This window comes from Apium graveolens, chromosome 8, assembly GCF_009905375.1.
Source record: "Apium graveolens cultivar Ventura chromosome 8, ASM990537v1, whole genome shotgun sequence".
In the NCBI taxonomy this organism is placed as follows: Eukaryota; Viridiplantae; Streptophyta; class Magnoliopsida; order Apiales; family Apiaceae; genus Apium; species Apium graveolens.
Genome location: NC_133654.1, coordinates 28160895 through 28232983, shown reverse-complemented (window position 1 = coordinate 28232983; position 72089 = coordinate 28160895). Strand labels below are relative to the sequence as shown.

The window sequence follows — 72089 nt, the reverse complement described above, 5'->3', positions numbered from 1 at the left end:
TCAGAAAGCTCAGTTGGATGAAATCCAATCTTCAGTTGAACTTTTTCTTTCTCTCTTACTTCCTGATGATGCCAAAAAGGGGGAGAAGGTAGTTAAGTCCAAATGCTCACCTACTCAAGAACTGAAGAAAAAGGATGATAAAGATGATGAACCGGGAAACTCTGAAAAGAGCAGAGGTCAAAGAAAAGTTCAAGGAAAAACTTCTATTCATAACAAGTCAAGTTCTGATAATGTGAATATTCAAAGACTGAAGTCAAGTGGTGATAAGCAAAGTCTGATGTCAAGTTCTGATATTCTGATTCAGTCAGGATCTGAAGACTCTCAGAAGTTCTTGCAAACTCTGAAGTTAAAGGGGAAGCATACTATTGTTTATTGCAATGATCCTAAAATCCAGACACTTGATGAGGAGATAGCAAGAAGATTATTTCTGAAACATAATCCAGGAATGGATTTAGAAACTCTCAAGGAGGAAGAAGCTAGATTTGCTACTGAGAAGACAAATCCTAAGTCTAAAGCTTCTGATGCAAAGAAACCTCCAAGGCCAAAGAAAAAGGGCATTGTGATCAAGGAAAAGTCAAATTCTGAAACTTCAAATTTCAGAACTAGATCACAGACTGAGAGTAATCCTAAAGACAAAGGGAAAGGAAAAATTGATGAACCAATCAAATCACTGGACTTGAAAACTTCTCAATATCTGATGAAACCAGTGTGTAAAATGGTTCAAGTATCTGATGATAATCTTGGTGAAGATGAAACTGTTCAAATTCTGAAAAGAAGAAAGAGAAGTGAAGATTCTAAAACAACCTCTGACACTTCTCAAGTTTTTGTTCAGAATGAAGGACAGGAAGGTACAGAAGAAACAGCAAATTCTGATCAAGCTATCAAGACATCAACTGCTAACAATGCTCAAGTTGATTTGAATAAATTGACAATTACTGATAAGAAGAAGCTGTTATGGAAGAAAGCTACTCCAGTTGAACCAAAATCCAATCTCATGATTAATCAACTTGCTACATTTGGGTTGAAAGCCAAGCAACCTAAAGATAGAGCTGGATTAGGTTCTGACGAAGAGAAGATTCAAACAGGAGTAGAGGTTACTTTAGGAGATCCTTTCATATTGACAGACAAACCATATGAATAAATCAAACAAAGGCACCTTGACAAGGTGTTGTCTGCTCAAGTTGTTACGACCGGCATTTTATGTAATATTATTTGTGAATAATATTAAGTTAAATAAAAATATATTCAATGCTTGTACGTTTGTGTGAGTGAAAATTTCTGCATTTTAAATTTGCTTTGGGTAGTATATGATTTTTCAAAGCAAGAATTTATTTAATTTCTTTATTTTTGATTTATAAGGAATATTCTAAGCTTTGGAAAAATTTTCTTTTAAAAGACATTTTGTACACAAATTTTGAAAATGATTTTTATAAAGTCTCTAAAAAATCCAAGTTATTTTATGGTATAAATTTTATAATTTTTGAACTTGTACTTTATTATATAAAAATAAATCTTTGGAAATTAGTTGCTTAATAATTATCAAATTACATGAATAACCTTGCATGCAAACTCTCTTCTATTTAACCAAAGGGCAAAGAAGACATTCTCCACCCCACTAACTCACATTTTGCTAGCCAAATTACCTCCTTGACCTTGCATGCAAACTTGCCTAACTTTAGCTAGAGGGTTACTCTTGTCATTTCCTAAATCCACTCACATTTAGTCTAGTCAAAGACATAAAAACAAAACTAAAGTGATGATCACTCCATTTTCACTCCACCCTCCCCTTTTCTCCTCCCTCCCTCTCGGCTCAACCCTCACTCTCGGCCATCCCATAGCCGAGGCCCTCCATCCCCTTCATTTCTTCATTCTTTCACTCAAACAATCATCTTATATTCAAGTAATTTTACTCCCTATATGTTATTCTTATATATTTCAAAAGTATAGAGTGAAAAACCTATGTTTTGACCTTGCATGGTGATGTTTTTGTTAAACTCAAAGTGAACCTCCTTGATTCTTGTGAATCTAAGGCTTTCACCATGAGTTATAGTATCATAGGGTCAAGAATGGCTAGACATAAGAGTGTTACACCTATGCGAATGCTGTTTTTACCCTAATCCATTCGGCCATGACTTGATAGGAGCCGAATGGATGGTGTTTTGTTGCCTTGTTAACATTTTTGTGTATTTTGTGATGATAACATGAATTTTGTAGTAAAGTCTTGATAAAATCCTTTTGCATGCTAGTTGATCATTTAGTTGTAATCCATGTTAGGCTTGCATGTTGAATTATGATAAAAATTTATTTGGAAATCATGTTGTTTTGGTTTGAAAAACCCGAAGGCATGCATGCATGTGGAATTCTCTTAGTTTGTTGTGAAATTTTGATCATTTGGAAAGATTTTGTTAGTGAGCCTTAATTTCAGTAGGAATAATGTGATAATATTGATTTATGCTTCTTGTTGCATGGTAATAATTTGTGGTTATCTTTTATAAAAATATATATCTTGTTGTTTCAAAAGCATGAAGATTTGCGATTTGTTAAGAGTAGTCTCTTTTGTTTTGCCATAGTTGCACCTTAGGTAAGGATGATCTCACCAAGGGTATTTTAAGAAAAAGGGAGTTAGTTCAGTAGAATACCAAGTATAGGTCTTGGTTTAAGTATTTAGTTGTTGTTAGTTGGGTTTGTCAAGTCAAAACCTTGGAAAATGAGAAGTTATAGTTTCTGCAGAAAAATCAGTTTAGTACCCTGAGGTTTAGAGTGAGTTTTGACCATGTCATTGATGTGCACCTTGAGGCCCAAGCCACCAGAAGTTAGTATGGGGAGTATATAATAGGTTTTAGGAGTTGGTTGGAGGTTTGCATGTCATTTGGTTAGGTGCACAAGTAGAATAACAAAATCTGTCCAGCAGGGGACAGTTTTGTTGCAACTTAGAAATAGGGAGATTTGGCCATGTCATGGGTAGGCCCTCATTAGGCCCAATTGGGCCTTAGTTAGAGGGTATGTCAGAGAAGTTTTTCCAACCATAGTTCATAGGATATGAGCTAGAACCATGTGCCACAAGTTAATTCAAGTCAGGGCATTTTCTGCCCAGAAAAACAGGGGAACCTTGGACTTTTAGCTTAGGCCCAAGAAGGCCCAAGCCAGGCCTTTGAGCCACATCAAGCTTATGAGATGCCCTTAGGTCAGGAGAGTCTTGTGTAAAAATTTTTAAGAAAAACTTGTAGTTTAAGAGTGTCTAATGCACTCAAGAAACCCTAGTTACCATTCTGAAATTTGCACCAGTAAGCACTTTCACTTATCACATAGTTTTAGGACACTTAGAAGTGAGTATTAGGTCGACCACCATAGTTGTAAGATAGTATAAGGTCAGTAGAGCAAAAGGCACAAGTGAGGGTCAATAGGTTTTGGATAATTTAGGAAAGGCACATTGAGTTAGGAAGCCCAAATTCGAAGACTTCGCTTAGTTAGCGACCAAGTAATTTAAGTGGTGAGTCGAGATCATCCAAGCCTAGTGTGGCGTTATGGTGTATGTGATGTTATTTGGTATTAATATACGATATGTGATTATGTGGCTACGTGTGTACATTTAAAAATATAAATGTTGGATATGAATTAAGTGTGTATAGGCCTAAGTGCCATCCATGTTTAATTTCGGGTTGTAAATAGGTTAAGATGGAAAGAATATATTATAATGAGGATTATTATTATTTATGTAGGATCTCGAGACGAGGGAAAACTTGCCTTAAAAGTCGAGTGAAGCTCCAGTTGTTGCTCCTACCAGTCAGACCAGACCAGTCTATCTCAAGGCAAGTGATTCAACTTGACCTTCGCATTTACTGTAAACAGTTCATATATATATCGATGCAATTATCCTGAGTCATTTTGATATATTTAAATCAAGAGTATCTTTTGTTTATCTTTGAGTTACATAGAGATGCCATGAACCCTCGAGTACGTATTGCAAGTAGTTCAAAAGTCTTTCATGATAGTTTAATGCCATGATAAAATAGAGATGTGTTATAATACCTTATTGATCCTTTTGATTATCATGCTATTGATCCCTGAGAAATCTTGATGTTGCACCCTGATGCTTTGATTCAACTCTTGAAATAACCTCGATAGAAACTTTATCTTGATACCTAAAAGCCAATCATTTCTTAAATACATTCATGATTGTTTGATAACCCTATCCTTACCCTAAAGCTTGATACCCTGTTATATACTGAGCTGATGATCGCTTTCTTTATATTTTAACACCTTTATCCTATTGGAACCAGTGATGCCTATCTTTTGATGTTCTAATACCTATATCTTGTCTACAACCGTTGCTTTAAGCCTAGTTTGGCATTACTCTTTCATCTTATCCAATAGCCTGGCTTAATTTCCTTGTCTAAGTTCTTGTTTATGGAAACCTCTCAATTACCCTAATATAGTAAAGTCTAGTAGATCATGGCCCTGAGATTTAGTGTCATATTTCCAGTGTTTCAAGTTGATCTATAATCCCTTGATAAAAATAATTACAGTCGAAAGAGATTTTGTCATAAATCGGCATCAGTTTTTAAAATGATTAAAACGTGGATTTTTCAGTCCCAAAGGGGGACAAATGTTTTCTTGAATGGTGGATCTGGACTGAGACGCGAGTCCTTTCCACACTTATATTAGGCTTAAAAGTTGCCTAGGGATTCCCAATAATGTTTTAGAACCCAGCGAGGTTCGGGATTACTTCGCGGCTGATCACCGGCTGTAATCCGTAGCGTCATAAAATGATTTTGATTAAGAATGGTTTTAAAATTTGTTTTGATGCAAGCAAAATGATGCCAACTCACATAAGTTTTATCTCTCGATTATCATTGATTATGTCATTCCATTGTCATTCCTAAAGGTATATCTCGATTTATGCTTTGCGTTGTATTGTTAGCACTTGTTGAGCTTTTGGCTCACTTCTTGCTTTACCCTGATATTACAGCTAGCAGCCATGGTTAGATTCAAGCAGACTGCCCGTAAGACCTGTGATGCTGATGCTTATGTTCGAGCTCAGGTAGAATAAGTAATAATAGTTGTGTGAGGACTCGGTATTTGTAATCAGATGTAATAGTTGGTAGTGTTGGGCTGTTCCAAACCCTAAACTGTAAGATCTTGGATTTTGGTTGTGTAATACTCATTAAAATGATGTAATAGCTATAATTATTTTGCTATTTAAGTTGGGGGTGTGACAGGTTTTGGTATCAGAGCTACGGTTTAGAGTCCCTGAACAGCCCAAATAGGTTATAGGACTTGTGAGTAGGTTATAGATATTATGCGAGAGAGTAGGTAAAGTAAATTATTATTAATACTCCTCTTTTTGGTTGTCAGCAAAGGGCGCATTCCTCGTCATCCTCTGGGTCGGACGACACTATTGCTTTCTCCGTGTATGCTGAGTTGAGGCGCGAGTTCGACATGCTTCAGGGCAAGTACGACCGACTGATAGACCGACTGAAGAACGTGTATCCGGACAGCCGAAACTACGAAGGGAAGCCCAAGGAGCAGATGATTGCGAGACTTGAGACCTTGGTTCGGTACGTTAACACTAAGCTTGAGGAGATGCCAGCACACCGGGACCGTACCAGCCAGTATGTCATTCAGATGGTGGCGGATGAGCTCCAGAGCATTGTGAAGACACTTCGAGAGGAAAAGTCTACCAAGCCCCGTTCAGATGGAGTGGAGCCTTAGTTCTTTCCATTTACCTTTCATGTTGTTGTACTATTAGACTCTACGGAATCCCCAGTTGTTTCCGTCTTTCCTTTAAATAAGCCTGTTATTTCTAGAATCAGACTATGTCCCAATCCTATGTACTGTGACCTTTAAAATTTCAATAATTATGTGCTATTGTTCCATTTGCTCTCAACTGTTATTTTATGTTTTATCATCATATCTGCTTAATTTGGAAACGTGACCCCATATGTAAACAAGAATGCCATACGATACCCTCGAATCATTTTATCAATTATATTTGTTATAACACAACTCTTATTTCAGGATCATGCCTCCCAAAAAGAAGAACCCAACAACCACCTTCACCACAGACCCAAACATTCTTCAACTACTGGAAACCTTGCAACAGCAAACCAATGCTATAGCTCAACAACAACTAACTCTTCAACAACGAATTGAAAACCAAGATAACCGTGAGCCATATCAACCACCTGAACCACCAGTACCACCAAGACAAATTGTCACTTTCAAGGTTTTTCAGAGTGTGAATCCACCTGTATTTCATGATACCACTGATCCAGTGATAGCAAACACATGGATCAAGGAGATAGAAAGGGCTTTTGAGTTGGTACAGTTAGGGGACGATCAGAAGACGCTGTATGCCACTTACTTCTTGAAGGGAGAAGTCATTTATTGGTGGGAATCAGTAAAAGCTATGGAAGTCACTCAGCAGATTTCTTGGGAGAGATTTAAGAAGTTATTTCTGGACAAGTATTACCCTAAGTACATGCAGAATCAGATGGAGCTAAAATTTCTTGAGTTAAAGCAAGGGAACATGACTGTACTGGAATATGAGAAGAAGTTCACTGAGTTGTCAAGGTTTGTGACAAAGTATACCAGCACTGAGGAAGAAAAAGCAAAGAAATTTCAGCAAGGATTGGAGCCTTGGATCAGAGATAGGGTGGCTATGTTTGAGCTTGAAACTTATGCGGGAGTAGTACAGAAAGCTGCTCTGATTGAGAATAATGGGATGCAGTCAAGGAAAGAGAGGGATAACAAGAAGAGGAAGGTTCCATTTTATGGAGAAAAGTCTGAAGCTGGAAGTTCGCAAGATCGGAATGTAAAGAGGATTGGTTTCCAGAAGGGCGGAAATTTTCAAAGGAAAGGAAATTTGGGCAAAAGGCAAGAATCAAAAGGGAACAATCAGGCAAGCCAAGGGCAAGTTGGAGAAAACAGGTTCCAGAGGCCAGAATGCAAGCACTGTGGAAGAAGGCACCCCGGAGTATGCAATAAGCTGAGTATGACCTGTTATAGGTGCAATCAGAAGGGACATTTGGCAAATGAGTGCAAGATGCCGAGGCCAGGAGTTACGTGCTACAAATGTGGGAAGACTGGACACATGGCTAGGGAGTGTAAGGCAACAGGACCAGTCAGAGCTCTGATGAACGTGGCAAGTACCAGTGCAAGCGTGCCAGCTGAGGTATTGGCATTACCTCCACCACCCGCACCAACCCCGCAAGCAACAGCAAGGACATTTGACCTAAAGATGAAAGATGCTGTTCAGAATTCTGAGGTGATAGCAGGTACACTTTTACTCAATAATGTCAAAGCCAAAGTATTGATTGATTCGGGAGCCACAAGATCTTTCATATCAGAATCTTTTGTTGATAAGATCCAATGTGATAAAACGGCTATGAGTGAGGTAGTAAATGTGGTAATTGCGAACCAAGAGAAGATTCCTGTGAATCAATTTTGTCCAAAATGTGAGATTGATATTTCGGGATATAAGTTCTCGGCCGACTTGATACTCTTCAAGCTGGGAGAGTTTGATATAATTTTAGGAATGGATTGGTTAGGAGAGAATAGCGCGCAGATAAATTGTAAGACCAAGAGAGTGAATTTAAAGACGAAGAGTGGAGAGAAGGTAGTATTTAAGGGACAGAGGCAAGAGCGACTATTTCTTACAATTATTCAGGCTAAGAAGTTACTTAGAAAAGGTTGTGAGTCGTTCCTAGCATATGTAGTGGATTCAGAGAGAGGCAGCCCCAGCATGGAAGATATTCCTGTAGTTAATGAGTTCCCCGATGTGTTTCCCGACGAACTACCAGGCTTACCACCAGATCGACAAATTGAGTTCGAGATCAACCTTGCTCCAGGCACGGAACCAGTTTCAAAGGCTCCGTATAGGATGGCACCAGCAGAAATGAAAGAGTTGGCGAGCCAGCTACAAGAATTATTGGATAAGGGAGTGATACGACCAAGTACGTCGCCATGGGGAGCACCTGTTCTCTTTGTGAAGAAGAAAGATGGGAGTATGCGTCTATGCATAGATTACCGGGAGTTGAATAAAGTAACGATCAAGAACCGCTACCCGCTACCAAGGATAGATGACCTTTTTGATCAGTTAAAGGGAGCAAAATGTTTTTCGAAGATTGACTTGAGATCGGGATACCACCAATTAAAGATCAAGGAAGAAGATATTCCCAAGACCGCATTTAGGACCAGATATGGGCATTATGAATTCCTAGTAATGCCGTTTGGATTGACCAACGCCCCGGCCGCATTCATGGATCTGATGAATCGAGTATTTAAGAAGTATTTGGATAAATTTGTCGTGGTATTTATTGATGACATCCTTATTTATTCTAAATCGGAAGAAGAACATATGCAGCATCTCTGGATAGCATTGGAGATACTCCGACAAGAGAAGTTGTATGCCAAGTTTACCAAATGTGAGTTTTGGTTAAAGGAAGTTCAATTTTTGGGGCATGTTATTGGAAATGATGGAATTAAAGTGGATCCGGCGAAGATTGATGCAGTTATGAGTTGGGAGAGGCCAAGGACTCCTACGGAAGTGCGAAGTTTTCTAGGATTGGCCGGATACTATAGAAGATTCGTCAAGGATTTCTCGAAGATCGCCACACCATTGACCAAGTTAACCAGAAAGAATCAAAAGTTTGAATGGAGTGCAGAATGTGAAAATAGCTTTCAAGAGTTAAAACAGAAGTTGGTAACAGCTCCGGTGTTAGTACTTCCAGATGATCAAGGGAATTTTGTAATATTCAGCGACGCTTCACATAAGGGTTTGGGTTGTGTGTTGATGCAACACAGTAAGGTAATAGCATATGCGTCAAGACAGTTGAAGCCGCACGAGTTAAAGTATCCGACGCATGACTTGGAACTAGCCGCCATAGTGTTCGCACTCAAGATTTGGAGACACTATCTCTATGGAGAAAAGTGTGAAATCTACACGGATCACAAGAGCTTAAAGTACATTTTTACTCAGAAAGAGCTCAATATGAGGCAGAGGAGATGGCTGGAATTGATTAAGGACTATGACTGTTCGATAAATTACCATCCTGGAAAGGCGAACGTAGTGGCCGATGCGCTGAGTCGGAAGGAAAGATTGAATGCAATGATAACATCAAAAGAGTTATCTGAAGAAATCGGAAAATTTGAATTGGAACTTTGTGCTTATGGGAAAGTCAAAGAAGTTTGTCATGCAATGACCTTTCAGCCAACACTAATGGAAAAGATAAAGAAGTGTCAAGAGGAAGTAATGGAAAAAGAGAAAAATCAGTTATCTGGAGAAGAGATTAATACTAAAAAGGATGAGCAAGGAATACTAAGGTTTTCATCCAGAATATGGATTCCCCATGTATCTGAATTAAAGAATGAGATCCTCCATGAAGCCCACCATTCGAAATTTTCAATCCACCCGGGAAGCACCAAGATGTATCAAGACTTAAAGAAGAACTTTTGGTGGCCAAATATGAAAAGAGACGTGGCAGAATGGGTTGCGAAGTGCTATACCTGTCAGAAAGTAAAGGCAGAACATCAACGACCAAGCGGATTAATTCAGCCCCTGAAGATTCCAGAATGGAAATGGGAAAACATCGCTATGGACTTTATAGTAGGACTACCACGAACAAAGTCCGGACATGACGCAATATGGGTTATAATTGATCGTCTTACGAAGTCGGCGCATTTCCTTCCAATAAATGAGAAGTCGTCACTGGACAAGTTGGTTCATCTGTATGTGCACGAAATCGTATTAAGGCATGGGGTACCTGTATCAATAGTTTCAGACAGAGATCCCCGATTTAACTCAAGATTCTGGAAGCAATTCCAGGAATGTCTTGGCACGAAGTTGAATATGAGCACGGCGTATCACCCGCAGACTGATGGCCAGAGTGAAAGAACAATTCAAACAATTGAAGACATGTTGCGCAGTTGTGCAATCGATTTTGCTGGAAGTTGGGACGACCACCTGCCATTAATTGAATTTTCATATAACAACAGCTATCATTCCAGTATCGGCATGCCACCATATGAAGCTTTGTACGGCCGAAAATGTAGATCACCAACAAGTTAGGATGAAGTAGGAGAAGGAAGAATTCTCGGCTCAGAATTGGTACAACAGTTGCATGACTCAGTCAAGTTAATTCAGAAAAGGTTGCTTGCTGCTCAAGATAGACAGAGGAAGTATGCGGATCCAGCGCGTAAGGATGTTCAATTCCAAATTGGCGAAGCTGTGTTGTTAAAAGTGTCACCTAGGAAAGGGTTGATAAGATTTGGCAAGAAAGGAAAGTTAGCACCTAGATACGTAGGTCCTTTTGAGATTTTGAATCAAGTAGGAAAGGTGGCCTACGAGTTGGCCTTACCACCTCAGTATCAGCATGTGCATAATGTGTTCCATGTGTCGTTGCTTAAGAAGTACAATCCTGACGCTAGCCATGTGATAGAATATGAACCTGTAGAAATTCAGGCAGGCCTGTCATTTGTGGAGCAACCGGTTAAAGTACTCGACTGGCAAGTAAAGAGTCTTAGAAATAAATCAGTAAAGTTAGTGAAAGTACTTTGGAGGAACCCTAAGGTCGAAGAGTCGACTTGGGAGTTAGAGTCTGATATGCGTTCCCGGTATCCTCATCTGTTCTCTTAGATTCTGGGGACAGAATCCCTTAAGGGGGAGAGGATGTTACGACCGGCATTTTATGTAATATTATTTGTGAATAATATTAAGTTAAATAAAAATATATTCAATGCTTGTACGTTTGTGTGAGTGAAAATTTCTGCATTTTAAATTTGCTTTGGGTAGTATATGATTTTTCAAAGCAAGAATTTATTTAATTTCTTTATTTTTGATTTATAAGGAATATTCTAAGCTTTGGAAAAATTTTCTTTTAAAAGACATTTTGTACACAAATTTTGAAAATGATTTTTATAAAGTCTCTAAAAAATCCAAGTTATTTTATGGTATAAATTTTATAATTTTTGAACTTGTACTTTATTATATAAAAATAAATCTTTGGAAATTAGTTGCTTAATAATTATCAAATTACATGAATAACCTTGCATGCAAACTCTCTTCTATTTAACCAAAGGGCAAAGAAGACATTCTCCACCCCACTAACTCACATTTTGCTAGCCAAATTACCTCCTTGACCTTGCATGCAAACTTGCCTAACTTTAGCTAGAGGGTTACTCTTGTCATTTCCTAAATCCACTCACATTTAGTCTAGTCAAAGACATAAAAACAAAACTAAAGTGATGATCACTCCATTTTCACTCCACCCTCCCCTTTTCTCCTCCCTCCCTCTCGGCTCAACCCTCACTCTCGGCCATCCCATAGCCGAGGCCCTCCATCCCCTTCATTTCTTCATTCTTTCACTCAAACAATCATCTTATATTCAAGTAATTTTACTCCCTATATGTTATTCTTATATATTTCAAAAGTATAGAGTGAATAACCTATGTTTTGACCTTGCATGGTGATGTTTTTGTTAAACTCAAAGTGAACCTCCTTGATTCTTGTGAATCTAAGGCTTTCACCATGAGTTATAGTATCATAGGGTCAAGAATGGCTAGACATAAGAGTGTTACACCTATGCGAATGCTGTTTTTACCCTAATCCATTCGGCCATGACTTGATAGGAGCCGAATGGATGGTGTTTTGTTGCCTTGTTAACATTTTTGTGTATTTTGTGATGATAACATGAATTTTGTAGTAAAGTCTTGATAAAATCCTTTTGTATGCTAGTTGATCATTTAGTTGTAATCCATGTTAGGCTTGCATGTTGAATTATGATAAAAATTTATTTGGAAATCATGTTGTTTTGGTTTGAAAAACCCGAAGGCATGCATGCATGTGGAATTCTCTTAGTTTGTTGTGAAATTTTGATCATTTGGAAAGATTTTGTTAGTGAGCCTTAATTTCAGTAGGAATAATGTGATAATATTGATTTATGCTTCTTGTTGCATGGTAATAATTTGTGGTTATCTTTTATAAAAATATATATCTTGTTGTTTCAAAAGCATGAAGATTTGCGATTTGTTAAGAGTAGTCTCTTTTGTTTTGCCATAGTTGCACCTTAGGTAAGGATGATCTCACCAAGGGTATTTTAAGAAAAAGGGAGTTAGTTCAGTAGAATACCAAGTATAGGTCTTGGTTTAAGTATTTAGTTGTTGTTAGTTGGGTTTGTCAAGTCAAAACCTTGGAAAATGAGAAGTTATAGTTTCTGCAGAAAAATCAGTTTAGTACCCTGAGGTTTAGAGTGAGTTTTGACCATGTCATTGATGTGCACCTTGAGGCCCAAGCCACCAGAAGTTAGTATGGGGAGTATATAATAGGTTTTAGGAGTTGGTTGGAGGTTTGCATGTCATTTGGTTAGGTGCACAAGTAGAATAACAAAATCTGTCCAGCAGGGGACAGTTTTGTTGCAACTTAGAAATAGGGAGATTTGGCCATGTCATGAGTAGGCCCTCATTAGGCCCAATTGGGCCTTAGTTAGAGGGTATGTCAGAGAAGTTTTTCCAACCATAGTTCATAGGATATGAGCTAGAACCATGTGCCACAAGTTAATTCAAGTCAGGGCATTTTCTGCCCAGAAAAACAGGGGAACCTTGGACTTTTAGCTTAGGCCCAAGAAGGCCCAAGCCAGGCCTTTGAGCCACATCAAGCTTATGAGATGCCCTTAGGTCAGGAGAGTCTTGTGTAAAAATTTTTAAGAAAAACTTGTAGTTTAAGAGTGTCTAATGCACTCAAGAAACCCTAGTTACCATTCTGAAATTTGCACCAGTAAGCACTTTCACTTATCACATAGTTTTAGGACACTTAGAAGTGAGTATTAGGTCGACCATCATAGTTGTAAGATAGTATAAGGTCAGTAGAGCAAAAGGCACAAGTGAGGGTCAATAGGTTTTGGATAATTTAGGAAAGGCACATTGAGTTAGGAAGCCCAAATTCGAAGACTTCGCTTAGTTAGCGACCAAGTAATTTAAGTGGTGAGTCGAGATCATCCAAGCCTAGTGTGGCGTTATGGTGTATGTGATGTTATTTGGTATTAATATACGATATGTGATTATGTGACTACGTGTGTACATTTAAAAATATAAATGTTGGATATGAATTAAGTGTGTATAGGTCTAAGTGCCATCCATGTTTAATTTCGGGTTGTAAATAGGTTAAGATGGAAAGAATATATTATAATGAGGATTATTATTATTTATGTAGGATCTCGAGACGAGGGAAAACTTGCCTTAAAAGTCGAGTGAAGCTCCAGTTGTTGCTCCTACCAGTCAGACCAGACCAGTCTATCTCAAGGCAAGTGATTCAACTTGACCTTCGCATTTACTGTAAACAGTTCATATATATATCGATGCAATTATCCTGAGTCATTTTGATATATTTAAATCAAGAGTATCTTTTGTTTATCTTTGAGTTACATAGAGATTCCATGAACCCTCGAGTACGTATTGCAAGTAGTTCAAAAGTCTTTCATGATAGTTTAATGCCATGATAAAATAGAGATGTGTTATAATACCTTATTGATCCTTTTGATTATCATGCTATTGATCCCTGAGAAATCTTGATGTTGCACCCTGATGCTTTGATTCAACTCTTGAAATAACCTCGATAGAAACTTTATCTTGATACCTAAAAGCCAATCATTTCTTAAATACATTCATGATTGTTTGATAACCCTATCCTTACCCTAAAGCTTGATACCCTGTTATATACTGAGCTGATGATCGCTTTCTTTATATTTTAACACCTTTATCCTATTGGAACCAGTGATGCCTATCTTTTGATGTTCTAATACCTATATCTTGTCTACAACCGTTGCTTTAAGCCTAGTTTGGCATTACTCTTTCATCTTATCCAATAGCCTGGCTTAATTTCCTTGTCTAAGTTCTTGTTTATGGAAACCTCTCAATTACCCTAATATAGTAAAGTCTAGTAGATCATGGCCCTGAGATTTAGTGTCATATTTCCAGTGTTTCAAGTTGATCTATAATCCCTTGATAAAAATAATTACAGTCGAAAGAGATTTTGTCATAAATCGGCATCAGTTTTTAAAATGATTAAAACGTGGATTTTTCAGTCCCAAAGGGGGACAAATGTTTTCTTGAATGGTGGATCTGGACTGAGACGCGAGTCCTTTCCACACTTATATTAGGCTTAAAAGTTGCCTAGGGATTCCCAATAATGTTTTAGAACCCAGCGAGGTTCGGGATTACTTCGCGGCTGATCACCGGCTGTAATCCGTAGCGTCATAAAATGATTTTGATTAAGAATGGTTTTAAAATTTGTTTTGATGCAAGCAAAATGATGCCAACTCACATAAGTTTTATCTCTCGATTATCATTGATTATGTCATTCCATTGTCATTCCTAAAGGTATATCTCGATTTATGCTTTGCGTTGTATTGTTAGCACTTGTTGAGCTTTTGGCTCACTTCTTGCTTTACCCTGATATTACAGCTAGCAGCCATGGTTAGATTCAAGCAGACTGCCCGTAAGACCTGTGATGCTGATGCTTATGTTCGAGCTCAGGTAGAATAAGTAATAATAGTTGTGTGAGGACTCGGTATTTGTAATCAGATGTAATAGTTGGTAGTGTTGGGCTGTTCCAAACCCTAAACTGTAAGATCTTGGATTTTGGTTGTGTAATACTCATTAAAATGATGTAATAGCTATAATTATTTTGCTATTTAAGTTGGGGGTGTGACACAAGTTGTGATAGATGCTCATAACAAGGAGAATCTGAAAGAGAAATTAATCTTATTTCTCAATGATGGAAGGACTTATAGATTAGCTGATTCGGATGTATTAAAGAAGTCTATCAGAGAACTTCAACATATTCATTATCTTCTGGAAGTAAAATCTGATGTTACAAGAAGATGGTCAGAATATATTTTGAAGGATATAAGAGATCTATTCAGAATCTTTGGTACAAAGACTTCTCATTACAGTCCAATGATTACTGAAGGTGATGGAAGAGAAATTCCTATGCTGAAAAATTCTGCTAAGGTGGAAGTTATTCTGAAAGGAAGATGCTTATGTTATAATAAAAACTCTTCACATCCTAAGGTTATCAGACTTGGTGATGGACTTGAAAGAACATCCATTCAAGCTCTCAGAACAGCCATTTATCAAATTGGTGACAGTAAAGAAGAAGAACCGATGCAGCTCAAAGCACAGTTAGCTGAAGTTCTGAAGAAAGCTGAAGATAATCTGATAAATGATTTTGTTAAGAATCATTATGGATTCAGATTGATTCAGTGATGTTGGTAAAGCTGGATGTTTTGTAAGTTGTAATTCATAGTCTTATTAAACTCTTATTGCAATTGAACTTAAGTGTTTTTGACATCATCAAATCTATTAACTTGTATATTCTTGCAAAATTTACAAGTTGGGGGAGATTGTTGGATATATTTGAGATGTCATGTCTAATATGTTTCATGTTTAGTTTTCAGATCTTAACTAACAGGAAATATCAGTTCTTACTGAAATCAGGACTTACTGGAAGTCAGGACTTAAGGATATCAGGATTTAGATTATCAGAAGATAATATCAGAAGATGGATATCAGAACTTAAGTACTGGAGGACTAACAGTTAAGGAAGGAAGCTGATTTACAGGAAAGAAGATCGAAACTAATACGAAATAAGATATGCATGGAAAGAGTTCGAGGACTAAAAGAATTATATAAGATATCTGGTTGATATATTTTAGGAGACAGAATTATATTCCATATCAACTAGAAGTTATCTTATAACTGTGTGTCTATATAAACACAGACTTAGGTTTACTCTATAAGAGTTACGATCATCGAGAAGATCATATATTGTAACCTAGCAGCTCTTGTGATATTTGTTCATCACTCAGAGAGAACAATTCCATTGTAACAGAGTTTGTTATATCGAATACATCTATTTTCTGTTACTTGTGCTTTAAATCGACTTGATTGTATTCTACACTGTATTCAACCCCCTTCTACAGTGTTGTGTGACCTAACAGTACTCATATTCAGTCTCGTTCACAAACATTCTTGAAAACTCTTCCAAAATATCGAATTAAATCTCGAATCTCGATCGGATACGATAGACACAGAAACTCCATGACGAACTACAATCTCTTTCAGGTACATATGGACCAACTTGTCTAGTGAAAATCTTTCATTTATATGCAGAAAATGAGCGGACTCGGTAAGTCTGTCCACTATAACCCAAATGGCATCGTGATTGGCTTTTGTCCTTGGTAATCCGACTATGAAATCCATGGCAATGTGCTCCCACTTCCATTCTGGAATCTCTAATGGCTGCAATAATCCACTTGGTCTCTGGTGCTCTACCTTGACTCTCTGACTTGTATAACATCTGCTAACCCATTCAGCAATCTCTCTCTTTATATCGGGCCACCAATAATTTTCCTTTAAATCTCTGTACATCTTTGTACTCCCTGGATGGATTGAATACCTTGAATTATGAGCTTCCTGTAAAATTTCATTCTTCAATTTCGTTAGTAGAGGAATCCAAATTCTAGAAGAGTACCTAAGAATACCTTGATCGTCCTTTTGTGTGCACAACTCTTCACCTACCAAACGATTAATGTCATGATCTATTATCTCCTCTTAACACTTCCTTATCTTTTCTAACAACTCTGGCTTAAAAGTCATACTATATACTTTTGCTTCATCAGGTTTGCAAACTCTGATCTCCAATTCCAATTTCTGAAATTCCTTGTATATCTCCTCGGGTACTGATAACACATTCAATTTCTCTTTTCGACTTAATGCGTCTGCCATAACATTTGCTTTGACGGGATGGTAGTTAATCGTGCAATCGTAATCCTTAATCAACTCTAACCATCTTCTTTGTCTCATGTTAAGCTCTTTTTGTGTGAATATGTACTTCAAACTTTTGTGATCTATATAAATCTCACATTTTTCTCCATATAAATAATGTCTCCAAATCTTCAAAGCGAATACTATGGCTGCTAGCTCCAAATCATGAGTAGGATACTTTTGCTCGTGTTGTTTCAGTTGCCTTGATGCATATGCAATAACCTTATCGTGCTGCATCTGAACACATCATAATCCTTTATGAGAAGCATCGCTATAGATTATGAAATTCCCTTGGTCATCTGGAAGTGACAAAATAGGTGTCGTGATTAATCTTCGCTTTAATTCCTGAAAACTTTCTTCATATTTGTCGTTGCATATAAACTTTTCATGCTTCCATGTAAGCTTTGTCAATGGTGTTGTAATCCTTGAGAAATGTTGAACAAATCATCGATAATATCCTGCTAATCCCAAGAAACTTCTTACTTGTGTCAGTGTTTTCGGCCTTTCCTAATTTGTAATAGCTTCAATCTTTGCCGGGTCCACTTTGATCCCTTCATTACGGACTATGTGTCCTAAGAACTGAACTTCCTGCAGCCAAAACTCACACTTCGAGAATTTAGCATATAACTTTTTCTTCCTCAAAAACTCCAAAGATGTCCTCAAATGTTCTACATGATCCTCTTATGTCTTTGAATAAATCAAAATATCATCTATAAACACAATAACAAACTTGTCCAAGTATTCCTTGAAAATTCTGTTCATCAGGTCCATAAATGCTGCCGGGACATTGGTTAATCCAAAAGACATTACTAAAAAATCATAATGTCCTTACCTTGTTCAGAAAGCTGTCTTTGGTATATCCTCTGGCTTAATCTTTAGTTGGTGATATCCCGATCTCAAATCAATCTTGGAGAAGTACTTGGCTCCTTTCAACTGGTCAAACAAATCATCAATTCGAGGTAACAGATACTTGTTCTTGATTATAAGCTTGTTGAGCTCTCGATAGTCGATGCACAGTCTCATGCTCCCATCCTTCTTCTTGACAAATAATACCGGTACACCCCATGGGGATACACTGGGTCTGATTACTCCTTTCTCTAACAACTCTTGCAATTGCTTTTCTAATTCCTTCATTTCGATGGGCGCCATTCTGTACGGGGCCTTGGATACTGGTTTCGTTCCAGGTGCTAAGTCGATTGCAAACTCAATTTCTCTGTCTGGAGGAAGTCCTGGGCTGTCTGGAAGAAGTCCTGGTAACTCATCAGGAAACACATCTGGAAATTCATTGACTACCGAAATATCTTCAAGTTTTGCTGGCTCCTGACTTCTATCAATTACATATGCAATGAAATGCTCGCATCCTTGTCGTAGCAACCTTTTAGCTTGGATCATCGTTAAGAACTTCTTTGCTTGCTTCTGGCCCTTAAACGTTACTATCCTTTCATCTGGCATCTTTACAATTACCTTCTTATTATGACAGTCTATCTGGGCATCGTGCTTAGATAACCAATCCATTCTTAAGATAACGTCAAACTCTCCTAGCTTAAATGGTATCAAATCCACACAAAACTTATTACCAAAATTCTCAATTTCATAATTCCCACAAACTTGATTAACAGATACACGTTCTTGATTTGCTAATTCCACAGTCATTATTTCATTTAAATACTCAACTGGAATATTTTACCTTACTAACAAAATCTTGAGAAATAAACGATCGAGTTAATCTCGAATCTATTAACACTTTGGCACATAAAGAATTCACATTAAGCGTACCTGCCACGACATCAGAGTCCTGAATAGCATCCTTCACAGACATATCAAAAACTCTAGCCCTTAGAGTCTCATTCACTACTGGAGTAGATCCCATAATCCTTAATGCATTACTGACTGGGGCTGGTGTCTTGCAATCCCTGGCTATATGTCCTGGCTTCCCACATTTAAAGCATGTAAATCCAATGGCTGGAACCTTAACTGTTGGATTCTGGGTAGGCTGATCCTTGTTCACTTGCTCTCTTACTAGCTGGTTGCGGCACTCCCTCGAATAGTGCCCATTCTGATTACACTTGAAACAAACCACACTCAACTTATTACAAACTCCTTCGTGCTTCTTCCCACATACCTGACAATCTGGAAAAGTTAGCCTCAACTGATTTGGCTGATTCATATTGGCTGGACGGTTGCCTTGACCTCCGTCGCCTGTATTCTGCTTCTTGAAATTAGAATTCCTTCCTGGCTGAAACTTACCCTTCTTAAAATTTGGAAACTTCCCTGGTTGTGACTGTCCTTTGTTCCCTTCAAACTTTCTTTTCTTACTTTCCTTCTCTTTCTGTGACATCTCGCTCTCTATTTCTGCAATCATGGCCTTCTGTACAACTCCTGCATAGGTATCCAATTCAAATATGGCTACCTTCCCTCTGATCCATGGCTTCAGACCTTGCTGGAATCTCTTGGCTTTCTTCCTTTCAGTATCCACATATGATGGCACATACCTTGACAATTCTTCAAACTTACTTTCATAATCAGCTACCGACATACTTCATTGCTTTAGCTCCAAAAACTTCAACTCTATCTGGTCCTGAACAAACTGGGGAAAATATTTTTCTAAAAATAATTCTTTGAACCTTTCCCAAGTAATAGCATATGTTAGATATATTTGATAATGTCATGGCTAATATAATTTATGTTTAGATTTCAGATCTTACTTAACAGGACAAATCAGTACTTAACCGTTGATCAGTACTTATACTGGAAGTCAGGACTTAAGGATATCAGTACTTATATTATCAGGAGATAATCATCAGAAGTTAGATATCAGAACTTAAGTGCTGAAGGACGGTCAGATAAGGACAGTAGCTGATTAAAGGAAAGAAGATCAAGATAAACATAAGAAGAGATATGCATGAAGAAGGAGTTCCGTGAAGAATGGAATACTTGGAAGAAAAGATATCTGATTGATATATTTTAGGAAGCAGAATTATATTCCATATCAATTAGCGATTATCTTGTAACTGTGTAGTATATAAACACAGACATAGGGTTTACACTAAAAGTGTTATCATATTCGAGAAGATTATTAATTGTAACCCTAGCAGCTCTCGTGATATTTGTTCATCACTGAGACGTAACAGTTCTATACTGTAACAGAGTTTATTGTTTCAATAAAGTTTGTTTTCTGTTACTTAATATATTAAAGTTCGATTTGATTGTATTATACACTGTATTCACCCCCCCTCTACAGTGTGTATGACCTAACAAGTGGTATCAGAGCTAATCTGTTAATACACATACAGTTAAAGATCCAAACACAATCATGTCTGACACAGAAACTCCAACTAAGCCTACCAAAACTGAAGAACCTCCAAAAACACAAATTCAAAGTCGGTATGAGACTATCAGAGTTCCCATACTGAGACCATCTGAATATCCCATATGGAAGGTAAGGATGACCATGTTCCTGGAAGCAACAGATCCAGAATACCTTGATAGAATCAAGGAAGGGCCTCACAAACCAACCAAGCTCGCTATTGCAGTTGCAGGTGAAGCAGCAAAGACCGTACCAAAGGAGAAGAGTGATTATACTGCTGAAGATATAGCATCAATTGCTAAGGATGCTAAGGTACGACACTTACTGCATAGTGCCATTGATAATGTAATGTTAAACAGGGTAATCAACTGCAAGACTGCTAAGAAGATATGGGATGCTCTGGAAACAAGGTGTCAGGGAACTGACACAATTAAGAAGAACAGGAAGACAATACTCACTCAAGAGTATGAACATTTTGACTCAAAGACTAATGAGTCATTGAATGATTTATATGATAGATTTGTCAAACTTTTGAATGATTTGTCATTGGTTGATAAAGATTATGATCTTGAAGATTCAAACCTTAAATTCCTGTTAGCTCTTCCTGAATGCTGGGATTTGAAGGCAACGACAATAAGAGACAACTACAATCTTGATGAAACAATTCTTGATGAAATCTATGGAATGCTCAAGACTCATGAACTTGAGATGGAACAAAGAAGCAAGAGGAAAGGAGGAAAGTCAAGGACAGTTGCTCTTAAGGCTGAAGAAGAATCCCCCAAAGCAACTTCCTCAAGGAAAGACAAGGGTAAAGCTCTTTTCATATAGTCTGAAACTGAGTCATCAAGTTCTGAAAGTGATGATGACTCAGATTCTGAAAGCTTGCCTGAGACTGATGCTGATGAGGAGATGATGAAGCTGTGTGCTCTTATGGTGAAAGGAATCACAAAGATTGCATACAGGAAGTTCAGGAAGGGAAAGAAGTTTTCCAGGAAAGGCATAAGTTCTGATAAGAAGAATTTTAGAAGATCTGAAGGCAGAGGAGGAAAGTCTGACAGAGGAGATTATACCAATGTTAAATGCTATAACTGTGGTGAGAAAGGCCACATATCTCCTGATTGCAAGAAGGCAAAGGGTGACAAAGGCAAGGCTCTTGTCACAAAGCAGAAAAGCTGGACAGACACCTCAGACTCTGAAAGTGAGGAGAACTATGCATTGATGGCAAATGCTGATAAAGAAAGTGCTGAGAGCAGTTCTGAAGCTGCTGAAACAAAGTTACCTCAGACTACTTATGCTTTTCATACTGATGATATTAATGAGTTGAGAAGATATCTTAAAACCATATTTGTTAGTTATAGAGATCAAACTTTAACATGTGAAAGATTAACTTCTGAAAATCTTGCTTTTAAGAAAAGAAATGATTTCTTAGAAAAAGAGTTAGTCATGTTCCATCAAACTCAAAAGGATAGAGATGATGCTTTTTATGTTAGGGATGAAGTGCTAAAAATGAATGAATCTCTAAAAACTGAGTTAGAAAAGGAAAGAGAGATTATCAGGACTTGGACTAACTCTGGCAAAACAACTCAAAATTTGCTAAGTAGTGGAAACTGGAAAGAGGGCTTAGGTTATGGAGAAGATAAGAATGATAAAGGAACTGAAGAAATTAAGCCTGTTGTTAAGCAAAAGCCAAAGTTAAAACCTGTTAAGTTTGTAACTGTAAAGTCTGAAAATGAGAAATCAGAAGTTAAAGAGGAATTAACTTCTGACAAACTAAAACAGGAAAAGACAGCTGAAGTGAACATAGGCTTAATGACAAAGAAGCAGCTTAAGCATAAGCTGAAAGATGTTAAGAATGCAAACAAGGTAAAATCACCTAGGAAAAATAGGAATGGAAAGGAAGGTGTGAATAAAAGCAATGATTATAAACCTGTTCCTGATGCTCCTAGGAAAACATGTCATAACTGTGGAAGTTCTAACCATCTGGCTTCTTTTTGCAGGAAGAATAAGAATATTAACTCCTTATCTTCAAAATCAGGAGTTAAGAGTCAGTCTGTTAGATACAAACCACAAAATCCTTGTTTTCATTGTGGTAGTTTATGGCATTCCATTTATACTTGTAAGGAATATCATAGTTTGTACTATGATTATTATCAAATAAAACCTTCTTTGAAGAAAGTTTCCATTATTCCTTCTAGTGTAAATTCTGATTCAAAGTTTGATAGTGTAAGTTCTGATAAGAAAAATGTTAACATAAACTCTGATGCTAAATCCGCTGCAAATGTTAACAAACTTAATAAGGCCAAAGGATCCAAGCAAGTCTGGGTCCTTAAAACTAATAATTAGTGGTCTTTGTGATTGCAGGGCAACAGGAAAAATATTCTAGTTCTGGACAGTGGATGTTCAGGACATATGACTGGAAATAAGGCCCTGCTATCAGACTTTGTGGAGAAAGTTGGCCCAAGTGTTTCTTATGGAGATGGCAACATTGGAAAAACATGGGATATGGCAATATCAATCTTGGAAATGTCATAATTAAAGAAGTAGCTCTGGTCTTAGGACTTAAACACAATCTGCTGAGTATAAGTCAAATCTGTGACAGAGGTTATCATGTTGATTTCTTTGAAGAACACTGTGAAATTGTGAGTAAATCTAAAGGCAAAGTTGTTCTGAAAGGATACAGACGTGGTAACATTTATGAAGCTAAGCTTTCAACAAGTACTGATGGTTCTGCAATTTGTCTGATGAGTAGAGTATCAATTGAAGAAAGCTGGAATTGGCACAAGAAACTCTCTCATTTAAATTTCAACAATATAAATGAACTGGTCAAGAAAAATCTTGTGAGAGGACTGCCAAAGTCAGTATTTGCTCCTGATGGCCTTTGTGATTCCTGTCAGAAAGCCAAACAAAGAAAATCTTCTTTTAAGAGCAAAACTGAATCATCAATTCTTGATCCTTATCATCTACTACATGTTGATCTATTTGGTCCAGTGAATGTCATATCTATTGCAAAGAAGAAATATGTGTTGGTCATAGTGGATGAGTTCACCAGATACACATGGGTGTATTTCTTGCACACAAAAAGTGAAACTGCATCTATCTTGATTGATCATGTCAAACATCTGGATAAATTGGTCAAAGATTCTGTGAAAATTTTAAGGAGTGATAATGGCACTGAGTTCAAGAATTTGATAATGGAAGAGTTCTGCAAAAACCATGGAATAAAGCAGGACTTTTCTGCTCCTGGAACTCCACATCAAAATGGAGTTATTGAAAGGAAGAATGGAACTCTCATTGAAGCTGCACGTACAATGCTTGAAGAAGCAAAGCTTCCAACCTATTTCTGGGCTGAAGCTGTGCAGACTGCTTATTTTACTCAAAATGCAACACTCATTAACAAGCATGGAAAAACACCATATGAGATGGTGAAGAAAAAGAAGCCAAATCTGAAATACTTTCATGTATTTGGATGCAAGTGTTTTGTTCTCAAGACTCATCCTGAACAGCTATCCAAGTTTGATCTAAAAGCTGATGAAGGAATCTTTGTTGGATATCCACTTTCCACAAAAGCCTTCAGAGTCTATAATTTGAGAACAAAAGTGGTCATGGAATCTATCAATGTCTCTTTTGATGACAAGAAGATTACTGGTCTTGAAGATTTCATTGACCATGATCAGCTGAGATTTGAAAATGAAGACTCAAATTCTGATACTGAAAATCCTGACAGTCTAAGTCCTGATACTGTAAACTCTGATGGATTAAACTCTGATGTTATTGAAACTGTGGTGACTACGTCAAAGGAAGATGCACCTATGCAGGGGGAGCATACTCAAGATCTTACCACATCTCAAGAAACATCATAACATACATCTGGCTCTTCAAGTTCTGATTCGTCAAGTTCTGATAAGCCAAGTTCTACCAGTGCTGAAAATCTAAATTCTGAAGAATCCAACTCAGAGAGCATAGTTTGAGGGGGAGCATCAGAAAATGAAAATGAAGACAGCATGGATCATGGGGGAGCATCCAGTTCTAGAGAAAACCTTCGATCTGCAAGGAAGTGGACAAAATCACATTCACCTGATTTGATAATTGGAAATCCTGATGCAGGTGTCAGAACTAGAACAAGTACTTCAAATGAATGTCTTTATAATTCTTTTCTCTCTCAGACTGAGCCAAAGAAAGTGGAAGAAGCTCTTCAAGATGCTGATTGGGTGCAAGCAATGCAGGAAGAGTTGAATGAATTTGAAAGAAACAAAGTCTGGACCCTAGTGCCAAGACCAAAGAATAGATCTGTTGTTGGTACAAAGTGGGTATTCAGAAACAAAACTGACAATGATGGCATAATTACAAGGAATAAGGCAAGGCTGGTTGCAAAAGGATATTCTCAACAGGAGGGAATTGATTATGATGAAGGTACAGTGGAATTGCACTTTGTTCCAACAGATCAACAACTAGCAGATATCTTCACAAAACCACTGTGTGAAGCCACTTTTACAAGATTGGTAAATGAACTTGGAATGATTTCAGGTTCTTTCTCTAAATCTGCTTAGTCTTGTTCTGTATTATCAGACTTTATGATCAGTATTTACAGAATTTAATCTCTTTATGTATTCTGTGATTAATTGATAAATGTTTTTAAGTACTGATTGTTGTCTGATATATGTTTCTAAACTCTGATAAGTGATATATCTGTCTAAGTAACCATTCAATCCTATGAGGATAATTGTGTTAGATACTGACCTAGTAGTCTTCAATAAACAAATGATCCCATGTAAGAAGTAATTATTTCTGTGGAAATTTTATTACACAAGCAAATTCTGATAATTGAGCTTAGTTAAGTTTACTTTGTTTATCTTATTACTAAGTCACAAATTAGAATAATGCTACTCATCTGTTAAGTTCTGATACTAGTAAAACTGCTGAATGTACTAAGTGCTGATAAACCTCACTTATAAAAAGAAAAATCAAAAGGATCAAAGAATAAAATCAGGTACTCCTTTGAGATCTAGAGTAAAAGTGTGGAAGGAAAGACCCAAGTGCATTGCTGGTATTAAGTAAATATGCATTAGAAAAGCAAAATATTTTCTTGGTGACTTTTCACACTCTATGATTACTGGAGAAATACTCTGATAATAGCATAAATTCTGATAAGCAGTCGTGACTCACTTACACTGAGGAGCCACTGTAAAATAGAATTTAAAAAGATGCATAAAATTAGCACAAATCAGTTGAGGTGGACTCAAGCATGAACTCATTCATCAGTAGGTTTCAGGATAATGACAGCTCTTTAGCAAAATTTTAGTTATGCCTTATTTCTAAGATGTATTGAAGTGAATCAGACTTTACTCTTTGTCTGCTATTTAGCTTGATGCACACACTAATCTCTCCATCTGAATGATGAAAATTACTGTGGTGGTCTATGTTGTTTTAGATAAACAGTCATTGTGTCACCTTGTACTAATTCTGAGGACAAGTTCTGGTTGCATATTCTGAAGATTAAGTTCTGAAGAGTATAACTCAGAACTTGTATGAGGATTTACTCAGATAAGTATTTTTTTTAGTTAAGAAATTATGTTCTGATGACTGTTAAGTTCTGAAATAAGTCTAAGTTCTGATATTACAGTCTAAATTCTTTACTTGACTTATCTGTGGATAAAATTTGATAACAGTCTCGGTTCAAACTAGAATATGTTGAAGTGGAAGATTAATAGTCACTATGGTTAGGGTTAATGGTATTCGTACTTGAACAGTCTACTTTTACTTGCTACTTGTGCGCATTAAACCATGTTTTCTCCTTCCAATGAATGTTATTCTTTTTCCAAGCCTGGGGAAACGAGGTAGAATTAATTCTACCTGTCAGCATTAAATACTTTTACGTATCCTGACATTCTCTTGCCTATATAAGCAGCCACTTCACATCAGCCTTCCCATCAAATTCTTTCTCATAAACTTACCTTCATACTTTTTCTTTCAAAAACACAATGGTCAGATACAACATGTTTTTGAACTACCAAAACTTCAATATGGAGCTAAGCTGTGCCGACTGGCAGCAGGAATGGCACGTCACGGCCATTCCTGAGGAGATATGGGACTCTATCCCACAGGAGGTACTGAACCACCTCCTGTTCTTCTATATGGATTACCATCGCCATCTGGAGCGATTGGAGGAGGAAAGGCTGGAAGCTCTCCGCCAGCAAGAGCGTATCATCCGACTCACCATTCTGTTTGTCGAGAGTAGGAAGAAGAAATGATTTAATCTCGTCTTCTTCCTGTTTTTCTTCATCATCAGTCTTGCCCTGCTTCTTGAGCTAGGACTAAGGCTGTTGATGTTAGGTTTAGTAGCTTAGGGAAATCTTGTATAAGTACTGATGTAATTTCCATTTCATGAATGTATTCTCTTGATATATTAATGAAATTTGTTTTTATTTCAAGATTTTGTCTCTAAGTTATTTTGTAATGCATTGATAAATCCTGATAATTATTCATATTCTGATGACCATATAAATTCTGTTTTAATTTAAGTTCTGATTTTCCTTTATCAGTACTTACTCATATAATTTATCTTGGTCATTTTCACTGGATTTCTTTTCAGAATATTAATGATGCAATGAAAAATAACTAAATCAGTGAGAACGGTTTCATTTTGAATTAAAACTGTTTCACCTTGATTAATGGAATATCTGGGTAAGTGGAACGGTTTTTCCTTGAAAACAGGCAAGTGGGCAAGTAATGATTACTGTTTTCTCACGCCCAGTAACTATTCATTATTACTGCATGTCTAACAGGTGCCAACGGCACTTTTAAATCTCAATTTTTCACATGGCACCTAAGGATTTAATCATTGATGGAGCTAAGTTTGTTCCAAACAACTATGCTGCAATTCTTGATCATGCTGAAGCTCCATCTGAATTGCATTTTGTGCAAGATCTTCTTGCACACAGTGAGATTGGGTATGTACTGACCTAGCCTTCAGTTTTTTCGAGCCAACAAGTTCTGACGTTTTGGCGGACTGGGCACTTTGATGATGGTGGTAAACATGGCACTCCTAGTATTGTTTTCAAAGTGGGTGATTCTTCTTATGCAGTCACTCCTGGTACAATACGCAAGGCTCTACATCTTCCAGAAGGTTGTACTTTTTCAATTCCAGAAGAATCAGTTCTTCAGGAGTTAATGGCAAATTTGGGGTATGAACAGAGTTTGGAAAAACTTGGGCAGTTGAAACGGGCTCATATCAGAAGAGAATGGAGCTTCTTCTTCGACTGCATCACCAAAGCTTTTGGGAACAAATGTTCGAATTTTGATGCTATCCCAATTCTAAGTCAGCATATTGGGTATGCTATTATCAATCAAACTCATTTTGATTTTGCAACTGGTATAATTGGTTTTATTGGGGATAGGATGACAGAGGATAGGAATGTTGTCTATTTTGCTAGATTCTGTCAACTTATTTATACTTTTTGTACTGATGAACCTCAATTAGTCAGTTCCTCAACCCCACCTTTTAAAGTTGCAAAACGCTACTTTAATGACCTGGTAAATGCTGACACTAAGAAATCAGTGGTTAGACCATTACAGATTCCTCAGTCTGTAAAACATATCCTAGTAAATGCTGATCCTGATACTTATAGATCTGTTTACTCTGATGTCCAACCAACAACAAACACCCAAAAACCATCATCCTCAGCACCTACCACTCATTCTACTCAACCTACCCTCAGGACATATCTCAAATCCTATCTCTCCACTTCACAGACTGTTCAAACCTCATCCTCAGCACCTACTGTGAAGCCTTCATCCTCCAAGCCAAAGAGGATAAAGACTGTTCCTCAAACACCTCAAAAGAGAAGGAGGATTGCCTTGAGAGATGAATCTGATACTGAGGAACAGGTTCCTTCTTCAGAACCTGTTGTAGGTGAAGCTGAGAAAGAGACTTCTCAGAAGGATTCTGGAATTGGGGGATCTAGGCTTCTCAAAAGGCTTAGAAGAATGACAGTTCCTGAAACTCCCAAGGAATCCAAATCAACAAAGAGATACAAGAAACAGAGGGCAAAAAGGCCAGTTTCAGATGATGAAGAGGAAGCAGCTAAGGAAGGGGATCAGGAATCTCTGATCTCACAAGACAAGGAATTTGCTGCAGTCACTTCTTCTCCATCAACTCCATCTCAGGAAGCTGTTTCTGAAAAGGCTAACACACCATTTGTGTCTCCTGTTGATCCAGGCACAAGTTCTGATATTGATGTTCAAACCTTGGTTGTGCCTGAAGTAATTCTCTTAGAAGCTCCAACAGCAAATAATCCTTCCACAACACCTGTTACTGATGTTGTTCAAACTCCAGAGTTATCAACAACACCTTCTCTGCATCAAGATGCTGATGATCAGACTTTAGGTGAGCATCAGGATATGGCTGTTGATCAGAACTTAGCACAAAATCAGCAATTAGAGGATGCTGAAGCCTCCATTATTACTCACACTGTTATTTTATCAGAGGATACTGATTCTGTAAGTTCTGATGCTGCAAATGCTGGAGATACTGGTGATGCCACTCCAACTGCAGATGCTGATGCAGCAGGTCCTTCAGGACATGCTTCTCAACAGACTATTCTAAAGTCTGAACTGGTTAAGAAGTTTGTTACCAGAGAAGCACCAGTACCTTGGAGTGAAACTCCTGCAGGAAAGGAGTGGACTAAGGAATGGAACTCAGTTTCATGTGTTCCAACTGAAAAGTATCTTGCTGAGCACTTGACTAAAGCTGATGAAATGTTAAATTCTGATGACTTCAAAACCCAGCTTAGAGTCACTGCATTGAGTACTAAACATCTACAAGGTCTTCACTCAACTACTCATGCAGAGCTACACAAGATTCAGGAAAACTTTATCAAACAGGAACAAGTTTGGAAAATTGATAAGAAAAAGTTCTTCCAACCTACCATTGACAGGATTGCTTATATTGAGAAGACTCAAGATCATCAACAAGCTCAGATTGATGATATTCTGAAAAATCAAGCTTCTCAGCAATCACAACTGACTGAAATCCAATCCTCAGTGGAATTGCTTATCTCTCTTCTATTACCTGCTGATGCCAAAAAGGGGGAGAAAGTAATTAAGTCCAAATACAAGACTGACAAGACACTGATAGGAAAGGATGATGAAAAAGATGATCAAGGAAACCCTGGAATGGATAGAGGTCATAGTCAAGGTAGAGGATTCACATCAAGACAAGCTAGTCACAGGACAAGTTCTGATACTGGGAAAAGAACAAGTTCTACTACTGGTAAAAGGATAAGTTCTGATGAACTTTTAGATCTTGATGAGGAAATGTCAAGACAGTTATTACTTCAGGAAAATCCAGGAATGGACTTGGAGAGTTTAATGAAAGAAGAAGCCAGGCTTAAATCAGAGAAAGTCACATCTAAATCTGAAGCTTCTGGTAAAAAGCCACTTCCAAAACTCAAAGGCATTGTGATCAAAGAAAGGACACATACTGAAGCAACATTGGCTAGATCACAACCATAGATAGATCCAAGATCCAAGGGTAAAGAAAAGGTTGGTGAACCTATCAAGGTTTATGTGCCTCCTGAGGATGAAGAAATTACTGATGAAAAGGATAATCTTGCTCTGACTTCAAGAAAAGTTCTTAAAACAACCTCTGACATGGCTCAAGTTGTTCAGAGTCAAGAAATTGTAAGTTCTGATATTCAGAAGAAGCAAGTAACCTCTGACATAGCTCAAGTTAACTTGATATCAGAAGATAGACCAAAGACACTCCTACCAGGATTCACTAAAGCAAAACAGACTCAACCTTTGAAGACTACTGCAAGTGGTTTTGAAGCAAGAGTAGTTACTGGAAAGGAAGCAAGAGATAAAACTGGATTGGGAAGTGCTGATGAAAGGAGAATACATAACACTACCAATGATCCAACTTCCTTGAGTGAACCAGGTATTGGAGCAACTCCTGAGAGATTGAATCAATTGAAATCTGTACAGATGGTTTACCATACCTACTTGAAAGAATACATCTTGTTGTATTTCATGACAGATGGTAGGGTTTATCATATAAGACAAAATGCCATTCCATTGAAGTATTTTTGAAGAATTGGAGCATGTACTTTTCTTACTTCAAGTGGATGACAGAATAACAGGAACTGCTGCAAACTATTTAAAAGAACAGATTCAAAGATAGAAAAGGCTTTATTCTGTTAAGTTTGACAGCACATACGTTCCAAAGTACAGAGATCACAATGGTGATATAGTTGAAATGAAGCCCAACACTGCTAAGATTATAACTACCTTTCTGGGGTACAGGGCTGTTGAATTCAATCTTGAGTCTGATAAAGCTTATTTGATCAGACTGGATCAGGATATAAGAAAAGCAAAGATCAATGATCTCAGAGTTGCAATCTTTCAAATTGGTGAAGATACTGCAGAGCTTAAAGATGCCAAAAGGAGAATGATTGATGAACTCAGATATGCTGAGAGATGTTTGTTGAAGAATTATCTCAGAACAACTCCTGACATCAGAGAGATCAGATGATGAATCCAAGTCGAAGATCTACAACTGCTTAAATTCTGATATTTGTACAGACTGAAGTTGTTATCAGAAGTTGAATATTGGTAAAGCTTTAAGGACTGTAAGTTGTAGTTATCTAGTCTAATTCTCATATATTTGTACTTAATATTTTTGACATCATCAAATATCTGTTAAACTTGTATATTATGCTAATTTATAAGTTGGGGGAGATTGTTAGATATATTTGATAATGTCATGGCTAATATAATTTATGTTTAGATTTCAGATCTTACTTAACAAGACAAATCAGTACTTAACCGTTGATCAGTACTTATACTGGAAGTCAGGACTTAAGGATATCAGTACTTATATTATCAGGAGATAATCATCAGAAGTTAGATATCAGAACTTAAGTGCTGAAGGACGATCAGATAAGGACAGTAGCTGATTAAAGGAAAGAAGATCAAGATAAACATAAGAAGAGATATGCATGAAGAAGGAGTTCTATGAAGAATGGAATACTTGGAAGAAAAGATATCTGATTGATATATTTTAGGAAGCAGAATTATATTCCATATCAATTAGCGATTATCTTGTAACCGTGTAGTATATAAACACAGACATAGGGTTTACACTAAAAGTGTTATCATATTCGAGAAGATTATTAATTGTAACCCTAGCAGCTCTCGTGATATTTGTTCATCACTGAGAGGTAACAGTTCCATACTGTAACAGAGTTTATTGTTTCAATAAAGTTTGTTTTCTGTTACTTAATATATTAAAGTTCGATTTGATTGTATTATATACTGTATTCACCCCCCTCTACAGTGTGTGTGACCTAACAGCATATGTACCTTCCAATGTCTTCACAGTTTCCCACCAGTACTCATTCTTCAAATTATAACTTACAAACTCAACCTTTTGGTTCTTCCTTTAACTTGACTAAGGCAAATGACTTCTCTATTTCCTTTAACCAAACATTCGCTTTAATTGGATCTAGGGAACCCTTGAATTCCGGTGGATTCACCGCCTGAAAAGTTTTGAAAGTTACCTGGGAGTTGGTATGTCTTTGTTGTTGTTAAGTTAGGTGAATTGTTTGTTGAGCCAAGATCTGAAGAATCTGGGCTACTGCTGGGTCTATAGGTCCTGGGTTTGCATTCTGGTTGGTATTATCTTGGTTGTTGTTGTTGGTTTCTTCATTCTGGGTGTTGGAACGGTTATTTCTTCTGGGAGGCATTTTCTGTAAAGAATCAAACAACTTATTTATCCTTTAAATCAAATTCTTTGCATAAAAGAAAAGTTTTGTAAAACAGAAATATCTCTTTTTGAAAACGGTTGTAATAGTTAAACTAAGTAAATTGCATGCTTCTTTACAGAATGTAAACAATTAAGGGGTTAGGGTACATGGTATCACAAGAGGTATAACTGGTGGAATAAGTAAAGTAAAGTAAAACAGGTGCAGTAATGTAAATGACAACGCTGGAAAGGAAAAGGTACTGATATATATAGATCAAAAGTTTTAGGTAGTACATGCGTAAAAACGCTTCAGAAGTAAAAGCAAAAAGGGTACAACAAACCTACTCACTAGTCAGCAGATCTATTTTATAAATATAACCCAAAAGTCTACTGATACATACTACACACTACTGTACATAATAAACAACCATAACAACACTACTCGACATCTCCATCACTGTATCTCTGTCTCTAACTCTAAGCAAACTCTGGTCCGCCTAGCCTCTCGAGGTCCTCCATCACCTCCCTAGCCCATCCCATAAATGCATCAGGGCCGGCTAATGTAGCTCCATGCAGTCTAGCCTCAAGAATCATGTGTGTCATATGGATCTCCGCTCGAAGCTCCCTCACACTATGATCAACATCTGTAGTCCTGATTATATGCGGCAGCTCTCGAATATGTGCCAACAGGGAATCACGTTCCAGAAGAAGAGCCTCATACCGGTAATTAGGAACAGGATGCAATGTAGACTGGAATGGGGCACCCGCAACTGAATGCCCAGTAGAATCTGAATCAGCATATGGGGGTCCTCTGATAGGTGGCCTCATACCCGGGGGTGGAATGGCCTACAGTGGTACGGGCTGCAACACAGCTGGGGGTAGAATAGCCAACACTGGAGGAGCAACAGGACGTGGATCTGAAGATGGTCCTCCAACTGAGGGCTCAGAGTGGTCAGCTGGTACTGGGATGAAAGAGTCGGCCATCGTTACTATCTGAAATCATATCGCAAAGTAAGAATCTCGAACCATAACGCGAATCATACTAATACCTGTTATACTGTTGCACTCAACCTCTCGACGTTCTATCTTTCTACTTCCTTACTTCTAATCCTAACCCTCTACCCATTCCCGTCAATCTAGGCTTGTGTCAGTGACTTATAACCTGTAGCTCTGATACCAAACCTGTGGCGCCCTTCAAACCCAGGTTAGAAGTTTGGGGTCCACACACACACCTTATTTATAACCTGCTTATAACAATAATAAAGGTAATAAAAATATGCAGTGACCCTACTTACCAACTACCATGGATCGCAACATGTTAAAGTATGCACACAAGCCACACACACACACACACTTATATTACAAACACCCATATCCCAACTATTTAAACTTACAACTGAATATTAAACATTATTACAAACTTCACAAACTTAAACTATTCCAAAAGCCATTTGCTAGCTTATTCCGATCAACCTGGAATCCTAGCTCTCGCCCTGGATTGGGGATCCTCGCTACAAACCGGTTCCTTCTTAACTGGAAAAGAGTATAAAAAAATTGCACAAATGAGCTAACTAGCTCAGCAAGTCACATTGACAATACTGAGAATAAATAATGATCAAGTGAAATGAGTTAAGGTATCAAGTAAACCATTAATAATGATTTAGAATTGGATATTAGATTTTCATTTCAAAAACCAAGGTTAGACTGCTGATCAGTCACGAACTAACCCCGAGCAAGGCACACAGCTCTGCTCTAATTACTGGATACAAGGCACACATTGGCCTAACTTGACCACCAATTTGGTCTGTCCACGAATCTGGTCCACAAATTTATAAAACAATCCAATTATATCACAATAACATAATAAACAATGTAAAGCAATAAAAAGAATCATAAACAACATTGAATTTCCAATCATGAGATGGTTTCAATCTTCACAAGGAAACAATATGGCAGTTACAAAGAATGGCTATCAGGTGGTGAAAGAATTGGATAACAAAAGAATCAAAGTTTCAGAGTTACAAGGATTTGGTCTTTCAATGTATAAGGTACAATGGTTTGAGTATGTAAGTAATTCTGGTTCAGTGTTCAATATTTAGTTTATATGTATTTGTGGAGTAGTATCGTATATCTGTGGTTCGTATTCGGGTATTCAATAATCAATGGTTCAGAAAGAATAAGGTTTATGGCTCAAAGATCAATAACTGAAATCAAGGTTTAGGGTTCAGTGCTTCAAAGCACTTGCAATATAAAATAGAACTATCAACTATTCACAGTATATCTCAAGAAAGTTCAGAACATTTGCCTTGTATTAGCTTGCTACACTCTACTAGCTTTCAATCACAACCTCTTATTCCTCGACTACTTGCTTCCCTTTCCTACGGCTTGCCTCTTCTGCTCACATAACATAAGTACCTACCAATACTCAACTCATATGATTCTACTCGATATAAACTTCTATCTACCCTTCGTTTTACCCAAATCCGATTTACTGATTGAAAGATACGATCAAAACAGTCATATAACGTACACATACGCATTTAACACGTTAATCAATGCACATACAACACATAACACGTAAGATATTTGATTGAAAATACTTTTCAAAGAAGGTTTGATGTTAAAAGGATTTTTCAGATACTTTATATGGATTTTAAAATATTTTTCGAAATTTAAACGGACCGTTAAACAATTTTTGAAATAATAAACAGGGTTCGGTTGGCCGAATCTGGCTTCAAAATAATTTTATAATAATTATCGAGTCTTGAAAATAATTTAAAATAATATTTTAAAGCTCGAAACTATTTTTCGGAATTTTTAAATAAAAAACAAATAATTAAATCTAATTAAATAATTAATTAAAATCAATTAATAATTAATTAATTAAATCAATTAATCAATTAATTTTTGAATTAATTGACCAATTAACTAATTAATAATTAACTAAAATTAGTTAACTAATTAATTCAGATTTATTTTTTAATTAAAAATAATTATTCGAATTAAAATAATAAATTTTAGAATTTTTAATAATTAAAAATGAATTTCTCTAATTAAAATAAATAGAAAATTTGATTTTTAAATATTTTAAAACAGGAATCCAATTTTTGCAAACTCTGAAAAGTTCAGGGACTGAATTTCATCGTTCCCAAAAGTTCAGGGACTAAACTGCAATTTTGCAGTTTAGCCCGCCGGAAAACGACGGGTTCGCCGGAGAACTCGTCTCCGGCATCCTCACACCACCACCAACTCCAGATATCATCTACTACTCACCAAGAATATAACCCAACAATCAAATCATTTTTATAACCCCAGAACTGGCTGGAAAATGCCCGAGAAATTCGCCGGCTCCGGCGAGTTTTGTTTGCTTCGATTTGAGCAAACCAGGAATCGTCAGTTTTTGTAATATACATGAATCGATTGCAAATTCAACAAGGAACACGATACAATCAACAAAAACATCTAATAACCCCTAGAACAAAAAGGCCCAAATTTCAACTAAAAACATTCATACGGGTTATAAACCCTAATTTTGAAATTCGAAAATTAAACCAAATTTTGAATATGTTATTGAACTCCAAATCAGTCATATAATATATCAAAATCATCAGGAAGAAAAACTCTACAACATGCAATCATCAAATCATCCGAACAAAAATTCATAATTTTAATCAAAATAATTCGAAAATAAATAAAAATATAGAAAATAAACATTGATTTCTGCGTGTAGAATCTGAAAGAACACCTCAAACCCTTCGCTTTGGTTACTCGAGCTTCTCAAATAGAAATCACTAACACCTTGAAATTGTAGTTTGATTCTTGAAAGGTTATATGAATATAGGTATTTTCTCTGTAAAATTATATAGTTACTAGTTGCAAATGATTTTCTGTACAAAATAAAATACGGTAAGGGCTATTTATATTTACGGAATATTGGTACCCTGTTGGATCATACCAGATATAAAATAGTACGTTTATTTATAAAAACAGATGCAAAACTGTACCGGTTTCAGGATAATTATCCAAATATGTATAATTTGTACTGCAGTCTTGGTCTCAGCGTCTGGTTACACGTATTACGAGGTGATAATTATAATAGTTTAATAAAAAGATCCCGTTTATCAAAAATACGAGTTCTATTAATTTACCGAGATAAATTTTGTATCGAAAATATTGTGCCGGGACCCGCACAGGACAAACCGTACGCCGGATCGAAAAAGTCAAAACATGGAAAATGCTCGGACTATTGCAATTAGGTTAGGAAGGAGTTCTCAGAAGAGTTTCGGGTTATAAAAACGTAAAAACGGGTGAAGTCGGCTGGTTCCCGATTATATAAAATAATTTAAAAATACTCGGAAAAAGAATTTATTAAATCCATAAACTTTCTATAAAATCATAAATCAAGATAAAAATAAATAGAAAGATATGACAATTATCTATATTTTATTTTGGACATATAAAAATTAAAATACTCAATTTATATTATTTTTAATCACCCAAACACATATACTACTTAACAAATAATTCACATAATACATACTGAACATGCATAATATTTATTTATTAACCAAAATAATTACATGATATATCCCATATATTACATTTGTGACTCGAGTATTTTTCTTGCTATATAACATCCTTCAGTTTCAACTAGAGTAAAACTGAAACTGTAATACCCCGACTTTTCAGACAATAATCTATACTTAAATATCAAACTAAAACTACAAATTTAATTCATGTTTAAAATAAGTCTCAAATATGTTTACACGATTTTAAATCTCACACATAAATAACATCTTATAGATGAAAATAAAGCAAATCATGGGAGACGTAGCTCCAAAATAAACATAATCACTAAAATATTATTCAAAAACAATATCAAATCAAACATAATCACTAAAACATTATCCCAAAACAGGATCAAATCAAGTCCACCGTTAAGATGTCCCAAAAGCTAAGCACCTGAAAATTTGTAAGTAATGAGCCAAGAGCCCTAGTAATGAGCCAAGAGCCCTGGGAAGAAAACAATTATACACTAGTGGATTAAATATCATAATTTTATAAAACCAAAATCATTATCCAGAAATCCACATGACATAAAACATAATTTAATTTCACAGCTCGCTAAAGCCACAAATACCTGGTGACACAATATCAAAAGTTCATAATTTCTGTCAATAATGCGTCATAGAGTGTGCGCTTCCGAAGACATCATAAGTAGCACTCCCTAGTAAGATATCAAATGTTAGTTCCGGAACTATAGGCAATTACTAATTGGTTAAGTCAGAGTTTATTGGGAATTCTTATTTCTAAAATAGGGCAGTTGATCCATAAATTTTAAAACAAAATCAGTGCAAAATATTTAAAAGATTTTAAATAAAAATGAAAGTGTGAAAAGTTAATTTACCTTAATTGAAAAATCACCAAATACACAATTTCCAGATTTATGCTAAGAGATAATTCTAAATTAAACAAATAAGCAATCTTTATTATAAAATTACACAAAAGTAAAATAAAAACATGTAACAATCATGAAATTAACTCCCACAAATTAATAACATATATATGGCTAATAGAATATAAATTATACAATTACAGTTAGGTCATGTAAACAACTGACAAAAAACATATGTCCATATGCCTAAATATATTTCTTAACTAACACTAAGAATTACATTTAACTTAACAAATTTTATATATTTAGTTGACTACAATAATTAAATAATAAAAATTACAACCACAGTCTATTTTAAATTATGCTTAAAAAATAATACTCGTTCTAAAAAAACAAACCCAAATAAAAGTATATGTATTCTTTTGTGAAAATAAATATTAGCATAAATATATTTATATATATATAATTAAATCAACAAGAAACTAAATATAATTATAAACTTTTTTTATGCCAATAAATGATTTAAAAAAGTATACAATTTACTCATTCTTTTGCATATATTCAAACTAATAACATTATTTATTAGAACAACTGAATAAAACATTTAAGTATTAACAATTTTAACTACTAATGTAAACTGGTTTTGTGAGATTGTAAAAATATTACACATTTACACAATTTAACATAACTTACCAAACCTATAATATGTTATACAACTAAATGCAAATTATAACAACTAACAATACATATTATATTATATATATATATAAGTATTACAAAACATATAGGTTGAAAAGAAAAGAAACAAAAGAAACACCTACTGACAATCAATCAAGTAACTACACAGAGAATTTTTAGTAAGCCAAGAAACACATAAGAAAATATAATAGAAAAAGAGGTATCTATCTTGTTAAGACCTGTGCAAAATATAAGTGAAACATGTACATATATTTATATACATAATTAAGTTTAACGTGCTCCTAGTCATATATTTAAATAAATATATTTGTAAAACAACTACATATATTTTAAAATTCTAGTCATAAAATAATTATATATTAAATTAAAATTATGCACACATAAATTAAAATAATTTTTTTTAACCTTACTGGATATTTTAGATAACTAGAATATAAATATTTTAATATAAAAACAATACATGTCTTTATATTTTATAACTCATCTATATAATAAAATATAATTTTCTTATCTAACCAAATAATTAAAATTCTAAAAGTGTAGACGGGAAATGGTTCCATTTCTCATTCAAATGTTATTACAATACTGGATTGGTCTAAATTGACATTAGAAAATCGTATAATGGGTCGATTTTTAAACTTGCACGAGTTGATGTCATTTCTAGAATTTCTGGGATGTGTACAAGTCTTTGTTTCCAAAGTGTCCTTATTGCACCTGTTGATCTTCAAGTTTCAGATTAGTAATGTATATCAGCAACTATCAATTCAACAACATAGCAGAAAACATTACTATAAACTACTTGTAATCAAACTCCATTATCAAAACATCAGAATGAATATTGTCTTTTTATTTTTACAGAAGAGAAAGAAAGTGAGAGAGAGAGAGAACTAACTAATTCTCAGATCTAAAATGTGTGGTTATAAATCAATCAATATATCAGAATATTCCTAACTAACTTTGTTGAGCTGTAGCTGAGTTGGCAGCTGAGAGCTGCTACACTCCTGCACTCCTACACCCCCCCTCAAGTTAGGTGTGTTTGGAGGTAAAACATCAAGGAAACCTAACTTGGAAAGAAGATCCCTGAAATGAGAAGAAGGTAAACACTTGGTGAACACATCTGTAAGTTGAGACCGTGTAGGAAGATAAGTAAGCTGGATAAGGCCTTCCATAACTTTGTCACGAGTGAAGTGGCAATCAATTTCGATATGCTTCGTTCGTTCGTGAAAAACAGGGTTCTTAGCAATGTGGATTGCAGATTGGTTGTCACAATGAAGGGTGACAGGAAGCAAATTGGTAACACCAATGTCTGCAAGTAAATGAATGAGCCAAGTAATCTCAGACGCAGCGGATGCCATCGCACGATATTCAGCCTCAGAAGAAGATTTTGAAACAGTAGTCTGTTTCTTAGACTTCCAGGAAATAGGAGAGGTACCCAGCATCATCAAATAACCAGTAACAGATTTACGGGAGTCTGGATAAGTAGCCCAGTCAGAGTCGATAAAAGCTTGAAGTTTAACATGAGCATCTGCTTCTAACAAAATGCCCTGGCCAATCGTATGAGAAACATAGCGTAAAGTGTGAAGAAGGGCTTTAAAATGAGACTGACGGGGAGATTGCATAAACTGGCTCAACATTTGAACTGTGAATGCTAAATCAGGACTAGTGTTGGTAAGAAAATTGAGCTTACCAACTAAAGAACGATATAATTTTGGTTCAAAAAATAAACTGCCTTCTGTAGCACTAAGACGTATATTTAAAGGTAGAGGAGTAGAAGCTGGTTTACTGAGATCAAAGCTACAAGAATCAAGGAGCTCGTGGGTGAACTTCTTTTGACTTAAGAATATGCCAGATTGAAGGTGAGAAACTTCAATACCTAGGAAAAAATTAAGACGACCCAGATCCTTGATACTGAACTCCTGATGTAGATGATGTTTAAGATTGAGTATGGCGTTAATATCAGTACCGGTAAGAATGATATCGTCCACATAAACAGCAGCAATGCTTATTAAACCACTGGCCTTTCTAATAAACAAGCTATAATCATTTTTTGATTGCTCAAAGCCTTGACATTATAAGGCAAAAACCAGTTTAGCAAACCACTGGCGAGAGGCCTATTTCAAGCCGTAAATCGACTTTTTAAGCAAACAAACCTTATTGTCTGGATTAGTGACACCTTCAGGGACACGCATATATACTTCCTCTATCAAATCACCATGGAGAAAGGCGTTATTGACGTCCAACTGATGTAATGACCAGTTTTTACTTGCAGCAACAGCCAACAAAGTTCGAACAGTGGCCATTTTAACAACCGGAGAAAAAGTTTCTTCGTAATCTATACCATACTTCTGGTTAAATCCCTTTGCCACCAGTCATGCTTTACAACACTCCAAAGATCCATCAGCCTTTAATTTCACTTTATAAACCCACTTTGATCCTATGGCCTTCTTACCAATAGGTAAATCCACCAACTCTCATGTATTATTATCATGAAGTGCTTGAATTTCTTTAGACATTGCCTCAACCCACAATGGATTCTGTGAAGCCTCTGTATAGTTCTTAGGTTCATGAATGTCACAAAGTTTAGTGATATGGCACTGGTGAAAGGAAGACAAAGCAGAAAACTGAACTAAATTACACCAATGGGAAGTAGTTTGTGACACTGATGAACATTGGTAGTCATTTAAATAGGCTGGTTTCTGGTGAAGTCTAGTGGAATGTCTAGGATGGGGAATATTGACACTAAGATCACTTAAAGAAGAAGAAGAAGATGACGGAGGTGTAGAGTTATGAGTATCAAAAAATGAATATTCAGGAGAACTTTGCTGAGCTGAAATATCATGAAGAATAGTCTCAGGAATGCAATGATCTGAAATAGGAATAGTAGTAGTGGCGGAAAGGTAGATATCAGCTGGATAAGTATCAATGTCTATAGACTTGGATAGATGAAAGGGGAAGTGTTTCTCATAAAACTGAACATCTCTTGAAACAATAATTTTGTGAGTGATCATGTTTAAGACTTTATAACCTTTACTGTGGATTGCATACCCCAGAAAAACACCAGGATAAGCCCTGGGATCAAATTTGGTTCGATGCACTTTGGAAGAAGAAACATAACATAAACATCCAAATGTTCTTAAGTGATCCAGAGAAGCATTTTTATTGTAGAGTTTAAAGTAAGGTGTTTGATGATCAAGAGGTTTCAAAGGCATTTGATTAATCAAATATGTAGCATATAAAATACTATCACCCCATAACTTTAATGGTACCTTTGATTGGAAATTTAAAGCTCTTGTTGTTTCAAGAAGGTGCCTATGCTTGCGTTCTACTACGCCATTTTGTTGAGGAGTGTACGGACAACTCCTTTGATGAAGGATACCATGATCCTGAAAATATTTCTGCAAAGGACCTTCACAAAATTCCTTGGCATTATCAGTTCTAATGCATTTAATAGTAGCTTGAAACTGTGTAGACACATAGGCTGCAAATTTGATAAGGATGGTAGAAACTTCAGACTTAAATTTTAGCAGATGAACCCAAGTATATATACTAAAATCATCTAGCATAGTCAGAAATTGATTAAAATCATCAGAAGTTTTAGTCTGGTATGGTCCCCAGATATCTCGATGAATCAGATCAAAAATAGTAGTGGATCTAACACTACTACTAGGAAAAGAAAGTCTAGACTGTTTAGCAGCTGGACAGATTTGACATATCACATCTTTATTACAAAATTTGTCTAGTTGAGGACAAACAAGGTTTAATTTGTCAAATGGCATGTGTCTCATCCTGAGATGCCATTTTTGTGCCTCTGCAACAGCTGAACAGCAAATCTTAGAGTTAACTGATTTATCCTGAAGCTCAATCCTATACAATCCAGCATCTTCTTTACCTGACCTCTTCATCAAAAGGTCCTGGAGAAAACATTCATCATGAGTAAACAGTACTCTACATTCTAAATCTTTGCATAATCTCTTAACTGATATCAGATTGAAGTGAAAATCTGGAACATGCAACACATTGTTTAACTGTATTTGATCAGTCAGAGTAATCATTCCCATATGTAAAATTGGAATTCTTCTTCCATCTGGTACTGTAATGGTACAATCAGATTCTACAACCTTAGTATATGTATCAAATAAATCTAAGTTGGAACATATGTGGTTTGTTGCTCCACTATCTAATATCCATTTAGAATTAGTTTGTGATAACAGACAGAAGTTACCTGCCAACATAGCTTGTGCATTGATCTTCTCATGTGCAGAACCAAGATTATCAGTCTGATGTTTATTAAGCATTTCCAGCAGTTCAGTATACTGAGTCACAGAGAGAGAGGTGTCTACAACAGTAGTATTTGTCTGAGAAGCCATAGCAGCAATCCTTTTGTCTTTAGCACCTCTAAATCCTGGAGGATAACCATTCAGTTTGAAGCATCTGTCTACACTGTGTCCTGCAATCTTGCAGTGTGTACAGAAATATTGAGATTTTCTGTTAAAAGTAGTAGCAGACTTATTAGCATTAGGATTTGTGAACTGCTGAGGTCTTTGAGTATTAGTTTGTGACTTGAACTGTTTAGAATCAAAACCCTTCTTATCATAATACAAAGCCAAACTGTCAGTATTAGATGTCATTTGTGAAAGCTCCTTGTGCCTCTCTTCTTGTGCAAACATTCGGTAAGCGTTGATTATGTTTGGCATTGGATGTTGCATCAATAAATTGCCTCTCACAGCTGAGTAATCTTCACTCAGCTTCATCATGAAATGTAACATCCTCTGTTCCTACTGTATTTGACAGATTATTTGTTCCAAATTACAAGTGCAATTCTGACAGGTACATTGTGGTAATGGATAGGCATCGCTAATAGCATCCCACAGGGTTTTGATCTTAGTAAAGAACTCAGAAATTGTATCATTTCCTTGATTTAGCTCAGACAATTGTTGTTCAAGTGAGTAGACTTGAGTCATTGAGGTGTAACCAAACCTTTCCTCAAGATCAATCCAGATTTCACGAGCAGTTTTGAGAAACAATACACTCTTAGCTATGGTGTCATCTAGATTAAAGATTATCCACGAGGATACAAGATCATTACATCGTTCCCAGGCTTTAAATTCAGTAGTTGTAGCCTCTGGTTTCTCAATGCTACCATCTACAAATCCTAGTTTGTTTTTAGCAGACAGAGTTAAGATCATTGATCTTTTCCAATTACTAAAACCGTTTTCGTTAAATTTCACAGAAACTAACTGAGTTGAACTCGAATCTGATGGATGAATGAAGTATATACTAGTTGGATCCTGATTCAGAGGCAATTGATATCGAGATGTTCTATTACTTGATTCAGCCATGATTTGTTTGTATGAAAACTTGAATCACAAAAGAATCAAAGATTTAACTAATCAGGATACAATTTGTTCGATTGAATGAACAAATCGGAAAGAAAACATGAAATTGATCAGTTTACGTAAACTAAGATCAAGAAACTCGAACAATTCATAATCAGAAAAGTAATCTCGAACGATAATACTACGCAGAAAAGAAATCAGAATGTGACGATGATGATGATGGAATCAGTACGGAACTATAATCGAAGATCCTACAACTAATCAGATGAGTTTAGAATGAGTTCACCTGATCGTAGAGAGAAGAAAAAAAAACGATGAGAATCTCAGAAATCGACAGCAAGCTGCTCTGATACCATGTTGATCTTCAAGTTTCAGATTAGAAATGTATATCAGCAACTATCAATTCAACAACATAGTAGAGAACATTACTATAAACTACTTGTAATCAAACTCCATTATCAAAACATCAGAATGAACATTGTCTTTTTGTTTTTACAGAAGAGAAAGAAAGTGAGAGAGAGAGAACTAACTAATTATGTGATTTAAAATGTGTGATTATAAACCAATCAATATAACATAATATTCCTAACTAACTTTGCTGAGATGTAGCTGAGTTGGCAGCTGAAAGCTGCTACACTCCTGCACTCCTACATCACAACATGTTAGTTCTTGTTAACGAAGGACCAACTAGTTCTGGTGAACTGACTGAAGACTGTTATTGGTATTACAGAATAATTGATCTCTGTTATTAGATCAAATTTGATAACAGCAAGTTCTCTGTTTTGTCAATTTATGTATGTCATCTATATTACCCCTATTTTGCATTAATTTGGAGAGCAACCTGGTATTAAGGATTAAAGCAAAGGGATTTGTAATAGACTAAGTTTTATCATATGACTATTGTTCGCTTTATAATTGAATACTGTGTTGTCACCCTGTGATCAATCTACAGAATACAGATACTCCTTTTCTTGACAGCAAGTTTGTGTTTAATTTTACCTCTTTTTTTGTTGTGGAAGCTTGTTAGTTTGAAATGGCCAACCAGTCAAATGTGGTTGTTCCATACTTCCATGTAACACACACACACACATCTTAGTTTCTGTATGATGAGCTGGGCTGGTACAATATAAAAGAATAAGGATGATAATGATTCTAATAAATTTATGACTTCATAAATCCATTTAGATATTACTATAACAACCATCCCAGTTTTCTTGAACACCTACTTAGGCAGTAGCTATTTGGGTGTGTAAGAATGGATTAGTTTAAGCCTTTCGGATTAGTAGCCACTATCTCCTTTACCTGTCATTTGAAAATTAATTAGTTTTTTGATCTTTTGTGATTGTATCTTCTGGTCTTGTTTTTGATATCTACTTTGTTGGTTTTTATGAAGCAGGATTTTTTCTCATATGGGCTGGCCTTACATAAATACCTGCCACTTGTGACACTATTTCTGCAACAAGATTATTTTCCCTGAGATACAGCTGAAAATATATTAGGTAATTAACTGTGTGTCAGTAGATGGTTTGTGAATCTAGTAGAGAAAATAGCCAAGGTTGTTAAAATAGTGGTTGGAATGTAGGTCTGCATTCACAAGGATATTGGCTTGTCACAAGAAATCCATTACCTTAAAGGTGACAATTTTGGTTGGTTATATGACCCTGATGGTATATTTTGTACCTTCTGAAATGGTCTTCTTCTTAGTATTTGCAATTACTAGTTCCGATAAAAACAGCTTTTGTTTTGATAACTCAACTTTTGAAATTTTGCAATGAATCAATCTGCAGCAGAATGGGATCGAGGAACAGCAGTGGCTCTTTCAAAGGATAAGAATGGGATTGATCTGGTGTTACTCCACAACAATCGAGGTGCTTCAGCACAGGTCAAATCTTCTTAACTTCTAACACATTGTGATCAGTTTAGGTTCCTTATACCATGTCAAACATATTAAGTAAATCCTACTTGGACGGGTAAGTTGCATGCAAACCTTACCCATAGGCCATAATCCAGTCTAAACTCTGGTTTCCATGTTTCACTTACCCATACAATTGTATGCCAATGATAATAATCGAATGACTAGGGTGTAACTTATTTACATGCTAGGAATTTTTGTTCACTTTATATTCTATACTAAATTTTTTATCTCAAATGTTGGTACAAGTTGTAAGAAACCGTACGTCTGAATCTGGGAGAAGATGATTTAACTTTTCTCTGATTCATTTATTCAGGTTAGTTTACACGGAGGACAAGTTCTTTCATGGAAGAACGAACGAGGAGAAGAGTTACTGTTCACAAGTAGTAAGGTTTATTATAATTAGATCCCTAACCTTGCTTTTAACAATTTCTGGTATGCTACTTTTAACAACTGCTGCATGAATTTAATAACTGCTGCCAGAATGATCTTCATGCTTAACCTTCTCCATAATTATCTAATATTGTATTAAGTTGCGAGAAATCTTAATCAAACACAAAAAGGGGTTATTTAATGTTGATAAAACTTTGTGTTCCAGGGCATTTTATAAGAGGACATAATTAGTTATCACATTAAGTTCTGATTATTCAGGACTTGTGTCGACAATTTTTCATTTCCTACTATTTTTGAATGTTAAAGTAAGTTATTTTGATGTCGGTTTTCATTTTATGGGCTTATGTTCAATTTAGGCAATCTTCAAGCCACCGACTGCTGTAAGAGGAGGAATTCCAATATGTTTTCCTCAGGTACTTCAATGCATAATTAAAGTATAAAGGCACTGCTTGTTAAGCCACAGATTTCTAATGAATTAATTTTGTGATATTTCTGAAGTTCTGGAACCGTGGTGCACTTGAGCAAAACGGTTTTGCAAGGAACAAGATTTGGGTGTTTGATGAAAGCCCTCCTCCCCTGCCGCCTAGTGACTCCAATGGAAAGGCATATGTTGATTTGCTACTTAAACCATCTGAAGAAGATCTAAAGGCCTGGCCTCACAGGTATTATCATGTTGTGTAAAGGTTTTTTAAAATTTCATATTGATTCAAATTGTAACTTCATTATCTATAATCTCTAGTTTTGAATTTCGCCTAAGAGTGTCTCTGGCTTATGATGGGAGACTCACCTTGATATCGCGCATCAGAAATATCAATTGCAAGCCATTCAGTTTCTCATTTGCATATCGCTCGTACTTCTCTGTATCTGATATCAGGTAATAATTGATCACTGTCACTGTCATTAAATTAGTAACCAGATTAACAATACTTTTGCTATGTAGCAACTAGCAAGAAGATGTTGTCATTAAACTATGCTCATGTAATAAACCAAGACGCTCATGTCATTTTTAGCAAAGTGGCATCTGACATATAAAGATTTTTATCAACAGTGAAGTGAGGGTAGAGGGCGTGGAGACTCTCGACTATCTTGACAATCTATGCAGTAAAGAGCGTTTCACGGAGCAAGGAGATGCCCTGACATTTGAATCTGAGGTGCGCCAACTGTTGATTGCTAGTACTTCACTGGCTAAACAGATAACTTGAGACGTAGTATACACCATATGAATCTATTTTTATAGCTTATGCATGTAAGGTAATATTAGCACCTAAAATCTTTGGCAAGACCTTAAAAATTTGCTTATGTTAAGTGTAGGTGGATCGTGTTTATCTTAGTTCTGGAACTGTTATAGCAGTTTTTGATCACGAGAAGAAACGAACATTTGTGATCAGAAAAGAGGGACTTCCAGACATTGGTAAGTGTACGTTTACATGATACTCAAAAACTATGTAAAATAGTACACACACAGACACACTGGTAGAACAACTACAACCTTCTTAAGGCTTAACCGTGATAGTGATCGCAATCATACAGTGGTCTGGAACCCGTGGGAGAAAAAGGCGAAAGCCATAGCAGATTTAGGAGATGAAGAGTACAAGCAAATGTTATGTGTCGACGGGGCAGCAGTCGAGAAGCCAATAGCCTTGAAACCAGGCGAGGAGTGGACAGGCCGGTTGGAGCTGTCTGTCATGCCTTCGATATAGTGATGACTCATGTCACTTCAATCGTCTTGCCATAAGAGGACTGAAATTAGTAATGACTTCATGATCTCTCTATGTAATCTAATTGTAGAAGTTCAATGTACAAGAATAAGGAGAGGCGCATTACATTACAGTCAAGTGAAACTGTGAAAGTGTGACGAAAGAAAACAGATAGCAAAAATGAGAAAAAAAAACATATATAGGTTATGGGCCCACCACGCTTCCGCTGCGCCACTCTGATTTGGTGGTAGCATTTCCTATCTCAATATTTTACAAGATGTTAGTAAATTCTAATATTGTATGTATCACATATATTCACCTACAAACTTTAGAAAGTGAAAGTTTCCCAAAAGAATAAAAGTATGAGAGTAAAATTTTGTGCATTTAACTTATTGGTGCATATGCTCCAATGTAAATTTAATAATGACTAATTACTAAAATTATTTCTAATGATTAGATGGTTTAATAATTCAAAGCATATGTCTTTTTAATTGGATTCTTTTTTTTTCGGCCTGTAAAGCATAGGCTTAAACTGAGTTCTCCCTGGAGTTGATTCCCTGGTGCTTTATATAAAAAAAAAAGTAGATTCTTCACAATTCACCAGTGTTTATTACATTAAAACTTAGAAGGATAAAAAACATTAGAAATGCTTTTTATTCAATAATTTCTTTAAAAAAAGTTTATTTGCCCTTTTTAAGTAAATCACTTTTTAAAATGAGTACACGGTAACTAAGTGATAAAGTCGTATCTCTCTTATTTTCTCACTCTTTTATTCTATCAGATATTGATTTTAACGACAGTTTATCCCAAAATTTGTTAAAATATTAAAAATATCATTTTTAAAATACACATCAGTGTAATGCATATTTAAGTATTTGTAAAGAGTATAAAGGATTATTATTAGTACTAATTATGTCATCTTTCCAAACTCTTGTGTGCTTTAAACTTACCTAAGCATTTTGTCAAAAAAAAAAAAAAGTTACCTGTAGAAATTTTGAAGGCTCCTATAAATGGATATGACTGTAGTTGGTGCTGTCAGATTTTTCAACCTGTCCACCATTATTTTGTCAAAAAGATGCATGATAAAGCAGGGGCAGGGTAATTTGATGTACTCAAATATTAATAAGTAGCTACAAGTTAAAGAAGAAAGGGAAAACTCATGAGAAGTCAACTATTGCTGTAAAAAGTAAAAGTGTAAAACTGCCCAAATCTGCAGACAACACAAATCATAAAGAGCATCATCAACCTCAACCTGATTTCATAATAAAATTTCTTAAACAATAGCAATAGTAGCAGGTTTAACGTTAAGCAGTAGTGGTGGTGGGACTATCAGGACACTGCATATTCAAAAAGTATCAAGTTGAAGGCTTTCCTGCTCTTCTATCTTATTAGGATGGTGGGACTATTTAGGGCACTGCAAATTAGTGCTCAACTTCTACAACTATTTCTCAGAAACTAGATTGCTACATGTCTACAGTACACATGTGTGATAAACACCTTTTTTTACAATAAAAATCAAATCTTTTGCCTGATATATTGAAAAAAAAAACAAAGTTCTTTGGAAGATTAATCAATTGGTTCCCAATAATGAAAATTTTACCATTCTTGTCTATTATAATAATTGGAATTTAAGTATATGTTATTTCGATAACTTTTTAACTTATTATAACTAAGAATTACGGAGAAATGAAAATCGTTCCGGAACCAATTCAAACATTTGAACTTTCTTTTTCCGAAATTTAATTTAAACATTTCAACATAATATTTTGTTGTCCCCTGTATAATCAAAATATCAAAAACAACCTGTCAAAAAAATATCAAAAACAAAAATTGAAATTTTGAAATTATATGATAAAAATAAATAGTGTGAAATGAAAATGGGTACTCCTCCATCTCAATGGGCGCTTACTATTTGCACATATTTCGAGACTTTTATAAAATATAATTTTATAATATTTTTTTTAAAAAAATTGAATAAAAATTTTATGAACATAAAATTTTTATTCGGGAAAAAAAAATTAAAAAAACATTGTGAAGTGATATTTTAAAAGAGTATATTAAAAAACGTGTTAAAAAATAATTTATATAATTTAACCGGAGGTATTAGGATTTATTTAGACACACCCAGTTATGAAGTGGCAATAAAGAACAACACACAAAGACCATAAATGCACAGCCCCTACTGAGTGCTGAGCACCAGCCTATGAATATTACTACATCCTCAACCCCCAAAACCTAAACCAGTCATTTGACTCTAACAAACATCTTCACTTCATTTTTCTCAACTTCCGAATAACCAAATTGTAAGAATTAAGACATGTTTATTGTCTACTTCAAAACTCACACTTCACTTCTCTGGGAATGTTAAAAACTTTACCTGTCTTGGTTTTGAAACTCACCCCCAAAAAGTAAAAGACCAAACAACAAAAACAAAAGCTTGAATCTTTAGTTTAATTCCAAGTCTTCTCACCACCCCTTTTGACCACACTACCTATTAGGCTACTATTTGAATAAAAATCTTAACTTTACTTTTTCTAGACAATTTTCTTGAAATTTGGCTCCATTCTCATTAGCCCTTGTGCATTTATGTAGTGTTTGAGCTACCCATTTTGAATAAGTTGAGATCTTTGGGGAATTGAAGTGTTTAAGTTGATAAAACTTAAATCTACTTTGTTGATTTCTCAAAAGATGGCAGCTTTCTACATTTATAGTTATATATTCTTGGTGGGTTTCTTGATTTTTCAAGGAAATGTTGGGGGGTTTCTTGATGCTGACAAGCAAGCATTGCTTGATTTTGTGAACAATTTTCCTCATTCAAGGTCTTTAAACTGGAATGTGTCTACTCCAGTGTGTAATCACTGGACTGGTGTTACTTGTAGTCAAGATGGGGATAGAGTTATAGCAGTTAGATTGCCTGGAGTTGGATTTACAGGCCCCATTCCGACAAATACGCTGAGCAGGCTGTCAGCATTGCAGATCCTGAGTCTTAGATCCAATGGTATATCTGGGCCATTTCCTTTTGATTTATTGAATTTGAGGAATTTAAGTTATCTTTATCTCCAATTTAATAGTTTTTCGGGTCCTTTGCCGGTTAATTTCTCTGTTTGGAAGAATCTTACTAGTCTTAATTTGTCGAACAATGCATTTAATAGTAGTATTCCTGTGTCTATTTCAAATTTGACTCATCTTTCAGCTTTAAATCTTGCTAACAACTCACTTTCTGGTGAGATACCTGAGTTTGAATTGAGTAATTTGCAAAATCTGAACTTGTCGAATAATAAGCTCACTGGCAATGTACCGGAATCTCTTCAAAGGTTTCCGAAATCAGGGTTTGTTGGTAATGATATTTCATTGTCATATGATCCTATTCATGGAATTCCGGATGTAAATCCACCTTTAAATCCAGTTCAGAAACCTAAGGGTGATGGGAAACTAAGTGAAAGAGCGTTACTTGGGATTATTATTGCTGGTTCTCTTCTTGGCGTTATTGCATTTGCTTTCCTTTTGATTGCTTGTTGCTTGAAAAGGAAGAGAAGTGATGACTTATCTGGGAAATTGGAGAAAGGGGGACTTTCACCCGAGAAAGCGATTTCGAGAAGTCAAGATGCAAGTAATAAGCTGGTTTTCTTTGAGGGGTGTAGCTATATATTTGATTTGGAAGATTTGTTGAGAGCTTCTGCAGAGGTTCTTGGAAAGGGAACATTTGGTATGGCTTACAAGGCTATATTAGAGGATGGAACTTCAGTAGTGGTAAAGAGGCTGAAGGACGTAGGTGTTGGAAAACGGGAATTTGAACAGCAAATGGAAATGGTAGGGAGCATTAAACATGAAAATGTGATTGAGCTGAGGGCATACTACTATTCTAAGGATGAGAAGCTTATTGTGTGTGATTATTACAGTCAGGGAAGTGTTGCTGCGATGTTGCATGGTATGTTCTTTCTTCCATGTTTATGCTCATATTATAAGTTTCTACATATAAGATATGCTGCTGTTGTTCAGTCACGATGCATACTATCTCTGTGTTCAGTCACGATGTACACCATCTCTCAGTTAAAATAGAAATTATTCTTATCTTCAAGTGAATGACTAAAACTTAAAATGATATTTCAGTTAAACCATTAAAAACTTCATTTCACCGGGATAACTTTTCAAGGAATTTAACATTTTTGTCGGTTCAAATGTGCACCCAAATTGCCAATGTGCTGCTCCAGATCCTTATCCTTTTTTAAAATGTACTTCAAAGTTGACAGGAGTGAGCTGGCATGGAATCTTAATCCCTCTGCCCCTTTGGAAGTACCTAACTTCATGTTGCTTCCATTTCATCTTCTTCTCCTCGTTTTGTATGTCTAGCAAGATTAATATAGGCTTCTTGTGGTACATGGTGCTTCTTGTAGTTTCTTGATCATTTAACAAACATAGACAATTATTTTGACCATCAAATGTGAGATGTAAGTAATAAAAGTATAGCATAATGATGCAGACATGTCACTTAAACATTACTATTAAGAAGGCCATTCATGTTTTTGTGACTAAGACATCAACTCTTTGAGTGTAACCAAGTTTGCAGATTCAATCAATCATGTTTGTTTATTAGTGTGTCATATGTGGACCAAAATATGTAGGCCTCCATCTTTCCTATATTTGAAATTATTTGGGAGGCTTATCCACTGATCATAATTGACTTGTGAACAGTACTCATCTTTTCCATATTATACTTCTTGTCCCAAGCATTACAAACACCTGTTGACTCTAAATATCGTTTTCAGCCATACCTGACTGTATAACTAGAGCATGCAACCGGTAATACACAATATATAACCTATTGAAATACAAAAAAAAACACTATTTCATACTTCATAATATGTCTAGTTGTTGATATTGGAATAATTATGTTTACTTAGTTTAATCATTTTGATTGTTTTGGTGTATACAATTTCTTTAGGTTAATGCATTATATATCAGCTAAGATACCGTACATTACATTTTTTATTCAATTTGTGGCTAATTATGATTTAATATAATGTATTTAAATTTCAGATGACATAATAGCAATGCCTACTTAAAATGGTCTTCTTGTTGCTTAGCTGTATTTGATTAGCTTTTGCAACATATGAGTGTACTGTTGAAGTTTATCTTTTTTGGCTTTGCTTTTCTAAATTAACCTACTCAATGTTCATGGTCAAGGGGAATCTGGAGCTGCATGAGAAAGTCGGTTCAATTAACAATTGCTGGGACATCAATAGAATAATCTATGAACATCTATTCAAATTTTAAGTGATTGACTTGCTAGAACAATATTCCTTCTATATTTTATCAGGTAAAAGAGGAGAAGAGAGGACTCCTTTAAGTTGGGAAACCCGACTAAGGATAGCTCTAGGGGCAGCACGAGGTATAGCAAAAGTCCACGAGGAAAATGGGGGAAAGCTTGTCCACGGCAACATAAAATCATCAAACATCTTTCTAAACCCTCAACAACATGGTTGTGTATCAGATCTTGGTTTGTCAGCAATTATGAGTCAGCTAGCTCCACTTGTTGCTCGTGCTGCTGGCTACCGGGCTCCTGAGGTCTCAGATACACGCAAAGCCACACAACCATCAGATGTTTATAGCTTTGGTGTTGTTTTACTGGAGCTCCTCACTGCTAAATCCCCTGTCCATACCACTGGTGGAGATGAGCTTATACATTTGGTCCGATGGGTGCATTCAGTGGTAAGAGAAGAGTGGACTGCTGAAGTGTTTGACCTAGAGCTAATGAAGTACCCGGGTATAGAAGAAGAGATGGTGGAGCTTTTACAGATTGCAATGGCATGTGTGGTCAGAATGCCAGACCAGCGTCCAAAAATGGCAGACGTAGTAAAAATGATTGAAAATGTAAGGCGGCCGATTGATTTTGATAACCGGCCATCTTCGGAAGCTAAATCAGAAAGTTCTACTCCCCTGCCGCCATCACTTCCAGAGACCAAACTGCAATCTCCAGAATGATCGACTGTTTTATCACTTTCCTTTTGTCCAGCATGTTTGTGTTGTTTTAACATTCAAATACAAGTCTAAAATGTAACCGCGTCCATTCACAAACTTAGTGAACTCAAAAATTCGTGCATGTGTTTTGCAACCTGAGCCACGTCAAGGCTGAGTCAGGTTATGTCATTTATCTGTGTAAGTTATTCAGGGGGTGTTTAAACCCCATTATTGATGATTAATTTGTAGTCAAATGTGCTCTCTAGTTTTTGTGATCAAAGTTCCTTACAGTTTTTGCTGCCTGAGGCAAGATTTGACTGAATATCTTCAACATTTTACCTTGCCACATCTCATACCAGCATCTGCATGTTCTACTCTCATCAAAACTGTATTATGAACTTCAAATTTCGTACTAAAAACAGTCACCAAATGTTGCCCAATGGTCGAAATTAATCTAGCGGATAACAAATATACGCTTCGAATCAGCCAATTTATGAAATACTCCCTCCCTACCTCCCAATTGTAATCGTTTCCAAGAGATTACTCGACAAGTATTTTAAGATAGAATAGAAAATATAGTTCTATAACTTTTTTCAAAAAAAAAAATTCTGAATAAAAGTTTAAAAAAATTATAGAACTATACTTTATAATTATCTTAAAATTCGTGTTGAACATTCTCTCAGAAACGATAACAATTGGTCGGGAACGAGGGATTAACAGTTACACATGATTGCTTTCCAAGAAATTAATTGAAATAACAAGGACTTTTTTCATATGGATAAAACTAGATAAATAGAGAACATGTGCAAGAGGCATAAAATGATTAAAAGACAGATACAAAGCACATTGGTGAATTATTGAATCTGGACAGTTTATACACTCGCTATACAAGTACAAGTGTCTGTATTATTCTTGTCCTAACCCTCATGATTTATACAATTGAAGTATCTAAATCCTGGCCAAAACATTAAATAAATCAATATCTAGCACCTTTGGAAGATACTACCACCTTCTTATTATAATTTTTTCTTTATTCAATTATTAGTTGTGGATGTGCACACAATGTGGTCATGTGTGATGCAGTGAAAAGTTGGACTCCATTTGCTCATAATAGAATCTTGATAATCAATCATTTCACATATAGATTGTATAATATACATTTGACAAAATATATAATGTTAATATCGAAATGACAAAAAATGGCAAAAATTAAATGATGCAATAAATATTGAATACATGAGCATAAAAAAATAAAAAGCTCCATTAGCATCAGTATAATGTAAAAGTATTAAAATTCCATATATATATATATATTTTTTCTACGATCTTCAAATATTTATTTTGAAAAACACAAATTTATTATTGAATTAGTTTTAATAATAAAAAAAAATTGTAAAATTAGTATCAAGGGGTCAATAGGTAGGATAAGAGCAGTGCTAGGTGGTCTGAGACTCAACAGTGGGGCTTGCAACATCAACAGATACACACATATACATATATATAGAGAGAGAGAGAGATTGTTAATTTTCTCTCTCTATAATTTTACCATCAGGGGAGGATCATCTAAGTAAGTATTTGTATATTTATGTGTTTATGTTTGTATGTATATGTTTGTTTATAGGAGTAAATGGGTAATTTGATCTGGGTTTTTTAAAGGGTAAGTGATGGCATCAAAGAGGATCTTGAAAGAACTCAAGGATCTGCAGAAAGATCCTCCCACTTCTTGCAGTGCTGGTACAGATTATATTTTCATTTCCATTTTTTTTTTCATTTGTGTTTCTTGGTTTTAGTTAATATTGTTCTTGGTATGTGTATTTTTACAATCTTTTACCTGAATCTTGTGTTGTTTGTTAAGTATCTACAAGAAATTGGCTGATTTTGCTTAAAGTTTTAAACTTTATTGATTATGGCCTTGTGTTGGTTTTGGTTGGTTTGGGCTGATTTAGTTTTTTGGGTCTGTTTTGTTTTATATTTTGACTGGAAAACAATCAACACACACTCACAAGACATCATATATTGCTAAAGATGAAAGCTTTTTTTTCTGAAATTGCTTTTTGATATGGTATTTTTGAAGTAGAAATCATGGCTGATTGAAACATTCTCCCAAACTACTTCCTATGAGAACATTATACGTCCATATCAATTGTAATTTATTGGCTATTTCTGAAGACGTTAAGACTTACAAACCAGGACTAAACATCCAAAAGTACTTGTATATGGCATCCAAACAAACATGAAAGTACTAGTAGGTTATGTGCTATTTCAGAAGATCGTCTCTTTGATTCATCTTCACTTATGTTAATATTTGTGCAGGCCCTGTCGCTGAAGACATGTTTCACTGGCAAGCAACAATTATGGGTCCTCCTGACAGCCCGTATGCAGGTGGTGTCTTTCTTGTTACTATACATTTTCCTCCGGATTATCCTTTCAAGCCACCTAAGGTACTCATTTAACTTAAGTTTTGTTTTGGAATTGGCAAATTATGTGAAGCTCAGCTACACTCTTCTACGTAAGGTGTTTTTTCTGTATGCCTTAGATGCAAAACGTATACTTCTTAAAGTTAAAATTATTTTGTGGGCACACAGTATTTGAGTGTGTAGGCACAAGGCCATTGTAGCTCTTATTACTAGGGCAAAAGTAAATAGCTTTTATTCATTTTTTTTGTTAAATTTTAAATAGTAATCGGTGTATGTTGATTGTGAAAAACTAAAAAAATGCAAAACTTAATGTACTGCTTTATCATTATATTAATTGATATATCATTACAATCACATGTAATCAATGTATTAATTTTTAGAGACCGTTATTGAAAATTAAGAAGATATAATATGTTTAACATGGTTTAAACAATCACATGTATTCAACTTTCATTTTCTCTTGTTTAAATATTGATTTGTTTTTACAAATAGTTCTATTCCAGTAAGAATTCAATCCTGGAAAAATATGCTCCTTCAACATGTAATTATAATTTGTTGTTTTGGTCTTTAGCCTCTTACAATTGTAAACTAAATATTAAGACACTCTAAATTAGTTTCGTTGGTTTGGATTATATCCGCTTGAACCAATGTGAGCAATTGACTACCAAACCTAAAAACATTTGGTAAATGGTTTGATTATCATAATGCTTCTATATGTTAGGAATGGTGCATTTGTGCATGAGGGATGTATTAGTTTGTAACTGAAGAATCATTTGAAACATTCCATGTATTCTAATGCTGTGGTAGCTTGGTAGAACCTCATTGTTAGCTATGCTGCAAGCAAATTTGTCCCACCCGATTCCCTCACTTTAATACTCATTTGTTCCTTAGTGTTATATGTCGTACACATATTTGTTGCAAGTCCTTTTAAGTTCTTTTAATCCTAAAATTAATAGGTTCCAAGTGCAAGTTAGGCCTTGATTATTTCAGATGTCATCAGTTGGTTATATCTATTATTTGATTTTCACTCGTAGCTCTTATGATAGTAGGGGTTCTGGCCATGCTTTGTATTTATATAAAACTTGATGTCTTTCTTTGTAACCATACTTTTAGTTTTGGTGTAGATTTATAACTTAAAAAGTGGGTTAATTAGTAGGTACGGAGTAGCCAAATATCTGGATTCTGTATATGTGATTGCAATCATATCATGCTCTTGCATGTGTGAAGACATGAGCATACAGCTCAAATGAAAGACCTTAATTCACATTTCACAAGTTTGTGATTTAACTGCCAAGTAATTCTATTTTCTACTGCAATGATAATCTGTTAGGAAAGAACATGCCAGTATTGGGATATCTCTGGTTTTTTCCTCCCAGTGTCATTTTTATTTTTCTCGTAACTTTTCAGGTGGCTTTCAGGACTAAGGTTTTCCACCCAAATATCAACAGCAATGGCAGCATTTGCCTTGATATTCTAAAGGAACAGTGGAGCCCTGCTCTTACCATTTCTAAGGTAGCTATTTACTCAAACAACCTGACATGTCAAAATCCTTTCTTACCCTTTAGAACATTAAGGTTTTTCAACGAAAAATAAATAATGGCAAAGGAAATAACAAGCAAAAAAAATCTACTCTATGCTCAGAAACTTTCCGTTACATTGGTCAACATTAGGGGAATTACCTGAGGATGAATTTTACGAATATGATTGCAATTGTTTACAGTGATAATTTTTCTTTTCATATATTCATGTTCCAGTGAGCAAGCAAGGACTTATACCTTCGCTTAATGTTTTACAAACTATCATACTTACAAGGGATATGTAATTTGAGTTATATTTAATGTATTGATGTACAATAAACAACAATGTCAAAGTGCATCAGGGAAGCCTGCTTGTTGTAGATGCATCCAATTGATTGCTCATGAAGTGAAATTAATTGGTTAATTGTTTGTTTTTAAATTTTTTTGCTTGGGATTATATGATAGTGGGAGATTAAATTTGCAGATGAAAATAGTGTAATCATGGTGTTTTTTTGCTGCCAAGATATATTGCTTGAGTTTTGCTTTTTGTATTGGCATGCTGAAAATGTTCATTATAGATGCAAAGTAAAGAATAGGCTCATATATGTAAATATGTATATCTCCGTAGATGTCTAAATTCTATAATTTATAAATTGTATATTTGTTAAATTTTTCTTGTTTAACTTTAGGTTTTGCTGTCTATATGTTCTCTGTTGACGGACCCAAATCCTGATGACCCCCTTGTACCGGAGATAGCTCACATGTACAAGACTGACCGGAACAAGTATGAGACAACTGCACGAAGCTGGACCCAAAAGTATGCAATGGGCTAAGTTGTTTCCATGCATGAGAGGCTCCTGGTCCGTGTGATTGTTAAATCTCTTATTTTATTGTATGAAACTATGAAAGTGAAATCAGTCTGTTTAAGATGGACCGGATAGGAAATTGTGGAACTTACTCTTTTTAAATCGTACTTGTGCTTTCTTTTCGTATTATAAATTGGCTTTAATAACATATATATTCTGGTACTAATTTTTTTTCAGTTGCAACCTTTTTAGAACTTGTCGGAGAAAAGATATTCAGATTCAGCATAGGTGATTAATTTATACAGACTAGTTTTCTGTGGAAGTCATTGCATAGTTTTTGTGGCTATCCATTAGTGACTGAACATTTGATTCATTTCTATAATTTGCTAGGTATCTCAATCATATCTGACTAATCTGGTTGGAATTTGAGATATAGATACAATATTACACCCTGTTTTGTAGATAAGCATTTCAAGTTTTTAACTCCCTGTTGATCATGCAGCAGTGTTTATGAGATATCACGTTTCACGTGTGGCTTTGAATGGTTGTCTGTCACCCAGGTAATGGTCTAGAACATGTACTCTTTTGTTTTATCTATGGCTAGGTAAGGGGAAGAGACACTTGATGCAGGTTTAATAGACTTAACTAGCAATGAGTTTGTTACAATTGTTGTATATTACCATATTTCATGTCTGGTTCTGCAATTTTGTAAAATGCTGACAGCCTGAGTCCTGACACGGTCATGCCTTGGGCCAACTTTGTTAGATTGTAACAAACATAATCTTAAGATGGCTTTGCGGCGGAGTGTGTAGGAAAGGTGTCATTGGTTCAAGTCTCAGTGACCATCATTAGAGGTTCTGCAGATAAAGGTGAACCAAAATAGTATCCAGTACATTACAGATATATTAGTAATATATCTCGATCTTTTTATTGATGGGGGCAGGAATGAAGGTGAGGGCTTGATCTTTTTGGAGAAAACTAAGCCTCGGACGTGGGATTAAGAGCTCGGAGCTTAATCTTGTAGGAACCTAAGCCAGTCATAAGTGGGATCAAGGACACGATCTAGTTAGTGAAATTGCATCTCCGCAGTGGAAACTGGAAAGGAAGCCACCAAAAAACTTGGAAGAATTCGATCAAGAGGGACTGAAAGGATTTGCACCTGTACCGAGCTATTGCAGATTTGCAGTATTAAGGGTAAATTTATACTATTATGTCACTACGTGCATAGCTGACTACTGAATTTGGTGAGGGGCTAATGTTTATTGGTCTTTTTAATGTGTGCCGGACACACAATAAACATCAATTCTAATGAGTTTGATGTATTTTTCTCTGAAATTATTTTTTTCTCTGAAATTATTTTGATAACTGGGGATCTATCAATATTTATAATTTGAAGATCAATTAAAATAGATTAAACTCAATGCTTCGGCTAAGGAGGCTTTAAGTTGGGTTAAGAATTAGGTTGCACGGCCAGTGATAGTTGAAACGGATTGTTTGTCGGTAATTCAAGCAATCCGATGTTCCTCTGTCAAGGAAGACTACTATTGAACACACTCTGCCTGAGGGTAATACAAGGGAGAAATAGCTCTTTCCTCCACCACCTTTCCCTAAGAGATTGCAACAACAAAAGATGGATAAGCAGTTCGGTAAGTTTCTGGAGGTGTTCAAGAAACTTCACATCAACATACCTTTCGCTGAGGCTCTGGAACAAATGCCTAGTTACGCGAAATTCATGAAGAGTATTCTTTCAAGGAAGGTGAAACTGGATGACCTTAAGATCGTTGCTCTAACGGAAGAGTGCAGTGCTGTACTGCAACAAAAATTACCTCCAAAGCTTAAAGATCCAGGTAGCTTCACCATTCCTTGCACCATTGGCTAGTTGTCTTTTGACAAATGCCTATGCGATTTGGGAGCAAGCATCAATCTGATGTCATTGTCTATCTTCAAAAAGTTGAATTTCCCTGATCCAAAGCCCAACTACATGTCTCTACAATTGGCTGATCGTTCTATTACATATCCACGAGGCATAGTGGATGACGTGTTAGTAAAGGTGGATAAGCTCTTCTTCCCTGCAGACTTTGTCATTTTGGATTTCGAGGAAGATAAGAAGATCCCCATAATCTTGGGAAGACCTTTCTTGGCTACAGGTCGTACCTTAATAGATGTGCAGAAAGGTGAACTTACTATGAGCGTGCAGGATCAGGATGTGACATTCAATGTATTCAAGGTGATGAAATTCCCTACAGAAGACGAGGAGTGCTTAAAAATGGATTTGATTGATTCTGCGGTAACTTCAGAACTTGATCATATGCTAATGACTGATGCATTAGAGAAAGCCTTAGTGGGGGAGTTTGACAGTGATGATGAGGATGGCAATGAGCAACTACAATATCTAAATATTTCTCCTTGGAGGCGAAAGCTAGACATGCCATTTGAATCTCTTGGCACTTCTGATCTCAAGAATGCTGAAGGAAAGCTCAAACCATCTATTGAGGAAGCACCTACTTTGGAGCTTAAACCATTGCCTGAATATTTGAGGTATGCCTTTTTAGGTGATGCATCTACTTTGCATGTTATTATTGCATCTGACCTTTCAGGTAGTGAGGAAGGCAAGCTCTTGAGGATCTTGAGAGAATTTAAATCGGCTATCAGATGGACTATAGCAGATATCAAAGGGATCATCCCTTCGTACTGCATGCATAAAATTCTGCTAGAGGAAGGTAGTAAACTGACTGTTAAGCAATAGCGACGACTTAATCATATCATGAAAGAAGTTGTGAAGAAAGAAATTCTGAAGTGGCTAGATGCAGGAATCATATATCCTATTTCTGACAGTTCTTGGGTGAGCCCCGTGCAATGTGTACCTAAGAAAGGAGGTATAACTGTGGTGGCAAATGAGAAGAACGAGCTCATCCTCACTCGAACAGTCACAGGATGGAGGGTATACATAGATTACAGAAAGTTGAACAAGGCCACGAGAAAGGATCACTTCCCTCTTCCATTTATTGATAAGATGCTTGACACGTTGGCCGGTCACGAGTATTATTGTCTTCTGGATGGCTATTCAGGGTATAATCAGATTTGCATTGCACCAGAGGATCAAGAAAAGACGACCTTCACTTGTCCATTTGGCATGTTTGCTTTTCGCAGAGTTTTGTTTGGCTTATGTGGCGCACCTGCCACTTTTCAGAGATGTATGATGGCTATATTCTCTGATATGATTGGAAATAATGTCGAAGTGTTCATGGACGACTTCTCCGTCTTTGGACATTCGTATGATGAATGTTTGAACAATCTTCGTGTAGTGCTCAAAAGGTGTGTGGAAACTAATTTGGTGCTCAATTGGGAAAAATGTCACTTTATGGTGCGTGAGGGCATTATTCTCGGGCATAAGTTATCTAGCAAGGGTCTTGAGGTGGACAAAGCCAAGGTGGGAGTCATTGAAAATCTTCCACCACCTATTTCTGTGAAAGGAATCCGTAGTTTTCTTGGTCATGCGGGTTTTTATCGGTGTTTCATTAAGGACTTTTCGAAGATATCTAAGCCGTTGTGCAACTTGCTCGAGAAGGATGTGCCTTTCAAATTTGATGATGAATGCTTGGCGGCATTCGAGACTCTCAAGAAGAGTTTGATAACTGTACCAGTTATTACGACACCTGATTGGACAGAGCCTTTTGAGATGATGTGTGATGTGAATGATTATGTGGTGGGAGCAGTTCTTGGGCAGTGTAAGAATAATCTTTTTCATGTGGTCTACTATGCCAGTAAGACTCTAAATGGAGCTCAAATGAACTACACCACTACTGAGAAGGAGCTCTTGGCTATAGTCTTTGGTTTCGAAAAATTTCGATCTTATCTGCTTGGGACAAAGGTGACAGTATTCACTGATCACGCTGTCATTCGCTATTTGGTTTCAAAGAAGGATTCGAAGCCTAGACTGATTCGTTGGGTGCTCTTACTACAGGAATTTGAGTTAGAGATCAAGGATCGAAAAGGTACTGAGAATCAAGTAGCTGACCATCCCTCTAGATTGGAGAATCCCGATTCTACTTCACATGATAAGACATTGATCAATGAATCTTTTCCGGATGAGCAGTTATTCGCAGTTCGGGAGGAAGAGCCATGATTCGCTGATATTGTGAACTATCTTGTCAGCAATATAATGCCTCCTAATATGAGTACAACTCAAAAGAAGAAGTTTCTGCATGAGGTGAAGTGGTACATGTGGGATGAACCGTATTTGTTTAGACAAGGAGCTGACCAGATCATCAGGAGATGTATCCCATTCTGTGAGACGGAGGGGATATTACGAGACTGTCATTCCACAGTTTATGGTGGATATTATGGTGGTGAAAAGACAGCAGCTCGTATTCTGCAAGCAGGATTTTTCTGGCCTACTTTGTTTAAGGATGCACATCAGTCGTTTTAAGGTGTGATCGTTGACAAAGAGTGGGGAATCTTACGAGGAAGGATGAGATGCCGTTAAATGTGATGCTTGAAGTCGAGGACTTTGATATTTGGGGAATTGATTTCATGGGACCATTTGTCTCATCCTGCAATAATCAGTACATCTTGCTGGCAGTCGATTATGTCTCAAAATTGGTAGAAGTCAAGGCTCTACCGACGAATGATGCAAAGGTAGTGTTGAATTTTCTTCATAAGCAGATTTTCACAAGGTTTGGAACGCCACGAGTAATCATAAGTGATGAGGGGTCGCATTTCTGCAACCGTAAGTTCACTTCTATGATGCAGCGCTACAATGTGAATCATCGTGTTGCTACTGCCTATCATCCGCAAACGAATGGTCAAGCTGAAGTGTCTAATAGAGAGATCAAGCGCATTCTAGAGAAAGTTGTTTTTCCGTCAAGAAAGGATTGGTCTTTAAAGCTCGATGATGATGTTTGGGCTTATAGAACAGCATACAAGAATCCACTTGGGATGTCCCCATTTCAACTTGTTTATGGTAAGGGATGTCATTTACCTGCGGAGCTTGAGTATAAGGCTTATTGGGCGTTGAAGAAGTTGAACCTTGATCTAGATGCAGCTTGGAAGAAGCGAATGCTTCAGTTAAATGAACTTGATGAATTTCGACTCCAAGCGTACGAGAACAACAAAATGTACAAGGAAAAATTGAAAAGGTGGCACGACATGAAGCTATATCCCAAGTCATTTGTGCCGGGACAGCAAGTTCTTTTATTCAACTCTCGACTCCGACTTTTTCCAGGAAAGTTGAAATCAAGGTGGTCTGGACCTTTTATTGTCAAAACTGTGTTTCCACATGGAGCGGTGGAGATTTTTGAGAATGATCCGGGCCAAGCATTCAAGGTTAATGGTCAGATATTAAAGCATTACTATGGGGACACGGCAAACCGGGAAGTGGTTAGTGCCGTTTTATTGTCAACTTGAGCAAGATACTCTACGTAAAGCTAATGACGTAAAAGAAGCGCTTCTTGGGAGGCAACTCAAGATTTGTTATTATAGGAACCCTTAGAAGTCAGTAACCTATCCAAAAACTCAAAAAAATCAGAAAAATTGGGCAAGAAATTTTTTTTTCCAGACACCCTCTGGGCGCCCGCTCAGCTCTGCTGAGCGGCCGCTCAGGATGCTGGGCGCCCGCGCAGATTTGCTGAGCGGCCGCTCAGCCCCCGACTGTCTATAATTTTTTTAGCCTTATAAAAAAAATCAGAAAAATTTAAAATTAAAACACAAACCCACAACCCACGAATTTTTTTCCCATTAACCCCCATTTTCTCCCTCAAACCCCACTCCTAATCAATTTATAACCCAAATCCCTACCCTATATATACATACAACTCCTCCATATACTCTCCCATATACTTTCAACCTTAAAACTCTCTCCCATATTCAAAAACACAACTCTTAAATACTTTTTCTCAGTTTCAATGGCACCCAAGAGATCACGAACTATTGACAGCAGTAGCACCGTTCCTACTGCTAGGGCTGTCAAACGGATAATTCGGATACGGATCTGCCTATATCCGGATCCGGAGCCGAATCCGAAAATCCGTATCTGTATCCGTGTCCGGAAATATTTAAAGAATAATATCTGAATCCGGATCCGACGTATACTATCTGGATACGGATAATATCCGGATCCGAATCTGATTTTCAATCAGATTTTTTTATTTTATATTAAAAATTGAAAAAAAATAAAAAAAATATAGTTAAAAATAAAAATTCATTTTTAAAAATTAAAATAAGTGATAAAGTGATTTAATTATATTTTAAATTTTCAAAATTTTATTTTATTTTTCTTTTCAATATAAACGTATTCTTTAAATTGTTGAACTCAAATGATTTTTTTCTATATGTCTATAAAATTTGTATAAACATAATATTTAATATATATATATGTGTGTGTGTGTGTGTATGTGTGTGTATACATAAACACACTATAAATTTAATATAATATATTTTCAAATTATTTAAATATTTAAATATAAAATATATTTATTCGGATTCGGATATTATCGGATACGAATATGCCTATATTCGTATCTGTATCCGCAATCGTCGGATTCGAATACGGATAATATCCGCTTTGTGTCGGATACGGATAATATCCGCTTTATTTTGGATACGAATGCGTATTTTTCGGACGAATATCGGATTTTTCGAATTTTTTGACAGCCCTACCTATTGCTGATTCTTCAAGGGGAACTGCTGCGAGACCTAGTTTGTTTGATATGGCTGCTGAGGAGGAGTATACTAGGCTTTTGGCCAAGCTGATTCTGAAGGAGAGGGGATTCTTACCATCAGGGAGGGATGGTGAGTTGTCGATGATTGTTGAAAAGGGGTGGATTTCTTTTTGTGAGTCGCCGGAGGCGGTTCCGATGAGCGTGGTTCACGAGTTTTATGCGAACGCAAAGGCTGAAAAGAATGGGTTTACTGTTGTTCGTGGGCTTACTGTGGATTATCACCCGGAGGCGATTCGCCGTGTGATTGGGCAGCGACAGCGGAAGCCCACGGAGGAGAATTGGAATGAGAAGCCCTCCGAGGAGTTTGATTTGTGTTACTCTCTGTCAGCTGGGCACGGTTTGGAAGTTCAAGACTGGAACTAACGAGTATCGTTCTTTTCCGGCGATTGTGATGAATAGGTATGCCCGTGCATGGAATGCCTTTATTTGTACTAATATTCTGCCTACTTCACATGCACATGAGGTTACAGTTGAGCGAGCAAGGTTGTTATGGGGTATTTTGAATGAGGAGTATTATGTGGACCTTGGTGAGTTCATCTACCAAGGGATTCTGAAGTTTTTGAGGGGAGCGAAGCACATGAACATCCCTTATGCATCTACTGTCACGAAGCTATGCCGAGCAGTGGGAGTTCATTGGCCTTCTTACGAGCAGTTGCAGATGTCGGCCACTCCTATTGATTCAGCGACTCTGAATGCGATGAAGGAGTGGACGGGTGGAGAGCCCGAGGAGCATGGGTCGGGTTATCATCTTCCAGGAGGACGTCCAGCAGCTGGTGCAACCATGGCTAGGCCGGGTCGTGATGAGGCAGGCTCTTCTAGAGCTCAGGAGGATGCTGGGATGGCTGATGCCCAGTATAAAAGGCTATCGAGGAGGATGGATGCGATGTATGAGTCGCAGAGTAGGTTCCCTTAGGAGCTCACCCTTGCACTTGGGACTGCTTTCAGAGGCCTTGGAGCTGACATCCAGTTGACCGTTTTTGGTGAGGCCTTGGAGCTGACAACCAATAGGTTCTCATTTATGTGACCTAAACAACAATGCCAAAGGTATGTTTGATTTGAGTCTTTCATCTTAATACGTTTATTATCATTATTTATGTTATAGACAAGAGTATCTAAATCAAGAACATATAACCATTAAACAAACGTGCAACCCCATAGGTAACATTATTGAATGAAAAAGAACAACTATTGTTCTGAATCAAAAACGAAAAACCTTTCTTGTCCAAACAAGAAACCGAAATAATGTTCCTGCAAATCGCAGGCACGTAAAAAAAATTATCTAGTTCTAAAACAAGCCTAGTGGGAAACGATAAATGATAAGTCCTTACAGCTAAAGCAGCAACCTTTGCTCATTGCCAATTCATAGGTCGACTTCTCCCTTCGCCAATGTCCTACTTCCCCGCAGTTCTTGCATATTTATATAAATGTGAAAACCACATCCAGTATCTAATACCCAAGATGTAGAAGTAGACAAATTGACTTCTATAACATAAATACCTGAATCAGAAGCAGTAACAATAGCCTTCTTCTTCTTCTTCAAATCCTCCAAATAAGCATGACAGTTCCTCTTCCAATGACCTGGTTTCTTACTATAGTGACAATCACCAACCTTTGGAACACCACCTTTAGGCTTCAAAGCCTTAGTTGGATCAGGTTTCGGATTGGCAATAGATTTAGATCCCATCTTCCTCTTGCCTTTTCATTTACCCTTTCCTTTGGCCTTCCCCTTATTCACCATCAACATGGGAGCAGGGGATGCCTTCTGAATATTAGTCTCAGTAGTTTTCAACATAGCCAACAATTCGGTGGGGTTCTTATCTATGTCATTCATATTGTAATTCATCACAAATTGAGAATAGTTGTTGTTTAAAGATTGCAAAATTAGGTCAATCTCGTGCTTCACAGCAATCGGGGCAACCAACTTGACAAGGTACTTAATATACCCAATCATCCTTAGAACATGCGGTCTAACCGGATCATGTTCTCCCTACTTACATGCATGCAACGATTTGAAAGTAACAAACCTCTCCTGATGAGCCTGTCCTTCAAACATACATTTAAGCTGCTCAATAATATCATAAAAATCCATATTCTCATGTTGTTTCTGAAGTTCAGCACTCATGGTCGCTAACTGATAAGTGGCATTTTATACCACTTAGAACGTCTTATAATGGCTTGAATTGATGTCTTGAAATCAAGTATTTTGTGTATTTGATGCGTTTTTCTAGTGTTTGTACATTTTAGGGTATTACTTGTGTTTGAGGGGAGATTTCATCAGGAATAAGCCTAAGTATGTGCTTGGCGTTGCAAGTGGGAAGTTAGGAGCACAACGCAGCAGAAAATGGGAGCAAATTAATAATTTTTCCAGTGAGGTGCTGGGAGCCCGCTCAGCCTGGCTGGGCAACCGCTCAGGAAGATGGGCGCCCCTTCAGGATTGCTGGGCGGCCGCTCAGGGTCGTAAATTAAAATACTGATTTTTAGAGTTCTATTTATGTTGGACTTTCGACTTCTGAGATAGCTGGGACTTGTGGGGCTTCTATATAAGTAGTTTTCAGAGACATTTCATGTGTGTTGAATCTTGGTATCAATCAAGGAGCAAGGAGAGAAGGAAGAAGACCGTTTTAGCACATCACAACGAAGAAGAGGAAGCATAGTTTTTTTGTGATTCTTTTACTCATTGTATCAGTGGATGCTAGTTTTCTTTACTTTGAACCTTATTACTCTTGTGACGTACTCTCGTTTTAATAAGTGTTTTTATTAGTTATTCTTGTGTGTTATTATCATGTTTTCATATGAACTCATGGTGACGATGAGTTCAATCATGGGCTAATCGTGATCATGGGGTCATAACGGATTTACTATGGAATTCTTTAGTTAGTTGTTTAATACCTTAGTGTGTGATGATTATATGATATCTAGTATTGGTTGTGCTTATTCGTCTTATGTGCGTCGCGAACAGATAAGATAGGGTGTTAATCTCTTGTAAAGCGACAGTGGATCTTGAGATTTAGAACTTGCCATGCTAGCATAGGTTCATGTATGTGTATGCATGATTAATGGGTAACTCTAACCGTTTTACTTACCCTATGTAATCATAAGGAATAACTTGTGCTTAAATCATTATATTGTCAAATTCTGTAGATATATAGGTTCTCAACATAATTGATGCCTATTCAACTTCTATCTTAATTGTGGATGTTTGGTAGAATGATATTAGTACAACGAAAGTTGGCTTTTATCAGTTTCGTGTTGTTCGATTAATATAATCACTGTTACATGCTAAGGGTAATAACAATAACTATTGAAGGAAGTAGTAATGAAGTTATGATCTCATGTGTGTTTAATATTGTTAATTGAAGTATCAATTAAGTGTTTAATTCTCGTAGTTAATTATAGTTAATAATCAGTTAGTCAATTCTACGTGTGATTGTCTTGACATTGAGAAGTAATCATACATTGGTGAGTAAGTGTTAAGTGAACATAGTTAGTCTGAGTCTCTGTGGGAACGAACTAGAAATTATTCTATATTAATTGCGAACGCATATACTTGCGTGAACTATTAATGCGTGTTTTGTGCCTAACACTAACATGAGACATTGAACATCTGTGTCATCATCGATATGTTTCTGATAAACATTATGTTGAGCACGGGATGCTCCTTTAGGGAGAGGTGCAGGGCGAGGAATATCTATCACATAGAGCTTGCGCTCTTGTTTGAGGACAATCCTCAAGTTCCTCTGCCAGTCAAGGAAGTTTGTTCATGTCAGCTTGTCCTTCTCAAGGACTGATCGCACGGAGAAGTTGTTTGAATTGATTCCATTTAATATCTACAATATTTAAAGTGCATAAGATAAATTAGTCTACAGATAATTATTAAATTGTATTCAAGTGAGTATTCATATATATTCAAAATATATATCTCCCACTATTTTATCAAATTAATAGCCGTAACTATTAATTCGGAAAGAGTATCTTCTATATACTTTCTAGTGAGCCAAGATCCAAATTTTCACAACGTCTTAGTTCAGCTTTGGCTTTACTCCTAAAACATGATTAAATAAGGTAGACAACATTTGTCAATTATATCAACTATATAACTCTTGGATGGTTTAGTGGAACAACATTTATTCTTATTTATCCAATAAATCTCACCAAACTCTATGCCTCTAAGTTCACAATCATAGTGTGGTAAATTAGTTAAGTTAAAACCTAAAGGTCTAAAAAGTATCCTATACTTCAACACGCCATCCCACGATAGATGGGAGTACTTCGCTCTGGCGAACCCACTCCTTATCGATCTAGGGGTTAACGTGTTGGACATATTGGAAGGCATCTAAACAATTTAATATAAACATTGGGGTTTTTTTAGTATTATAACGATCATGATCCCATCATAAAGAGATTCCCAATTTTTCCTTGAATAAAATACTTCAAATCAATACTCGTCAATGGTTTGATTTCCAGGTAGTGGAGGAGTCACACCGGTCTCGCTTAAAACCCACAGCCTTACAAGTTCAATGAACCCGTTGTTGATAAAATCACCCCATGTCGGAAATAAAGAAGATTCGTATTTCATTTTGTGTTTCATAAACACGAGAATCTCATAATCGTTTTTAAATTTTAAAATCTTGAGTCGTTACGAATTTTATCTTGTTTAGGCATGACATGGGTGACGTATCTAATACATACATTCATGCATGATTAATCTAATTAAAGCATGCATCATTAACTATTCTATACATACATTCATACATCAATATGTAAAGTGTGGTATGTAAACGTGCTTGGTTATGGCCTTTATCCTATGTGAACCTTTCAAGCTAATGAAAGGATCAAGGTCAATCTATGGTGAATAATATTAATACAATTACAATTACAAGTCTTCATTCTTCTTATCTCGATTGCTGCTTCTCCTCTTGGATTATTCCTTCTTGAAGTACATTACACAAAAACAACCTATACTAATGTACTTACATAAGAAAACTCGAGTTACATTCGAGGTAATATAGTTATAAGAATAATGAAAATGACATGCAAGTCGTATTTATAAAACCATAAACCATAAACTTTAATCTAAAGGTCTTAAGGCCATAACCAGCAACATGCTCAAGTAAACAAATAAAGAACTTGAGAAAAACAAAATATAGTGGGGGTCCGGGGCGACAGCTTCGGGCGGGGTCCGGGGGCGGCAGCCCCCGGGCGGGGTCCGGGGGCGGCAGCCCCCGGGCGGGGTCCGGGGGCGGCAGACCCCGACTGGAATCGAAAAAGAATTTTTTTTTTCGGAAGACCAGTCTTGTACATAAATCTCAATTTCGGAACAACAGATCATATCTGAACCAGTCTTTGCCTCTACTGCATCATATACAGTTCCAGAAGCATGTATCATATACATACTGAACATACCTCGTTTCACAGATCATGTCAACACACCATCTGTCCAACAGATTAGATCACTATCTATAAACCAGAGATCATGCATAACATATAAATCGCATACTGATCAGTCATGATAAAATATAACGTGCTCATATCATTGTATGTATATACATCACGTGAATATCCAGAAAGCTCTACATAATCAGTTCGATTATAAATCAACATAACAGCATGCATATTAAATCTCACATATAAATTGCATCACATACATACATGGCAGATCTGATTCATGCTTAATATATTGAAAAACTGTAAAATACGTAACCAAATTATCCCATTATACACATAGCTCTGATGCCATTTGTTAGGGATTCGAATCCCTATCACAGGATCTATGTATAATGAACGGATAATTACGGAGAACAAATGTTTACCTTAAAGAGCTTTACGATTATGGTTGTCAAAAGGAGATCCTAGCTTTAACCGAACACTACGTATCCCGCCTTGACGATCTACGCCGTAGAGGTATCCACACGAAAGCTGATATGGAGGAGGCATGTACTTGCACCAAGAACGGACCTGTTTTCCCCTCTCTCTCTCTCACCTTTAGCTGCTAGGGTTTTATGTTTTTTTATCTAATAAAAATGTAACCCTAATTTTAGCCTTAATGATGTTTATATAGAGAGGCCAAAAACAGTCCTAACCCTAATCCAAGTTAGAGTTTATTAAAATCTGAAATTCTATTTATTTAATAATTAAGTTTAAATCAATTACTAAATAACAACTGAATTTCGGATTTAATAATATACAAATTCGAGATTCATTTATCCCATCAATTAAGTCCAACCTAATTAATAACAAATAATTCAAATTTCCTTTTTTAATTCAAATCCCAATTTGAATTAAATATTCCTCCATGTTTTCTGTGTGCGACCCTATAGGTTATTATTACGTTGGCAATAATTTAAATATCTCATATTTAAATTATAAACAATGAGTGGCATCTAGTAATACATCATTGCTACCCAAGTAATAATAATTAAATCCGTGATCGATTAAACATTTCATGAATAATGTACAATGTAATATAATCCTTTTAGCCTTATATTATAGATCAAACTCGAGGCATGGATTGTGTCATCCTCTGTTAATGTTTAATCCTTCTTTCCTTGATCAATGAGTAAACTATTAAACAAATCAGTGTTTGAGCACGACCATGCATTTTATAGTCTTACTCAATCAAGAGGACAATAATATCACTCCTTTAATAAAGGAGGGCTAAATCCCATCTAGATCATTCATATTTCTCATACGATTCATAATGTACCAAATGTCTACTTTTATTATTATCTGGTCAAAGATAACTTTCAATAGTATCAAAGTATATTAATTCTCGTATAGAAATATAATGATTTCAGGTCAAAGGACCAATACATCATTATCACTGTGAGATTAACTTATGACACTTTAAACATGTAGTATCTCACAACGGGTCAATCAAGCACCATGTATTTAATACATTTGCCTGTGTTTTGACTTTAGTATCACCATACCTATGATCAATGAGATGTGATCATCAGCCAACAAACACACTAGTAGTCTCAATGTATTTATTATCGTCCCTTAACTATGATACTTGACTAGGGACCTTTAGGAATATCAATACTATTCTCATAATCTCACTTCTAAGTCACGTACTTAGAGATATAGATTTACATATCATATTCCAAGGACATTTATTAATCTAACATTTTATCGCAGAAAATAAAGATATAATAAATTACTAAAGAATAATCCATGGAATCATAATTAATAATCCAAATGTTTCAAAATATAAACATAATAGTGTTGTCTCTATGGCACAAACACTAACAGTAAGAATGCTCAATACACTTTTATATTGTTTGATGAAAGCACTGAAAAAGCATTGGTAGAGTTGGAACAAAAGTGTGAGGAAGAGGATAAAGAGAATGCAATTATGGCAGAAATTTCTTTA

General features: G+C 36.1%; 4 protein-coding genes across 4 annotated transcripts; 3 read left to right on the top strand and 1 right to left on the bottom strand.

Annotated features, from left to right (window-relative positions):
- Positions 1–42737: 42737 nt before the first annotated feature.
- LOC141679441 (uncharacterized) lies at positions 42738–43301 on the bottom strand. The gene has a single exon (XM_074485945.1). It carries the CDS (start codon positions 43299–43301, stop codon positions 42738–42740), a length of 564 nt encoding a protein of 187 aa, XP_074342046.1.
- A 1670-nt stretch (positions 43302–44971) lies between these two features.
- Positions 44972–47671, top strand: LOC141677957 (putative glucose-6-phosphate 1-epimerase). Its single transcript, XM_074484111.1, has 8 exons — positions 44972–45180; positions 45527–45601; positions 45960–46016; positions 46102–46265; positions 46343–46477; positions 46652–46754; positions 46915–47014; positions 47134–47671. The coding sequence occupies exons 1-8, from the start codon at positions 45070–45072 to the stop codon at positions 47301–47303; spliced, it is 915 nt and encodes a 304-aa protein (XP_074340212.1). The 5' UTR covers positions 44972–45069; the 3' UTR covers positions 47304–47671.
- Positions 47672–49458: 1787 nt separating this feature from the next.
- Positions 49459–53512, top strand: LOC141677479 (putative inactive receptor kinase At4g23740). The gene is made up of 2 exons (XM_074483429.1): positions 49459–51228; positions 52618–53512. Exons 1-2 carry the CDS (start codon positions 49989–49991, stop codon positions 53280–53282), a joined length of 1905 nt encoding a protein of 634 aa, XP_074339530.1. The 5' UTR covers positions 49459–49988; the 3' UTR covers positions 53283–53512.
- Positions 53513–54666: 1154 nt separating this feature from the next.
- On the top strand, positions 54667–58206 carry LOC141677077 (ubiquitin-conjugating enzyme E2 10). The gene is made up of 5 exons (XM_074482813.1): positions 54667–54825; positions 54915–54992; positions 55572–55699; positions 57083–57187; positions 57882–58206. The coding sequence occupies exons 2-5, from the start codon at positions 54923–54925 to the stop codon at positions 58023–58025; spliced, it is 447 nt and encodes a 148-aa protein (XP_074338914.1). The 5' UTR covers positions 54667–54825; positions 54915–54922; the 3' UTR covers positions 58026–58206.
- Positions 58207–72089: the final 13883 nt, after the last annotated feature.

Bases quoted from the DNA above. Each gene is read 5' to 3' on its own strand.
- LOC141677077 (XM_074482813.1), top strand. From the start codon at position 54,923: ATGGCATCAAAGAGGATCTTGAAAGAACTCAAGGATCTGCAGAAAGAT. The intron at 54,993-55,571 runs GTACAGATTATA...ATATTTGTGCAG, and splicing joins TCCCACTTCTTGCAGTGCTG to GCCCTGTCGCTGAAGACATG. The intron at 55,700-57,082 runs GTACTCATTTAA...GTAACTTTTCAG, and splicing joins ATCCTTTCAAGCCACCTAAG to GTGGCTTTCAGGACTAAGGT.
- LOC141677479 (XM_074483429.1), top strand. From the start codon at position 49,989: ATGGCAGCTTTCTACATTTATAGTTATATATTCTTGGTGGGTTTCTTG. The intron at 51,229-52,617 runs GTATGTTCTTTC...ATATTTTATCAG, and splicing joins TGTTGCTGCGATGTTGCATG to GTAAAAGAGGAGAAGAGAGG.
- LOC141677957 (XM_074484111.1), top strand. From the start codon at position 45,070: ATGAATCAATCTGCAGCAGAATGGGATCGAGGAACAGCAGTGGCTCTT. The intron at 45,602-45,959 runs GTTTATTATAAT...TGTTCAATTTAG, and splicing joins TACTGTTCACAAGTAGTAAG to GCAATCTTCAAGCCACCGAC. The intron at 46,266-46,342 runs GTATTATCATGT...TATAATCTCTAG, and splicing joins CTAAAGGCCTGGCCTCACAG to TTTTGAATTTCGCCTAAGAG.
- LOC141679441 (XM_074485945.1), bottom strand. From the start codon at position 43,301: ATGGCTGAATCAAGTAATAGAACATCTCGATATCAATTGCCTCTGAAT.